Here is a 61,463-nt window from a genome sequence, read left to right on the forward strand (position 1 = left end):
ATGCACATCCAAACGTCATGAAATTTTACAGAGCCACTCCTATGGATGTCTAGTAAATAATATATCAATTTTGGAGTCAAATCATGAAACCATGATTTACTAAAAATCATACAAGACAACGTGCTCGAATATGTCCTAACAGAATGTAATGCAACTTAGAAATTAAATCATTATTTTTATATTAATCCAAATGTTGTGAGACCACTTCAAATACAACCATATGTGTCTTAGAATTCGTAAGAACTACTCCTAGAATCCTAATTCACTGTATAAAATTTAATACATAATTTATCATGCATAAACACAGAATCTGTCACAGTGACAACTTTGCAACATTTTCTTGTAAATTTACAAACAATTATCAAACGATTGTAATTTCATATGGGGATTTTTATACACTCATTAGACATGTTAGAAAACACTTATATACAGTCATTTAACCATTTAGAGCAAAATTAAATACAACAAATATCACAGCAGTAACATCAAAAGTACTCATCCTAACTTTTTTCTTACTTCCTTAATCATATACAATCATTAATTAGTAAAAACCCTAATATACCTTCAACAAATCACCAACACAGTTTCAAAGCTTCTTAAAACAGCATATATATATATATATAGAGAGAGAGAGAGAGAGAGAGAGAGAGAGAGACTTACAAGTTCACAATTTCCTAATTTCACAAAACACAAATACCATTACTAAAAATTCCATGAAAAAATCATGGATTCTAAGATGAGAGTAGCTAAAACCCTTACCAAGTTTCTAGTTCTTGAGGGGAAATAGAAGTAGAATCACTCTTGCATGAAAGGATTTCCCTTTCCTAGTGGCTGAACCTGAAAGTATGAGAGGCAAAGAGCTTGAGAGAGTCTTTGAGTTTTCTAGTTTCTTTGAGAGGGTGTGAAGAAGAAATAGAGCCTTATCTTTCTTTTAATGTGTGGACCCATGGGTTTGACAAAAGGGACTCAAGAGAGCTTCTAGCTCTTTCCTTAAGAGAAAAGAGAGCAAAGTGAGGTGAGAAATTTTGATTTGTGTGGACTAGTGGGAAATGAGAGCAAGAGAGTTTCTTGGATGTTCTAGTTGTCTTGAGAAAGTCAAAGAAGAAATGAGGTGGAACTTGGTTATTGCATGGCCGGCTAAGTCTTGGTCTTTGGGGTTTAAGTGGATAACATGTGTCAACATGCATGGTGCTTTGGCCTTACATATGTTGAATTGCCATTGGTTGCATGTGTAAGTGGAATTACAACTATAACATCTCATGCATCATACTTAATTAAAACACCACCAACTATGCATCTAAAAACTTAAACCACTTAATATAGTTTTGTACATACTTAGTATATATTTATTTATAACACAATTAGCCATTCAATTATTTATAATCTTTATAATTCTTATTCAATGACATTATAAAATAATATGTTTATTGAATACTCTTCTATTAATTATAGAAAGAAAGTAGCTTAAAATAATAATAATACTTAACCACTCAAACACATATTTTAACTATAAAGTTGGGTCGGGGTGTTACATATTAGGTATAAAATGTAAATTGTCCATTTTTTTATTATTATTGTGAAGCACTTTTTTTTATGATTTATTTATTTTAGACTCTTTGGGTTTTGTATTTAGTAACTCACTTGGATGAATATTTATGATGTGGTCTCACATTTGATTCTAAAATTAAGAAATAAAACTCTTTAAGAATAATAATTTAGGACACATGGCGCAAAATTGGAACTCTAATTTGGAATTCTATTTTGAGTTTCTCTCAATTTCACCTATTATTATATATATAGATATGTAGATTAATCACACATCGAACTGAAATCTCTCCACCAGATGTGGCTTCTAACTAATTACCTCCACGTCTGCCGCCGGTAGAGCTACGACAGCTTTCGATTTCTCTGCCCAACCAACTCCAATGACTTTGACTTTGAAATTTGAATTCCACCAACGACCAGTCGTTACTTTCGTTAATGAATTTTGAGAATATGATGAAAACTTCAAAGAGGTATTGCCTTTCAAAGTGAAGCCGTTCTTCTTAAACCTCCTAATAATTTTACCAATATGAATGCAGATAATTGCCTTAGAAAATTGAACGCTGTCTCTATAATATTGTAACTAATAATTGATTGCTATAAATGAAATATATAACAAGTTGCTATTTCTGTTTCTCAGAAGGCAAAAAAATATCCCAAACTAAATAAAGTGGAACTTGTTATTACACAATTTTAAACTTTTTCTGCTTTTTCTCTTTTTGCTCAGCAACCATACTCTATCTACAAATACCATCAATACTTCATAATATATACAACTCAAGTAACATTAAAATATAAAATAAAAATATACAGAAAGAACAAAAACCTGAATTTTTTTCCTTTCTTTTCTTGCATTTTCTCCTAAACGAAACACCATATTCATGCACACTCTAAAGTCAAAAAAGAAAGAAAGAAAAAAAAAAAAAAAAAGAAGAAGGTAAATTATAGATTTCACTCTTTAATTTTGTCCAAAATTCAATTTAGTCTTGTAACTAAGATGGAGACATGCGGTTGCTCCACCTCTATTATTATCACAACATTCTCTTGTTCAAAGTAGTATATTGAGCAAATAACAGGATTCAAGGTGTGTAATTAAGATTCAGTCATGCACTTGTTCCACCTTGTAATTACGGTACGACACAAAATGAGTTATCAGCAATCATTTTATTTCATAATAATTATAACCATAACACTACAACAAGGGAAACATAAAAAATTTATTCTAGCTATCTAATGCTAGCTTCATCATTATTATCCATGGAATATTTTCTGAAGATAATCAACCACATTCTTGTCCACTTGGAAGGCCTTGATGAGAACATCAGGATTAATGGGAGGATTAGATCCAAAGATTGCATTTGCCATTGTGATGACCCTAGGATTTTGGCTACTGAGACTAGAAAAGGCAACAACATTGGTCTCTCTTATGTTGAGCTGGAAGTGAATGAGACCAACTGGGAGCACAAAGACATCTCCTTGATTTAAAGTTTTGGTGAAGAGGTGGTTGTTAGGGTCGGATGTCACAAAGCCCACAAGGAGAGTACCCTTTAAGACTATCAGAAGCTCGGTGCCACGAGGATGAGTGTGTAGAGGACTTAAGCCATGCAGTGCAAAGTCAATGCGAGCCAAGGAAATACCTAGAGTGTTGAGGCCTGCAAGTTTATCCACGTTCACAAGATTGACACTCAATCCTAGTTGATTTTTAGTGTTTCCAGGAATATCTAGCCCGGAGATGAAAAAATCATTTGCTGTTGTAAGCATTGGGTCCTTGTAGAACTTTCCATTCACAAATACTACACAAAGAAAAGTTTGTTACTATCTTGAGTAAGTAAGACACTACTATAAAAATGGTTGACTATATTTCATGATAAAAACAAACAAAAAACCCATGTAGATAATATCACCTTCGAACTGAACTTTGTTAATATTTAAATTTTTAACACAAAAACAAAATTAGAGGTTTGAAATGAGTTCAAAATTAAGAATATAATATATAATACTAGTAGTAGTAATAAGAGTCTAAAATTATATACCAGCAGAATTGGTATTGTTAATTGCAACACAGAAATCTTGCAGAGGACTAGGGTCACCCGCAAAAGCAAGGGTGGATGCCAAAGCCAACAGGGCCACAGTCACAAGGTAATGAACACCTTTCATCATATTTGAGGTTATCTTGACCTTCTAGTACTCTGTATTCTTGGTGGGGTAAGGGGTGAGGACTGGAACATGTGTATTTACTGAGGGGAGTCAGTGAACAGGTCTATATGTGTCGATTTTGCTCCTTCATTGTAGTTAAGAATTAGTAAGTCATTCATTTATCAACTTAATATTAATATCTAATGGAGGAACCATTCTTTAACCACAACTACAAGTACATACTAGAAACCAATCAAATTGGGCAACTTCGAGGGTTAAACTTGTTGCACACACGTTATTTTACATAGTTTTCAACATATAAAAAGTCACGATTTCAATTGTTTTTTCGCGTGTAAAACTATGTAAAATAACTTGTGTGAAATAAATAGTAGATACTGCTCCAACATCAATGCCATTCTACAGTTCAATTTCTTTAATTCTTTGCTGTATGGATTTCATGGCCTCCTCTACTCTTTATATATCAAACATCACTTTTTTGGGTTAGTGATGGTACTAGGTGATTTTAAGTATTAATTCAAGGTAAGTTTAGATGTTCTAGAGTCAACAGCGTGAGTGCTTCACATAAATTTTCCAAATCCTATGGTTTGACTTAATCTTGTTAAGTTAATCTTCTTTTCGTGTACTAGATAGATAAAGTGTCGGTTGGGTGTCAATTGGTCTTCTAATCCACCAACTACCAATGTATTTGGTATACATTAATATATTATTGGCTTTTTCATCTTTTACTTTTCTCTCTTCAAGTTAATGGTGTATTTAGATTTCTTATGGTTGTGGGCAAAGGAATAAATAATTGATTCAATTCAAATATATAAGTTAATGTTTCTAGCTAGGAGAATTTTGGTTTAGAGAAAAAGGGATGCAAGTCTATGTTGAGACATCTAAAGCTAAGTCCAAGTCCAAGCTAAGTCTAAGTCCCAACGGCTAGTTTTTAAACCTCAAGAACAGAGCAGCAACGGCTAGTTGTCTAAACGATGTCGTTGTATTTATTTATTAGTTAAGATGTTGTATAGGACAAAAACGATGTCGTTCTACAACGAGTGTAAGTGAGTTTGTTGTCAGTTGGATTAGGCGGGAAAGACCATTAGTTTCTTTCCAAGATTTGCTCCACCTTTCACGGATCCATTCCGTGATTTCAGGGCTTGTTAATTAAGTAGTTACAGTGAGATTCTATGTATAAATTGTGACAGTTGTAATGCAAATCATTCAAGCAATCATTTTCACAGAAATTCTGGAGTTTTCTTTTCCTTTTCTCTCTTTTCTGATCACTCTTTCTCTTTCTTTTTGGTTTTCTGTGATTCTGAGTTCTTTGCTGCACTATTATTTTTTGTTTGCTTAACAATTGATTCAATCTTCCAGATCTTAGTACGTTGAAGATTTCTTACCACTGAGAGATAAAAGTCTATTCTTTTTATCTTGCAAGTTTTCCTTAGAACGAATCAGAAAACAAAAATCACGTTTGAACATTTCGTGCACTTGTTGCCAAATCCTAAACTAGTAATTGGGAGAAATTATCTGCTACACCCGAAGGACCACATCAATCGTGCACTCTAACTTTAACAGAACCTTAACAAATTAATCCATTAGAAGTATAGAAAACGTCTATTTTATTGAAAGTAAATGGTTAATTTCTTTTTATAGGTTGCAAGTCTATTAAAGGGCTCAAAAAAAAAAAAATTATTTTCCATGTAAAATATTTATAAATTAATCCTAATTGATACAGTACCATGGAAGGCTCTAATTTAACTAAGAAACCCTTAAAAACAACTAAAATTAAAGATATACAATCTTAAATCTAAAAGTTTTTAAAAATACATGAAAATATCAAAATTTAATAAATTATAAAAATAAAATCCTATATTTTGTTGACTCTAGAAAATCCTATATTCAAAAGGTGGCATTTCCTAGATGAAATGAAAATTGGATTCATGTAACAAAAGAAAGGTTAACATTCCTTAACCGGAAAAATATATGGCCATAAAATAGGGATTAAGCATAACATAATTGATCAGGTGGTAAAAAGTACTTTGAATTGTTGATTTATCACTAGTTCATTATCTAATGGATTTTCCCATTATAATACTCCATTTGATGGACATACTGTAGGAGTAGCTCATTAACTTTCTAGGTGGAATCGTCCAATAACTTGATCCAGTTTTGAAACTTCTATCCTTGAAATAGTGTAACATAAAATTTCTTCTCATCGGCCTTAATGATTTTCAACATCAATTAACAAAGAATCAAGACAAAATCAACATTTTCTACTCCTAGAAAATCAATAGGCTTTGATGCTTTGTCAATGGGATCCTAAGACTTGAGGTTATGGGCTCACTATCATATTTAACTTCAAAAAATCCTCCATAGTAATTCAAACAATCTCCATCTCATTATTTTTGCCACTCTCCTCTTGGAACTCCATATTTATTTTTCTCCCAAGCCTTTCAAAAAATTCTTCTTAATAATTATCATCACTAGACAATTTTTTTCCAAATTTTTTGTCTTCCAACCCTTTTTTTTTTTTTTTTTTTTTCAAAACTTGATCGTACTTCATACTTATAAAAGTTTTTTTTTTTTTTTTTTAAATTAAAATTTTCTCCGCATCAATGACATCCAACTTTTTATCTTCCCAAATGAAGTGATAATAAGATTCTCACTACAAATTTATCCAAAAAAAAAAAAAAAGTCACCGTCATAGACAAACAAATTTATTTGAAGATGATTGTAGTGAGAATCTTATTATCACTTCATTTGTTTGTCTATGACGGTGACTTGTGTATAATAAAAGATCTCATTATAATCATGGAGAAAGAAAAAGTAAACCATCAATCTTTTCATACTTGGCCATGAAGAAATTCTAAACTTACCTCTTCACATCCCAAAATACTGTATGTTGTTCTACCAATTTTTCACATCACTTTCAAGCTTTCGCGAGTTGAAGATAAGCGGACTCAAACTGAATGCCCAAAAGATCTTTCATAATGCTTGAGCAAACTTGCTCTGGGGTGTGGATAGCAAGATTAAATTGGAAATGCACAAATGATTGTAAGGAAACCAAGCCAAGCCTAGTCCAAAGTCCAACCCATTAGAATGACACATAGTGCATGTGAATTAATGGATATGATCAAAGTGGAAGAGCAAGACTTGCATAGATAATTAGTTGCAAAATACTTAGTTACACATTGGTTACAAGTTAGTGAGTCGTTTTTTAACTTTTCTTGATAAGTTTCATGAATAGGCACCAGTATAAAAACCTTGTAAAAATCATGTAACTCTTTATATATGATCAATGCAAATTTCTATACTTCCCGAAGCCCTCTTCTCCTTTCTTCTTCTTTTTTTTTTTTTTTTTTTTTTTTTTTTTTTTTTACTTTAATTTTTTTACTTTACTCTTGGTGGGTAATTACCTCGAATTAAGTTAATTTTTACTAATTATCATTACTTTTTTGTTTTCATTCACTTTTCTTAAAACTCAGCAGGTTCATTAAAAGTGGAATCAAAACCGTTAATTCGAGATGAATGAATCTGTTGTACTTCATCAAAATTCCATGGGGTTATCAAAATTTAAAGGTGAAGATCCTTTTTGGTGGCTTTTCAAGGTTGATGAATTCCTCACGCTTGAAAACACTCCACCACGCCACATGGTTTTGATTATCTCTTATTACATAGAAGCAGAGATGTGAAAATGGTTTTAAGATGTGAAGAAATCGGGATTATGTAAAAATTGGGTGGAATTTCTAGAATCACTATAATAATGCAAGAAAGGTTTATTGAGTTGGAATAATGATGTCATTGTATCTATCAGCAAATGTGAACATTAAATCAAAACAAAACTTATTAGAAATAGGGTATAGAGTAATCTATATCTATATATATCTACAAACTAAAATATAATATATCTACGCTTTTATTGAGTTACATTAGCCGTCACATCACATCATCCACCTACTTCCAACTCATTCTTTCTTATTTTTGAAATATTTTCTTCTTATTAATTTTCTAACTTATTGTTATACTCTTTCCAACCTTTCCCATTCCTTTTACCTTTTCATCTCCCCACTGATATCTTTTAATATCACTCTTCCTTTATTTTTGGCTCTTCTGATTATCATTCTCTTACTATAAATTTGCAATTCTATCTCGCGTTCTATCTATAGTTTTCCCACACACACAAGGTTATTTCTCTCTCACTCTCTTAATATTTTTTAATTTTTGGTGGATTTTTTTTTTTTTTTTGCATCTCTACTTTAGAATGATGAATTTTTGTATTATTTAGAACTATACTTTAGATTGGCGAGATTTAGTTTTGTATTTCTAAGTTATCTTCTTCTTTCTTTTCTTTAATTTCATAGATGTTAACTTACTGCATTATAAAGATAGTATATAAGAATATAATGTTATTCTATTCCATAGCATGACTTGGAGGATTTGATGTTTATATTATATCTTTCTTTTTTTACTCTTTTTCTTTTCATCTTATTTTCTGTAAATTTTTTATTCTCTTTTGAAATAGTGATTACTCTCTCTTTGTCCCTTGATTTTATATTCTTTTTTGCAACTCTAGTTTAGGTTGATAAATTATTGTGTTTTTTAAAACTCTATTTTGAGTTAATACGTTTTGGTATTGTATTTTTGAGTTCCACATCACAAGTAGTCTCTCTCCCTTTTATAACTTTGGTTTGATTTTGTTTGAGTTACTACATAATTATTTTGGAAGTGAGAATTGAATTTATATCAAAACACAATATTGATTATGCATTTGAGTGTAGTAGCTAATTTCTCCCAATTACTAGTTTAGGATTCGGCAACAAGTGCATGAAATGTTCAAACGTGATTTTTGTTTTCTGATTCCTTCTAAGGAAAACTTGCAAGATACAAAGAATAGACTTTTATCTCTCAGTGGTAAAGAAATCTTCAACGTACTAAACTTGCATCCCTTTTTCTCTAAACCAAAATTCTCCTAGCTAGAAACATTAACTTATATATTTGAATTGAATCAATTATTTATTCCTTTGCCCACAACCATAAGAAATCTAAATACACCATTAACTTGAAGAGAGAAAAAGTAAAAGATGGAAAAGCCAATAATATATTAATATATACTAAATGCATTGGTAGTTGGTGGACTAGTACTAGAAGACCATGCATTCTCATCAAAGGTACTACAAATGCTAAATGTTATTTTTTAGTATTTTTAACACCTTAAATCATAAAAACACACTTACAATAAAGATGCTAAATGCTAAATATTTTAGCATTCAACTACAGTGAAGTCTCATCTTTGACACCCCACTATAGCAAGATGCTAGAATTTTTTATTATTTCTTTTTCTTTTTCTCTCCCTCACTCTCTCATGTGCCATGCCTTTACACGGCTTTCCTCTCTCTCTCTCTCTCTCTCTCTCTCTCTCTCTCTCACCTTCTCTATGCCGCTCTCCATTGCTAGGTTGATGGTGTTGATCTGGTTGTTGTTGTCCTCAGCGGAAAAGCCGACCTTTCCGCCCTTCAGGTCGGTGATGTTGACGAAGCTGGAGGAGCTAGGGGCGGAGCTAGTGGCCTGGAACATGGTGATCTGGTGGAGCTTTTTGGTGCCAAAGTAGTCGAGGAGGATGTGGAGGGAGATGATGTTTTTGATGGTGTAGATGGAAGGGTGGGTGGAGAGGGGGTCGAACATGGTGGCATTGTCGACGGCGCAGACGGTTATGGTGGTGCGGCTATTGATCTTGCCAGCGAGGTGCATGAGGGAGAGGTAGTAGTTGAAGGTTGGCGGTGCTGGGTTGAGAAAGAGAGAGATAAAGGAGAGAGAGACAGAAGAGAGAGAGACAGTGCAAAGAAGAAGAATAAAAAATAATAATAAATAATAAAGAAAGAATATTTAAATGAAGTGTTAAAAAATATAGAAGTTTTGATGTAAGGGATATTGTAAAGTGATGTGTTATATGTTATAAAGTTGATTTTTGAGATGCTAAATGCCAAAAATTTTAGCACCTTTGATGGGAATGCTCTTAGACACTAACCGACACTCTATCTATCTAGTACACGAAAGAAGATTAACTTAACAAGATTAAGTCAAACCATAGGATTTGGAAAATTTATGTGAATCACTCACTCTATTGACCCTAGAACATCTAAACTTACCTTGAATTAATACTTAAAATCATCTAGTACCATCACTAACCCAAAAAATTGATGTTTGATATATAAAGAGTAAAAGAGGCCATGAAATCCATACAACAAAGAATTAAAGAAATTGAACTATAGAATGATATTGATGTTGGAGCAATATCTACTATTTATTTCACATAAGTTATTTTACATAGTTTTATACACACGAAAAAACAATTGAAATTGTGACCTTTCGTATGTCGAAAACTATATAAAATAACGTGTGTGCAACAAAGAAGTTGTCCAATTTGATTGGTTTCTAGTATGTACTTGTAGTTGTGGTTAAAGAATTCCTCCATTAGATATTAATATGAAGTTGATAAAAGAAATTTGATTGGTCCCTAGTATGTACTTGTAGTTGTGGTTAAAGAATTCTTCCATTAGATATTAATATGAAGTTGATAAATGATAATTGTTGAATGACTCACTAATTCTTCACTACTCCGAAGGGGCAAAAACACATATAGACCTGTTCACTAATTCCCTTCTATAAAGATACATGTTCCAATCCTCACCCCTCACCCCACCAAGAATACAGAGTACTAGAAGGTCAAGATAACCTCAAATATGATGAAAGGTGTTCACTACCTTGTGACTATGGCCCTGTTGGCTTTGGCATCCACCCTTGCTTTTGCGGATGACCCTAGTCCTCTGCAAGATTTCTGTGTTGCAATTAACAATACCAATTCTGCTGGTATATAATTTTAGACTCTTATTACTACTACTAGTATTATATATTATATTCTTAATTTTGAACTCATTTCAAACCTCTGGATTGATTTTATTTTTGTGTTAAAAATTTAAATATTAACGAAGTTTATTTTGAAGGTGATATTATCTACTTGGATTTTTTGTTTGTTTTTATCATGAAATAAGTCAACCACTTTTATAGTAGTGCCTTACTTACTCAAGATAGTAACAAACTTTTCTTTGTGTAGTATTTGTGAATGGAAAGTTCTGCAAGGACCCAATGCTTACAACAGCAGATGATTTTTTCATCTCCGGGCTAGATATTCCTGGAAACACTGAAAATCAACTAGGATTTAGTGTCAATCTTGTGGATGTGAATAAATTTGCAGGCCTCAACACTCTAGGTATTTCCTTGGCTCGCATTGACTTTGCACCGTATGGCTTAACTCCTCTACACACTCATCCTCGTGGCACCGAGCTTCTGGTAGTCTTAGAGGGTACTCTCCTTGCGGGCTTTGTGACATCCGACCCAGACCACCGCTTCTTCACCAAAACTTTAAATCAAGGAGATGTCTTTGTGTTCCCAGTTGGTCTTATTCACTTCCAGTTCAACATAGGAAAGACCAATGCTGTTGCCTTTGCTGGTCTCAGTAGCCAAAATCCTGGGTTCAACACAATAGCAAACGCGGTCTTTGGATCTAATCCTCCCATTAATCCAGATGTTCTCATCAAGGCCTTCCAATTGGACAAGAATGTGATTGATTATCTTCAGAAAATATTCCACGGATAATAATGATGAAGCTAGTATTAGATAGCTAGAATAAAGTTTTTATGTTTCCCTTATTGTAGTGTTATGGTTGTAATTATTATGAAATAAAATGATTGTTGATAACTCATTTTGTGTCATACCGTAATAACAAGGTGGAACAAGTGCATGACTGAATCTTAATTACACACCTTGAATCCCGTTTTTTGCTCAATATACTACTTTGAATGAGAGAATGTTGTGATAATAATAGAGGTGGAGCAACCACATGTCTCCATCTTAGTTACAGGACTAAATTGAATTTTGAACATAATTAAAGAGTGAAATCTATAATTTACCCTTTTTTTTTACTTCAAAGTGTGCATGGATATGGTGTTTCGTTTTGGAGAAAATGCAGGAAAGGAAAGGAAAAAAATTCTGGTTTTTGTTCTTTCTATATATTTTTATTTTATATTTTAATGTTATTTGAGTTGTATATATTATGAAGTATTGATGGTATTTGTAGATAGAGTTTGGTTGATGAGCAAAAGTAGAAAAAGTTTAAAATTGTGTAATAACAAGTTCCGCTTTATTTAGTTTGGGATATGTTTTTTGCCTTCTAAGAAACGGATATAGCAACTTGTTAAATATTTCATTTATAGCGAACAATTATCAGTTACAATATTATAGAGATAGTTCAATTTTCTAAGGCAATTATCTGCATTCATATTGGTAAAATCATTAGGAGGTTTAAGAAGAACGGCTTCGCTTTGAAAGGCAATACCTCTTTGAAGTTTCATCATATTCTCAAATTTTCCATTAACGAAAGTAATGGCTAGTCGTTGGTGGAATTCAAAATTCAAAGTCAAAGTCATTGGAGTTGATTGGGCAGAGAAATCAAAAGCTGTCGCAGCTCTATTAGCCGCTGACGTGGAGGTAATTAGTTAGAAGCCACATCTCGTGGAGGGATTTCAGTTGGATGTGTGATTAATTTATATATAATAATAGGTGAGGCTGAGAGAAACTCAAATTAGAATTTTAAATTAGAGTTCTAATTTTGTGCCATGTGTCTTAAATTATTTATTCTTAAAGAGTTTTATTCCTTAATTTTAGAATCAAATGTGAGACCACATCATGAATATTCATTCAAGTGAGTTATTAAATACAAAAACTAAAGAGTTTTGAATAAATGAATCGTAAAAAAAAAGTGCTTCATAATAATTTTAAAAAAATGGACAATTTACATTTTATACCTAATAATATCCTTACAAAATTTTTTAAAGAGTTAACAAAATATAAAAATGACTATCAATAATATTTAAATTATATTATGAATTTTGTTGTATATCTTTAAGTGTATCCATGCATATGCATGAGGTTACAAGTTAGTTAAATTAAAATACATGACATCTTTTTATTGGATGAGAGGACTACTAAACAATGCTAATGTGGTCCTTTATAAACATTGAATAATTTTTTTTGTAAAAGAAACAGTTGTACAAAAATTTTAAGTTTATTGCCATTATTGGGATTAAATATATTTTCTTTCTCCTAAGTTTTGAGTTTTTTTCCCCCTGATCATATGTTTTTGACAATTTTTTTTTTTTCCTATGGCGTTATAAGAAAATTGCTTTACGAAAGCTTATATTACCTCCCCATACACCAATCTTTCCCGAATCCAGGGAGTAATAGTAGCTTGCCACGTTGCTTATGAGTTGTGAGCTAGGGACATAGGAAATGCACAGATGATTGTAATGAACCCAAGCCGAGCCTTGTCCAAAGTCCAACCCATTAGAATGACACATAGTGCATGTGAATTAATGGATATGATCAAAGTGGAAGAGCAAGTCAGAGCAAGACTTGCATAGATAATTAGTTGCAAAATACTTAGTTATCCATTGGTTTTACAAGTTAGTTAGTCGTTCTTTAACTTTTCTTGATAAGTTTCATGAATAGGAACCAGTATAAAAATCTTGTAAAAATCATGTAACTCTTTATATATGATCAATGCAAATTTCTATACTTCCTTTTTAAAGCCCTTTTCTCATTTTTTTTTTTTTTTTTTTTTTGCTTTACTGTTGGTGGATAATTACCTCGAATTAAGTTAATTTTCACTAATTGTCATTACTTTTTTTTTCATTCACTTTTCTTAAAACTCGGCAGGTTCATTAAAAGTGGTATCAAAACTGTTAATTCAAGATGAATGAATCCTTTGCACTTCATCAAAATTCCATGGGGTTTTCAAAATTTAAAAGTGAAGATCCTTTTTGGTGGCTTTTCAAGGTTTACGAATTCCTTGCGCTTGAAAACACTCCACCATGCCACATGGTTTTGATTATCTCTTATTACATAGAAGGAGAGATGTGAAAATGGTTTTAAGGCATGAAGAAATCGGGATTATGTAAAAATTGGGTGGAATTTCTAGAATCACTATAATAATGCGAGAAAGGTTTATTGAGTTGGAATAATGATGTCATTGTATCTATCAACAAATGTGAGCCTTAAATCAAAACAAAGCTTATTAGAAATAGGGTATAGAGTAATCTATATCTATATATATCTACAAACTAAAATATAGCATTTATTGTTGCTACGCTTTTGTTGAGCTATATTAGTGGTCACATCATATCATCCACCTACTTCCAACTCATTCTTTCTTATTTTTGAAATATTTTCTTCTTATTAATTTTTAACTTATTGTTACACTTTTTCCAACCTTTCCCATTCCTTTTACCTTTTCATCTCCCCACTGATATCCCTTAATATCACTCTTCCTTTTATTTTTGGCTCTTCTGATTTTCATCCTCTTACTATAAATTTGCAATTCTCTCATGCTTTCTATCTATAGTTTTCCCTCACACACAAGGTTATTTCTCTCTCACTCTCTTAATATATATTTTTTTTAATTTTTGGTGGACTTTTTTTTTTCATCTCTACTTTAGAATGATGAATTTTTGTATTATTTAGAACTCTACTTTAGATTTTTGGTGAGATTTAGTTTTGTATATTTAAGTTATCCTCTTTTTTTCTTTTCTTTAATTTCATAGATGTTAACTTATTGCATTATAAAGAGAGTATATAAGAATATAATGTTATTCTATTACATAACATGACTAGGATGATTTGATATTCATATTATATATTTTTTATTACTCTTTTTCTTCTCATCTTCTTTTTTGTAAATTTTTTATTCTCTTTTGAAAAAGTGATTACTCTCTCTCTCTCTCTCTCTCTCTCTCTCTCTCTCTCTCTCTCTCTCTCTCTCTCTCTCTCTCTCTCTCTCTCTCTCTCTCTCTCTCTCTCTCTCTCTCTCTCTCTCTCTCTCTCTCTCTCTCTCTCTCTCGATTTTATATTCTTTCTTACAACTCTACTTTAGGTTGATAAATTATTGTGTTTTTAAAATTCTATTTTGAGTTAATACGTTTTAATGTTGTATTTTTGAGTTCCACATCACAAGTAGTTTCTCTCCCTTTTATAACTTTGGTTTGATTCCTGTTTGAGTAACTACATAATTATTTTGGAAGTGAGAATTGAATTTATATCAAAACACAATATTGATTATGCATTTGAGTGTGCCTATCATTTGAGTAATATTAAGTGCAATTTTATTGTGATTTTTTATTAGCATGATAATCTCCTTTAAGAGAATAAGGAACTTGAATAATTTATTTGAAAATTTAAGAAGTATAACATAATTTAGAAGAATATAGACCACCTCATAAAAGAATAATATCAATCAAGCACAACCAAAATAATAGAATAATATATTGGTAGAGACAGAAAGATGAAATAATTTTAGAAATAATTTAATTTTTAGGGAGAATAAATTATCTTTAATAAATTCTAGAGAACAAATTATATATTATTTTACAATTGCAAAATAATTATCTACAATTTAAATGACTACGAGATTTAATATACTTTTAATATTTAATTTCAAACATGAAATGAATGTGTATATATATACACACTGAGAATGGTCTGAGATGATAATTTTCAGAAGCTTCAAAAAATGCAATGGTTTTGACAACAACTAATTGTACTTTGACATTGAAATTTTCCCTTAAAAAACACCGGCATTATGGCCGCTTGTTTTCATTATATTATTCCAGACAAAAATCTGGATTCTTCTAGAGACTAATCGAATTTGTGCTCTGCAGCTCAAGGTTTAATTTGATTCTTCTGTCTCCTTTTCAATTAATTTGACCTGCCCTTCAAACTTTGACATAGGTGCGAGGTAGGCAGCAAGCTGCTTTTTTTACTATTCTTTATTTCTATTTTTCCCTCTCCTATAGTCTTTTTTTTTTTTTTTTTTTTTATCAGACAAATTTTCAGTCAATCCTATGCTATGCAACACTTCAGATAATTGATCAAGTACTATAGTCATCAAAATTTTCATCTAAAAATTAAGACCCTCTCTCACATGGCACCTGATCACTTGAGCCCAACACAACACAAAAGAAAAAGACTGAAATTTTCAGTATAAAAAAAAAATTATAAAATTATAAAAAATAAAAATAAAAAAAAAAGGGAAGAAAAAAATTCAAGCATCTAACAAAGTAGATGTGCTGTGCGCTGAAAGGACTAGTTGAATCACATAATTGACTAAAGATGGCACACCTGTTTTATACTGTCCTTTTTAACAATACAACAGGCAGAATTATTAGCTTTATGCTAAATTCCTTTCCTTTCCTTTCCTTTCCTTGTCTGGTTTTGATATGAGACAATCTTATCATCAAGGAATAAAGACGTGTACTTAGCTTCAGCATCTGTTACATGTAGTATCAATGACGGATTCCCACTAGTGCCTTCAAGAACCTCCTCCTTCATTCTATCGAATCCAAACAAACAGCATAAGTACACTTTGTGTGGCAAGCCAATACTCTTAATTCAAAAGCTCTAGCCTGAAGCTTCATTATTGAGAGAGAAAGAAAGAAAGAGAGACAGAAGATCGAGATGGGAAAAGCTCGTACAGTTGGTGTAGGAATGGACTACTCTCCAATCAGCAAAGCAGCACTTCGATGGGCTGCTGATAATTTAATGGAGGAAGGAGATCGTATCATCTTAATCCATGTCCAGCCACCCAAATCCGATCATACCCGGAAGGAACTTTTCGAGGACACTGGATCACGTCTCTACCTTTTACCTTAATCTTTGTTCATGACTACTCTTTTGCATGTGTATACTCAATACTCATAACCCTTTTTTCTATGTTTTTGTTTTTGCAGCTTTAGTTCCTCTTGAGGAATTTAGGGAGATTAACTTTTCCAAGCAATATGGACTTACAAATGATCCAGAGGTTCTTGAAGTTCTTGATGCAGTGTCAAAGACCAAAGGGGTATTGATTTTATTTGCTTTCATTCTGTATATATACATATTTGTCATGAAAGTTTTGCTAGCTGTGCATAGCCATGGGTGTGACTGTATGTGTTGGAACAGGTGAAGGTGGTGGCCAAGGTCTACTGGGGGGATCCAAGAGAGAAGCTGTGCTATGCTGTAGAAGATCTCAAGCTCGACTCACTTGTTGTTGGAAGCAGGGGTCTAGGCGCTATCAAAAGGTAAACTTTTATCATCGCTTACTCGAGAATTCAGGATCATTCTCCAATAACCATTTCCATTTGTCAAAGTGGTAATCTAACCATATTAGGGATAAAACTTAGTTTGGCCTTGTATATGCTCTCCAAACACATCAAGTATCTTCTTGTCTTAAATGTTAACATTCTTGAAAAATCTATACATTTGATATGAAAGTGTGAACATCGTGTGTATAAAGTGTATATCAAAAAATGTGAAATAATAATTTTCCTTAATTTTGTATCTAAATGAATCTTTTAGAATTACTAAGAGAACATTATTAATTTTTGTCATAAGGCAATTAACCATATGATTAGATTGAGAGGACCAATTGATAAAGATGTGGAGGCCTTTAAATTGATTAAAATTTTAATAAACCAAATTAATGAATAAAAATGATTGATCTCATACTAAGTATTCTACTTTATGCTTTATCATTCGTAACTTACTATATGTTTTTTAATTTTTTCTTATAAAGTAACTAAAATTTAAATTGGCAAAAAAAGAAAAAGATATATAACATATTATAGTTGATAGAGTATAAAATAGAACACTAAAAGTAAGATAAAAGTTTTTAATTTCAACTTAATCTTGCAAGCCTAGTACATACATAGGCATCCTTATAATATTTTTTATGTTAAAAGGAAGATAAAATTTTAGTTGGCGTCCTAATGAAGACTAAGGGATACATTGAATGTTATTTTTCTATTAAAAAATCTGTAGTAGCCATAACAATGTAAACCAGATCGGTGTATGGATTAACCTTGATTTGTAAATCAGGGTTTAAGGGATAATTCAAGTGGTTCTAACATTGTATAAAGGAGCAGGAGATTGAACCCACACACACCTCCCTCCCCCTATATATCTAAGGAAAAAAAAAAAAAAAAACCTTGATTTGTAAATGAATCCTATGAAAGATCTCATCGAACATCTAATTGCATATCTGACATGAGCATAAAATTGCGGAGGAAAGTATTCTGGAAAATTATTATTAGGTTTCTTCATATGGATGATCACATTCTGCTTAGTATAATAAGTTTAATACCAACGCCAGTGGATCATATATAAAACTCAATTAACCTTTTATTGTCCATGTAATTTTTCAAAATATTGAATTTGCTGAGCAATGTGTGTGTGTATATATAATAAAAGAATAATGTGCATAATTAATTCGTTGTGACTTGTTTGATTAAAGCTAAAAAGGGTTATGTGATTTGCAGGGTGTTGCTTGGTAGTGTAAGCAAGTACGTTGTGACAAATGCTTCATGTCCGGTCACTGTGATTAAGGGAACCCTTTCTAAGCGTTAATTGACACAAGATTGCTGTCTCTATAAGTGGTCATCACTTTCTGGATGTATATTTTCTTTTATAAAAGCTTATGTATAATTCAAGTGCAAGTATTGGCTTCTTCTTTTTTTTTTTAATAAACAGTAATACTTATTAAAACACACATGCAAATAGTAATATTAGTGTTTTAAACCAAGTTTAAGTATTGACTTATTGAGAATGCAGTTTTTATTATCGTGGTTGATATTTTTGTCATTTTAATGTATTTCGATTAGGTAATTTTTATTAATTTTTTTGAAAAATATAAAAGTACAATTATATTTAAAAAATTTACATGTAAAAATACCCTTGGATGGTATTTAATAATATCTAATCTACATCTATAAATAAAATTGTCTCAAAGAATTGTGAGTATTACAGTATTACTCATGTCTTTCTTTTTTCTTAGCAATCCTTCTCAGATAGACATTTCGTTTTTTATTCTTGCTATTTTTGCATGATTTTGTATTTACTATGTTCTTTAGGCTTCATGAAAAATAGGAAATTAAAATTCACTTAAGGAATTCATGTCAAGTAGTTAAAGAAAAAAAAAATAAAAGACTATTATATTGTGTCTTTTTCTTAATAATATTCTTTTAAAAAGATACATAATCTTAGAATAAGATTGTTTAGAATTCCTCGTCATCATAGAGTTTGTAAGTCATAACCATTTATTATTAAATGAATATTTTAGAAATTATCACATCTCAAATTTAAATAAATGTCAAAATAATGCGAGTATACATGTTTGTTTAAAAATGTTTTCTCTTAAAGATTAAAACTTTAAATGTTGAAGAAGAGAGCAATTTAAATTACTCGTTAAATAATTAATAATTATGATTTTAAGAAGTCTATGGCCTGTGCATGATGGCCTTGTGCCCACACCTTTAATTTTGATAGGAAATCCAAAAGAATTAAGAAGACATTGAGTATCACAGGTTCATTACCGCTTGTACAAGGATGATACATGCGTTACACCATCTTGGTCAAGGTAGAAACTTGCCTCCTCAATTGCCAATCTCATTTTCTTGAATCTGAATTTGATGAGTATCATTTGGTTCAATGCGAGGAGAGAATTCTACACCACGGTTGGAATTAGCTTCATTCCTTGGATCCTTATTCCATTATCCCCTTACTCAAATAAAATCAACAAGTATTAATTTGTTTGAGAAACAATTCCAATAACACCTCGAAATTTACAGAGAAAACAAGCCCAGTCCAAGCCAAATTTGAACTTCACCAAGATCAATCCCACATCAAAATCTTGAGGTGATAGGTCAAAGAAACATATCAAAATTTTCTTCTTGAGACGTTCGGCCTGAGCAGAATCCTTCTAGGGGACTCAGCAAGTAGAAAATATATAAATAAATCTGTACAACTTAAATTTAGGTTTGAGGGAGTAAGAATGGGGGAGGGATGAGGATGGCTAATTGGATCAGTTGTAGAAGAAGTAGTAGAAGAAGATGACATGGTTTGACGCGGGTCTATTGCTCTAATACCAAAATGAGAGAATAATAAGAGTTTGTGTTTTGATTTGCTTCCTTGAAAATATTCCTGGAGCTGTTGCTCTGATACTAAAGAGAGAATAATAAGAGTTTGTGTTTTGATTAGCTTCCTTGAAAATATTTTAGAAGCTGCTACTTTTATATTTATATTATATTCAAACTTACCTAGATAAATATTTGTTTCCAAGATAAATAACTCTACTGTTGTATTTGGATTACATGAAAACTCCTAAGTACTATCAAATTGCTTTGAAGGTATTGGAATTACAAAAGAACTCCTAAATATTACTATCTGATTGCTTTGGAGGTTTTAGTGGTGGTGATTGATAATCATCCAATGCCTTGATTTTAGCTGTAGATAATGTTGTCTCAATAAGTTGGATCAAGTTCAATGCAAAAAGTTACTCAAGTCCAAAGCAAAAAGTTACTCAAGTCCAAATTAGTTCTTTTAATTTTGGTTGGCTGAATCTGGTTGTCCAACAAAAAAAGTCTCTTTGCAATCAGTTGAAGGATCAAAGCTCGGACTCTAATATAAAAAAGATGCAAAAGAAATTTGAATAGATTCAAAAATAGAGATTGATTCATTAATTTGGGAGGATGAGGAGGTACATAATCCTCGATCCTGAAGGAGAAAAACATGAACCTCAAATAGGAATCTCAGACTTAATTTATATTCATTATACCAAATTAGTTTTATAAGGTGAAGCTTAGCTATTTATACTAGGATATAGTGTCTTCAATTCACGATTTCGGTTGTTTGCAGACCTGTGTATGTATATATTGATGTGCTCTTTATAGTTTATATTATAGTCTAAAATAATTAGTTGTGTTTGTGGCCTATGGGGGAATAGTGCAGCTCTTAAGTTGGCTAGACATGCCCAATGGTGGGAGCGGAGAAATTTTGGCTTTAAAACATACCTCACTTTCTGAAAAATGTAATGGATATTTATTTTTTACTAAACGAAAAAAAGAGCTCATAGGTATGATTACTACTCATGAAGGGTGTGTGATTATCCAACCAACAGTAGAATTTGCTACTACTAAGAGACATGATGGTTACAAATGGGTTTTTTTTTTTTTTTGGGGGGGGGGGGGGGGGGGTTTAAAAAGGGAAAACATAACATTAACTATTTAAAACAGGTAGAGTTATGACAGATTGCCTTAAGATGTACAATCCAGAAACATCTGAGTACAAAATATTACATAATTCATCAGAATTTGGATAGTCTAAAATAACAAAATCAAAAGGGCAGGAGCAACCTTTCTTGGCAAGCTTGTCCGCGGCTCTGTTGGCTTCTCAGTACATGTGGTTAACCTTGAAGTGCTGGAACTGGTTGAGGAGGAACCTGCAATCATTTAGGAGGGGAGAATGAGCTCTGTTAGAGTTATTATTGGAGAAAATAAGCTAAACAATAACTTTAGCATCAAGTTCCACAATAAGGTGGGTAATTCCTAGTTGGGCAGCCAAAAGGAGACCATCTCTTAGTGCCCAAAATTCAGCTATAATACTGGTTGCCACTCCAATTTTCCTCCTAAATCCTTTCACCCAATTGCCGTTGCAATTGCGGATCAAACCACCACCTCCTGCCTTCCCTGGGTTCCCTAGGGAAGCTCCATTAGAGTTTAGTTTAAACCATCCCTCCTCCGGTTTGTGCCAGCACACCGGGTTAGCTGAGTATTGCTTGGGTATATGCAGTTTCCCAACACAAAAGTAAGGGTATGTTTGGTAACTGTTTTTTCCCTTATTTTCTGTTTCCAAAAATAATTTTCTATTTTTGAAACTAAAAAACTTGCATGACAACCCAAAAGAAAAAAAAAAAAAAAAAAAAAAAAAAAAAAAAAAAAAAAACTATTTTCAAAATTTAGTTTGTGAAAGAAACTGAAAACATGCAAAAAACTGTTTTCAGTTTCTTATTTTCATAAGTCAATAAAAATATGCATTTAATTTAATGAATTTGTCTCATTTAATGAGTTAGTATTAGAATTCAAATTCTAGTAACAACATATTTTAGTATTTTCTATTTTTTTCTTCAAAAAACATTTTTTTTTTTTAATTTCAACTAACCAAACATGTTTTTTATTTCAAAAATACAAGAAAATTATTTTTTCTTTATATTCCCAAAAACAAGTTTTTGAAAATAGAAAAATAAAAACTATCATCAAACATAACCTAATATTCCATAGCTTGTTGAATGCAAGTTTTGTGGAGGCAAGGGCTCAAAGGGGTGTTTTTAAGGACCACTCTATTCCTATGTTTCCAAAGTCCCAAAATAGCAAAAAGGAATTGTGTGCTCCAAGGAAGTCCATTGGCTTGCAGTTAGTTACTGCACAAGTAGTTCTTTTTTAGCCACTCGGGAAGGTCCAAATGGCTTAATCTGGATAGGGGTTGAGGGGTTTTGATAGCTCTCCAAAAGGTGGCAGCAAAGGGGCAGTCTCTTAGTAAGTGCAGTATTGTTTCCTCTTGACTCTTGCACAAAGGGCATATAGGATCGCAATTGATACCTTTAGTAGCAACCACTTGCCTCACTGGGATACTAATGACATAGCCAAAGAAAAGAGCTAATTTTTGGCCATATGTCTAATTTTTAAACCTAGTTGCCCACAAAAACTTGAGGATTGTTTTCTGTGGGAAAGTTTAAGGCATAAACCGAAGCCATGTCGAACTCTCCAACATGGGAGGACTTCCATATCAACGAATCCTTCTTCTCACCATAAATTTGCATGGGCATGGCACAGACCTTGTCCTTGATCTCACTTGGCAAGTCAAAGGATACAGAATCCCAATTCCAATTCCCTTCTTGAAAAATATCAGCTATAGCCAGATTAGCTTCTCTTGGGGTGAGAGGGCCTTCAACCATACTTCTCAAAGAACTTCCCTTTACCTAGTTGTCCTCCCAAAAATTGAGTCTTGAATTCCTTCCTACACTCCAACAAACTCATTTTTCAAAGGTGGGGAAACCTTTCTTCACAGCAAACCAATATGGAGAGCATGGAAGTTTATCTGGGTCCTTGGAGTTTCTTCTCGATTGGGAACAATGTTTGTTTAATATGACCTTTGCCCAAAAAGAATCTTTTTCTTGATATAGTCTCCAGTTAAGCTTTGCTAGCAGTGCCATATTTTTTTCCCTTGCCGCTTATATACCCAAGCCCCCCCTTCTCCTTAGATTTAATGATCTTGTTCCATCCCACCAGATGTAACTTTCTTTTATCCGATGAGGAGCCCAAAAGAAAATCCCTGTTGATCTTATCAAGCTTCTCACATAGGTGTGTAAGGAGAGTTGCCCCTTACATCACATAGTTTGGGATAACTGCCATAATTGATTTAACTAATATAGTTCTGCCCGCAAAGGATAAGAACTTGGCCTTCCAACCAGCTAGTTTGGAGATCACCTGTTCCACAACAAAGTTAAATTGCCTCCTAGTTGCCTCTTTGTGCCTTGGTGGAAATCCTAAATATTTCTCAAGGTTTGTGGTTGCATGAATCCCTGGATTTTCATAGACTTTATCCTTGAGAGTGGATGGGACATTTCGTGAGAAATAGATACGAGATTTCTCATAGCTAACCTTTTGCTAAGATTCTTCACAAAATGTGTCTAGTACATCTTTGATGATTTCCCTCCCTTTCTCACTCACCTTTGCAAACAACATTAAATCATCCGCAAAGAATAAGTGTGAGATCTCAACATTATCTCTAGATGCTTTCAGCGAACTCCACCTTTTGGCAATGCATTCCTTCTCAATGAGGGACCCAAGATATTCCATGCAAAAGATGAACAGGTATGGGGATAGGGGATCCCCTTGCCTGATTCCTCTCAAAGGCTTAAAGGAGTCCAATTTTCTTCCATTGAAGAGAATAGATATGCTTGTAGTGGACACACAACTCATGATCAAGTCAATCAGCATTTGGGGAAAGTGGAATGCTTTGAGGACTTTATGGATGAAACTCCATTCGAGATGATCGTAAGCTTTAGTAAGATCCACTTTGATTGCCATGAAACCACCTTTCCCTTTTTTATTATCCAGGGAGTGGATCAACTCCTGGGCAATGATGATATTATCTAATCCTCTCCTCTCCGGAATGAAAGCATCTTGGACTGGGGAAATAAGTTTGTCAAGGAATGGTCTAATTCGACCTAAAATGATCTTGATAACCACTTTGTAGATTGAGTTGCATAGGCTAATGGGCCTATAATTATTGAGGCTCTCAGGGCTCTCGCATTTTGGAATCAGGAAGATCAGTGTTTCATTCAAGTACTTTGGCACTACCTTAGCTTCAAAAATACTACATACCTTTCGGCATACCAAAGCTCTAACATTAGCCTAGAAGTGCTGAAAGAATCCCGCGTAAAGCCCATCAGCCTCTTGCTTTAAATGGTTTCAAGGCCCAAAGCCTATTTTTTATTTCCTTTTCCGTAACTGGTGCGCAGAGAGAGCCTATATCAACTTCAGAGAGGAAATATCAAGAGAAATTCTCAATGTCAAAACGACGAGTGGAGAATAGAAGGTTCATCTCGAAGAGATCTTTGTAACCTGATAAGATTATATTCTTCACTTCCTCTTCCTTAGTCACCCATTTTCCTGGGGAATTTTTAATGCTCCTGATCCTGTTTCTGTGCCTTCTAACCAATGTGAAGACGTGAAAGAAAGACGTGTTGTGATCCCTATAGGCAGCCCAGTTAATGCGAGATTTGAAGGCCCAATATTCTTCCTCTTGAAGCTTGATATTAGAATATTCTTTGATCAGGTCTTGTTCTAGTTGGACCAAGAATTGGTTTGGCCCATTTAAAAGGGCTTTTTGGGCCCCATTAAGCCTAGCCAGGATCCTTCTCTTCCTTGCAAACAAATTGCCAAATATTGTCATGTTCCAATGATTTATTCTATCTGTGAACAGCTTGATGGCAGAAGATAGGATTGATTCATGCTCCCAGGCTTGTTTAACCACCTCAAGGAAATCAAGGTGATGTAGCCATATAGACTGAAAACAGAAAGGCATGTTCTAGGAGGTAAGGGGGGCTTAGAGAGTTCCAAAAGGATGGGGCAATGGTCGGAAAACACCCTAGAGAGATGGGTAATAGAAGCCTTAGGGTAAAAAAGCCTCCATGATGGATAAGCAAAACACCTATTGATCGATACATTCCAAAATTAAGTCTGATTCTTGTCTGAGATTAGACCAAGTAAATTTAGGCCCCGAGAAACCTAAATCTAGGAGGTTGCAAGAGTCCAAGCACTCCTTAAAATCCAGGGCTCTATTAAGATTAATATTCCTTCCCCCCAATTTATCTTCACTACTAAGCACTTCATTGAAATCTCCTAACAACCAAGGGATATTGTGCAATTGAGCAACTTGGGTGAGGTTTGCCCACAGTATTTTCCTTTCCGCAACTCTAGGACTAGCATAAATAGGAGAAATAAGCCAAGAAAGGTCAGAATCACGTTCCTTAACAATGGCATGAATCTCCTATTTTGTGGAGGATAGCACAAAAGCATCAACTTCCTTTTTCTTCCATAGTAGCCATAGCCCTCCTGCGTATCCTATGGTGTCTGTTGCAAAGAACCTATTAAAGGGGAGGTCCTCACAAATCCTTACTGCCCTATCACCTCCAACCTTGGTTTTCGTTATGATCATAATTGAAAGGGAAGTGGTTCACAGCCATTTCAATTACTCTCTTTTTGATGTCCAAATTTAGTGCACCTTTGCAGTTCCACAAAAGAAGATTCATTTGGGAACAATGGTTGTTTAGGATTTCCAACAAATTGGTCCCCATCATTGATGTTGCTAACATGCTCCATCCCATCCTTCGAAACAGATCCTTGGATGCTACCCAATTTGGTTTCCACACTGTGAAATAGTTCAATATCCCCTGAATTTCCTCTCTACAGCAAATCAGGAGATCACATTTCTTGACTAGTTTGAGAAATTTGAATAGTTTCATTGTAGGAAAATTCCCCAAATAGGCTGATGCTAACCCCCTGAAGTTGATTATCTTTCTCTCCTTAACCAACCAACTCGATTCGTCCAAGTGGGGCATCACTAATGGCCTTCTTAGCTTGTTTAACTCCTCTAATTCTACTTCCAAGATTAGCGGCATGTATGTGAGGAATTTCCACCATGGGTTCGGTTGTTTTCCCCCATGCTGGATGGTCCAACACCAAGTTTCCAATTCTCACACTGTCAAGGGTGATTGGGAACATGTGTTTCCATGTTGTGCAGAGGCTCTCCTCGGTCCAACCCATTGTGTTCATAGGGGCTGATCTGATCTGGGCAATCACTTCATCGGGGATGGCTATGGCTTTGTTCCTATGCCATATTGCCCATCTCGAGGAAGGGAAAGATGGTGGCCTTCTGCTAGGGCGGTCCATGAAGGGGAATGGGGTTGGTTCAGGTAAGGTAGAAGAAGTGGGGTGGTTTGGCTTAATACCTGGGTTAGGGCTAGGGTGCTTCAAGTTCTTCGCTCTTTTGGGGCTAGAGCTTTTCTTTTCTCAGGATGGTCTCGTGAGTTTGGCTTTTTTCTTCTTCGTCCCATCTACCTGGTTTGATTAACAGCCCGGCCCATTTCCCAGGGGGGCTTTACATGTTTCTAGGCTGCTTTCACGGATCTCTATCAGATCTTTAAGCGTGTTGTGTACACTATCCTCATATGCCTTCATTTCTTTATCAACCACCAAATCAGATTTTTGCGGTGTCCCTGAATTAAAGAGGGTCAGCTCGTGCTTGGGTTGCCAAAAATACCCTTAGTTCCCTTTGTTTCTGTTGCCACATGCTGACTAGCCTGTTTGGATGTAACTGCTCATTCATTCTTGACTAAGTGTTTCTTCTTGGTTACCAACATCCATTCCCCAAAGTTAAGGTTTGGTTGTTGTTGTACCTTCTTCCCTGATTGCACAGGATCTGGTTCAGCCTCTTCATTCTTCTTCTTAGGTTGGACACGATAGCAGTAAGACTCTTGTTTGTGTCCAATTCTGCCGCAGCAAAAGCACAAGGTTGATAAACCCTCATACATCACTTTTTGATATAAACAACCCATTTTGATAGTGTTTATCAGTGGCTTCATTAAATCTATCTGTATGCACAATCGGGCATAATTGCCTCTTGAACCCGACGTTATGTAGGAGTCAATCCTAAGGACCGACCTGATGGCTTTACCAATTTCAAAAAGGACCGAGCTATCATAGAATTCAATGGGTAGCTCTGGAAACCTAACCAAGACTGCCACCGATGAGAAGCTAGCCTTTGAAGCTTTGAAGTAAGGCTCCCAAGGTTTGATTGCAAGAAAATGTTCCCCAATAAACCATGGGCCACCTTGTTAGACTTTGTCATAATTAGCATTATCACTAAATTTAATCAAGAAAATTTTTTTGCCTAGGTATACACAATCCATTCTAGCAGCTAGTTTCCACTAGGCATTGATTTTGAAAATAAGATAGTTGTATCCAACAGTCTTACCAAATACTTTCACTATCAAAGCCTTGGCCTAGGTGGCCCTATTTTGTTTACATACATGTTCAACATGTATGTAAATAAAATAAAACTTCTATATAAATTTTATTATTTAAAAAAATTGCGCGCATTCATCAACGCAATGCAGTCCATTCGATCTTACACCCCGAATAATAGAGAAAGCTCAATAAGCATTACCGAGTACATAAAGCCGTCTCACAAAATAAAAAAGGATGCTCAATTAATTCTCTGCTTAATTAGATAAGAGAGAGAATTAATAACTCAACAAGCATACACACACACACAGCTCCAATACATATGCTCTTCTTTAAGCTCTAACAAACACCGTTCATCTTCTTCTTCTCCATGACAAACTTCCTCCAAACCGTAGTGATCTCCCTCTGAGTCTCTATCGCACTCTTCTTTGTAACCACAGTGACATTCTTGTCAGCATTTTCACCATTAAGTGCTATCTTGGCAGTGATCTTAGCAGGAAGGGTATCAAGTTCATGCAAAACTTTCTGGATATCAATCACAAGGCGTTCGGCAAGAGTGCGCGAAAAGTCTTCCCTTATGACAACACGAAGAACCGTCACATTTTGGGCATCAGGTGGCATGGTGTAAGCAGGCACAATCCAGCCAAAGCGTCGCAAATAGTCCGACACCTCAAACTCGTCATGGCAGCTAGTGTTCTTTAAAGAAAAGGCCACCAATGGCACCCCATTGTCTTTTGAGACTATGTTAAACCGGCCTGTCTTCTCCAATCCAGCTTTGAGTACCAGCATGTTTTCTCGGCAATTTTCCATAACATTCTTGTATCCCTGCAGGTTAACAACAAGAGCTATTAGTATGATTAATATGACACACTTAACCATTCATATTGTATCAGCTAGCAAGCTAATAATTACAGCATATATGTGCCACTTAAAGTTTAAACTACCTTCTTCTTTTTTTCAATTTTTTAGGATATAGTTTTTTCAAATATTCCCATTTTCAAAAGGTTGAAGACAATATATCTGTTGACTAACCTCAAAACCCAAGCGAATTAATTGATAGTACTGAGCAATAACTTGACTAGAACCTGCATCATAAAGCAGACTTCAATTTCGAAGAACATGGGAAAACCAGCCACAGTGAAAAAAGTTATTAATTCCATGTCACAAAACTTATATGAATGTATTAAACACTATAGGCACAGCAATAAATTTTATGACTTTTTCACAACATTTGAAAATATATTTTGTAATTAGTGTAACGTCACTTTTATATATATAAGACTACTATTAACATTATTTTTATTGTACAACAATTGTAACTAGTGTGTCTAGACTTATGATCAACACACCAACAAGTTAGGTAAAAACAAAAAAGTGCAATGACCAATGTGATTGTTTTTGGGGGAGTTTCAAAACTTGTACAGTTAGGTTAGAAAAGAAAGTTCAGATTGATAGGGAATTGTAATTACCTTTGGAGAAGTTGAGGGTGAAGGTGGGTTGGTCAGTGCCAAGATAATTGATATGGAAGATGAGTTCTTCTGGCAAATCGTCTTTGCTCCTCCAAACGACCCACCCGATCCCGGCATAGACAAGCCCATACTTATGGCCACTAACGTTGATGCTCTTCACCAATGGTAAGCGGAAATCCCACTCAAGCTCTGGGTAAAGAAATGGTGCAATGAATCCACCACTAGCAGCATCCACATGGATTGGAGTATCCCATCTGCCAAATTAAAATGCAACTAATTATAAGAGTTAATAAATTGAACATTTTGTAGGCCTGCAATGCATGCAAACGCATGCATTCATTGACATAATTCAAAGAGAGAGAGAGACGGTTGTAGTACCCAGTTTGCTTGTTTTTTTCAATCAAGAGATCGTTTAAGAGCTTTACATCTTCAAACTCTCCGTTGAGAGTGGAACCGAGGATAGCAGCGACACAAATGGTGTTTTCATCTACCATCTCTACTGCCTTCACAGGGTCCATCACAAGGTAATCTTCTCTCAGCTTCACCTCCTTCAACTCTACTTCAAAGTATCTTGCAAATTTCTCCCAACATACCTCCATACATTAAAAAAGTAAGACATTCAGGATATAATTACAGTAGAATTAGGTACACCGTACACCTTCCCTTTTCTCATTGGAAAATTCTATAGTTTATATCCAGTTTACTACAAAAGGGCAATGAACATAATAAATAGGCTTACTAAAAATTTGTATTGGGAAACTAATATGATAATTATTGGTATCACTTTAATCATATCATTAAAACATATTAAATACCTTTTTTTTATGATTGGTAATACATCAATTTCTAAAGTTTATGTGGTATTTTAATAGAGCAAACTTACCATATTTCCTTAATTATTATATCTTAAATTCACCTGGTTGCACTGATTAATTAATTATATAATTGAATTTAATTATTCTTTAAAAAAGATAATATTATTTTATCTTTTAATATAAAATTTTATTATTATTCTCTCATTTCATTGGGTGAAGTGTGCACAAGAAAGACTGGAAGTCTCTCTCATTGGCTCAAAATGATCATTATTTATACCTGGACATTGGCCCCAGTGACAATGTTGGGCTTGTCATAAGGTTTTCCCTCTGCTTTCATCTTGTTCTGCCACTTCCTTTTGAATGCTAACCCAGCCAACATTATGGCCTCAGATGACCCCACCGTTCCTACTCCAACTGCAGCCTCTGCTTCTCCCAGTGGTGCATTGAAGAGATGCGCTATCATGTTAACACACCGATTCTGCATGCATGCATATAAAATTCGAAAGGTTAGGTCCATTTCACAAAGTTCTTGGCTTTTGCTTTAAGCATATCTTTCTGTCACTTTTATTATTTAATTAATAAGCTTAAAGAAGCCTTGGAATCTAATCTAAGCTGTTTCCCAATACAAATGCAGAATGATCTTGAAAATTTAGAGCCATATGATAAGCCATCGTTCATGCTTAATGAATAAGACTCTTTTCTTGCTTCCCCATGATTAAATATTTCTTATAAATCATGATTAAGTTCCAATTCCATTTCATGGGTATTTTTAAGTTTGATTAAGTGAAGATATTGTGCCTAAAAGGTTGCTTTAACTGCGAGTAATCCATCTACAAAAACAAAAAACAAAACTCAGCTTGCCTGCCAGAGAGAACTTTAAATAGAGCTTGTGACTGAGCATTATATATTTTACTGAATACGGTTTTTAATTAACCATCACAAAGTAGTTTTCTTTTTCCTTTTTCCTTTTTTTTTTTTTTTTTTTTTGCTGAATACTGCAAAGCTGAACTTTTATTGATGTGAACTGCATACTATTTTCCATGCAGCTCAAAAAAGCCTCTCCAGTCCAAGCTTGTTCATTTTCAGCCTAGTTACATCAGCAAAACAAAAGCGATTTTTGCATAGCTTTGAATGACATCAATAATTTACTCGCTACTTAAACAAGAAGGTTAGACTCATCCAACAGAAATTAGTTTACAATATTTTCTTTTAAACAGACACATGAAAAAAGAAAGCATTTTAAAGAGATAGTATGGAAATACTTATATTCTTTTTTTCTTTTAATAAAAGGGATTTTGTGTTAGATTTACGTCGTATTTTGTTTTAGGCCTCAAGGTTGGTCATTGGTGACTTGCTACTACCATCGTTTTCTTGAGTAAAGATAGGGTCAAATGTTACGGCAAGTGTATGTTTGGTGTCTTTGGACCATTAAGATTTATGAGGTTGTGGTTAATGGTCTTCTATGTTCATGAAATTTCATTTCATTGGATCAAAAATTAAAGTGACACCTTTATTTTGTATGGCTTAAAGTATGTAATCCAAGGTTTTAAAAGAATTATACAGCCAAGAGCCTAGTAGCTTCTCTCAAAAAAAAACTCTAATTTTCACTAGGAGAATTAGAATCCAATTTCTCCTCTTCAATTAATGTAATTAACTATCAATTTATTTATAAAAAAGAAAAGAGTCATACAAAATTAAGGAGAAAAGGAGGGGAGGGCATCTAGATTATTTTTCTTCTCTTTTTTCTTTTTTAATTTTGTGATAATAACCTGTTATCCTAGATATCAAAATATCAACACCCGAGATAAGCCACGAAATTCATCAAAAGCTGAAACAAAGCTTAACAAAAAAACAAAGTCCCAATAATATGAGAAGTGATCAAATGAAACGCTTTTAATTCTTAGAGAATAGAATTTTAGGGGAACAAGATCCTTTCCAGTTCATCCATTTCATTCATTTGACGGTTAAAATTTTATTTTTCAAAGATATAATAGTGTATAAACTATATGTAATTTAAGTTTTAATTAACATATTAGACTATAAATCTTTAGATTTGTAAAATACAAAATAAACCATGATATCGAACCATTTCAAATGGAGATGATCCTTTCTCAATTTGAGGATGTGTGAAACAAACATTCATATATATGTCACAAATGCCATTTTTTTCTCCTAAGTTTATTTATAAAAAATTTAAAAAAAATTATTAAAAAAAAAAAAACATGTATAGAAAAGAAAAACACATCAAGGCCTAATCACAAAATCTACATATCGAAGCAACTTTAAAGCTAACTCTACAAACAAAGATGATAAAATTTTGAGAGGTTCCTTTCTTGATACATTTTAGTTTTTTTATCTGAGAAATTAGTACATTTAAGTTTTGATATGAAAAATTAAGTATTAAAGAATTCATATCAATGTAAACACCGGCCTACAAAAAGAGATTCTATATAAGCTCCCTTTTGGTAATAATGAATCAAGTTTCTCCAACATCATCAAATATGTCAATATTATATCATACTGAATGCACGCCTAGTTTAGAGTACTAAATAATTACTCTTTACAAGTCATCAATAGACTAAGGGTGCTAAGACAACCAAATCATGACTCATGAGGCCAATTCAAATTCCAAACCAACCTGATCTGGATCAAACAATTTTTTCAGTTTGTTCGATCAGAGACAAGTTTTACAATGTCAAACCCGACCATTTTCAATCAAAGATTAGTTCCTATTCGCACCTACCTCAATTGATGAGTTCGCATATTGTTTCACCACACCAAACGTTATTCTTCCTTTTCTTTTTGTCCCTTAACAAAGATCTATTGTGAGATTCAATAGAGATTTTAAGATCTCTAGCAGATTGTATAGATATCTTAAGAAACCCATCAAATTTGCATCAAACTTAATCTCCATAAAACTTGACCACCCCAATAGCACTTAAGGCCCGTTTGGTAAGAGATTTCTAGTATCGTTGTTTAAGTATTGTGGAAATACGTCATTTTCAATCAAAGATTAGTTCCTATTCACACCTACCTCAATTGATGAGTTCGCATATTGTTTCACTACACCAAACGTTATTCTTCCTTTTCTTTTTGTCCCTTAACAAAGATCTATTGTGAGATTCAATAGAGGTTTTAAGATCTCTAGCAGATTGTATAGATATCTCAAGAAACCCATCAAATTTGCATCGAACTTAATCTCCATAAAACTTGACCACCCCAATAGCACTTAGGACCCGTTTGGTAAAAGATTTCTAGTATCGTTGTTTAAGTATTGTGGAAATACGTGTGGATGAATACGTGTTGTGGTGTTTAAACACTGAAAACTATTGTTTAAACGATTGTCTGGATCAACCTGATCTCTAACATAGCCTCAGTGGATCAACTGATAAGCCATGGTGTCTTAATGTCTTAATCAATATTGGTTGGATTGATACTCAACCTATTGTAATTAGATCGATTGATAAGTTGACACTAAACTAAGTCAGATTGACCTATGGGCCCTATGACTATGAGCACCCCTCATATAATTCTTTTGCTCATTATGTTGTCTCTTACTAATTTGTATCTACGTGTAAACTCTTGTATGGCTTAGCACTCACTGAATTTAAACATTATATCAAAATTCGTTTTGTCCTGGTTCCTTAATTAGAGCATCTCATGTATAATAATATATTAAAAATATATAAAATATACACAGTTTTATCTAAAAATGATCCACATCAGTTTGTGTATAATTATGTAAATTTACCAGTTTGCTATAGTAACTCGTGTAAATTTAAATTAATACTATTCATTTTGTTTTTAATTGTTTATTCTTTCTCTATGCATTTCGAGGATGAAGGAAGAAAGTGAATGGTGGTTATTGTGTGTGAAAAAAAAAAACAATTTTAAAAAATCATGAAAATTTGATATTTTAATGAAATGTAGTATAAAATAGATAATTTGATTAAGTTTTTTAAAAAATGAATATGTAAAATAGAAGAAATAAGTTCTTATGTTAAAATAGACAAATATTTTTACAAAAACTGATACGAATGCTCTAAAATTGTAATCCAACAATCACTTCAAAAATAAAAAAATAGAAGTAATAGCTCTAAAAACACTACAATTTTTTTTTGGTAAAATATTTTACAATTATTAATAAAAATTAATCAATTTAACTATTTTCACCGAAAGTGAAGACAAACCACATAGTCGCAACTTGCAAGAAGTCCCAAAAAAGCTGTTTATTTTCAAACTTGGAAATCATGCAAAATTGCAAATATCCCACCGAGAGGTCAGTGTGAAAGATTGGCAGTAGCCAGTACTAGGTAGTTTCAAAATGGTGATGATTGATGCCTGATGAGGGAGGCAGAATGGCAATAATGGCCCCACTCTCAGAAAACAAGCACCATGCTTTTTTATGCGTTTTCTTTAGACCGCGTCCGTTGGTCCAACTAATGTAGACAAGAATAGTTTATTAGAACTTTGTTTGAGTCAAGGCAGGGTCCACTCATCACTGCATGTCATGGCGTCAATCTCGCCATGCTTATGTCTACGCGTCTATCCTAAGGTCCTACGGAATAAGGATTGGGTCGGTTCCAATTTAAAAATCAATAAGTACTGCAATTCTTTTTTCTTTTTCTTTTTAAATTATTAACTATGATGATTCTTTATTATACCAATTTGTATTTAATATATACGAAATTTGAATTCTAAATCTTTCATTTCTCTACAACAAAGTTTTACCAATTAAATTAATTGTAATAAACTACTATAATGCTAAGCTATTGCCTAATTGTTTCCGTGTATATGAAAAAGAGGATTTTGTGAACAATAATGCTACCAGAGGCTATTGGCTATTGATTACAAAACTGTAACTTATGCTTCTTTGAGTCAGCACAGAGACTAGTGAATAAAAAAAAAAAGGTAAATCCAGTGATGACCCTAGATTAGAATTGGCAAATAGATTAGTACTAGCAATAATTTACCACATAAAATTTATTGTGAAATTAATGTGTACATAGAATTTTTTTTCTTTTTATTCACAAAAATTCTAAGATATGTATCAATAACTAAATTAACACATCTAAAACATATTTGAAGCGCAGATTCTTAACTTTGAACTATATGATGAGACACCATATAAAAGTGATGCATCATGCATGTTTTAATTATCCATTCGTAATTCTGTCTTTTACCTAAAACATATATATCATTTCGTAAAATAAGCTTATATTATTTTAGTCTATATTTTTTTTTTTTTTTTTGAGAAATATATATATATATATATATTTTTTTTTTTTTGAGAAAACTATTTTATTCTATTTGAAGTTTAAGTATAGTAAGTAAAGAAACAGACCACAAAAATAGTGTAAGTATAGTAAGTAAAGGAACAGACCACATTAATAGAAGAGTCGACATGTCAGCACTTTTTCTTTTTAGAAGATAGTTATTAAAAAAAAAAAGACAAATATTATTTTAGTTCAATGATGTTAACATGTTTAATTTAATCTAAACCCTTCATCTGAAGGCTAGAACTATTTCAGATGAATGTATATTTAAGTCTTTACTAAATATTAAGTCAATTGGGACCTTATGTGATGGATCAAGATCTTTAAATATAGTAAGCAACACAGGAAAAACACATACCTATGTGTCCTATCAGTGATTGCATCCAGCGACTACAAATGAGTTTGAAACTATCAAATTCAAAGCAAAGCGAAACCGTGTGCTATTTTTTATCACAAACCTTCACCACGACATCCTAACTACTCTAGAATTTCGCATCATGTCAACACAGATCTCAAGTTACCTATCCTCTTTCTAATTTATAAAAATAAAAATAGAGAAATGACAAATTAATTAAATGCATGTAAAAAATCAAAGTAAATCATTTTAAAAAATAAAAAAGACTTTCCTGAAACTCATTGGTGATGGGATATTTATTAATAAACCATTTTAAAAAGTAAAAAAGACTTGCCTGGAGCTCAGTAGTGACAGGATACTCATCCATGTCGACGTAATTCTTGTTAACGGAAGCCATGATGAGCTTATCACATTCGGGCTCCATCCACGTGGTCACGAATGAGGCTAGGTTTAGCCTTGGATTCCCATCCAACATCAGCTCATCGTTAATGATCTGAAATGCTGCCTCCTTAGGGATCGAGTTCTCCGGCATTTTGAATCTAAACCACAATCATGTGCATATCACAAAACATGTTACGTGCCCATCATATGTATTTATATGTTTTTCTAATCAAAGTGTGATTATAATTAAGATGAGACAGATCTGAGTATATAAATAAATGTGATTGAAGTATCCATAATTGAATATAGTTCGATAAAAAAAAAAAAAAAAAAAAAAAAAAAGAAGAAGAAGAAGAAGAAGAAGAAGAAGAAGAAGAAGAGAGAATTGAAGTGTGTAATGGATTAGAAGGCATAGAAGCAAGATATGATATTAATTATCACCTAGGAAATGAGGTCCGAACATATCGAGATGCAAAGGTTGAGTGAATGGTGAAATTATCAGAATTTGATGTTGTTTTGGAGAGAACCATGGTGCACAAAGAGAGAGTGTATGTGAGAGAGAGTGAGAGAGATGAACTGAGGAATTGGGCAAAGCTAAAGGACTTAAAATAAAGTTATAGGAGAGTGGTGGGGTTTGCATTAATTAACCCATCAACCAATGATCAATAGATGCGTGTAGTGTTCATCAGTTTGGATGAGTGAATTACGCGTAGTTCAAAACAGAAATATCCATCTGTAATAATAATAATATAAAATTGATGAAGCCAACTAACTTTGTATTCTATATCTTATGCCTTCTAATTTTATACACTTCATTATTTCAATATATATTTTGTATTTAATGACATATTATTTTATATTTAAACTTTTTAATGAGAATTAAACCTTTCATTAAAATTAAAATCTTGCCATATCATAATTTCTTTTAATGGTAAAATATATATTTTCATATAAACTAAATCCTAATAAATGTTTATCAATAACTAACCTACTTAGTAAACTACTTGAAATTTTAATTTTGTTTTAGTCAAACTAAATTAAATATTGTAATAACCACAAATAATTGACTTAGTGATTCCTCAAGCCTCTTAATATTCATGGTTTCACATGCCTAGGCAATTACTCCTTATAATGACACACACCCAATTGAACGATACTTGGAGATTCCTTTTCATCCAAAAAAAAAAAAAAATCTCAAAGTTTCAAAGTTTAACTTTAGGCCATATAACCAACAAACAAAGTTCCAACAAAGCAACCATTTTGAGTACTCCAATCAATACTAGCCCAACACGTAATTATTTTGGACTTGTGTACCTGGGCAAAAGCCAAAGTCTTGTGTTAATGAATGCCTTTCATTTTCCATCTTTTCTTCTTTGACCACCATTTCTCACCTAAGTTCTCTTTAATTTGCCGTACGCGTCAGGCTTCTCAATTTTATTTTATTTTTAATTCAAAAGTTAGGAATCAGAGACTTTAAATTTTATATATCTCCCGTGAAAATACTAGGAGATGCATACAAGGCTCTTAGGACTTATTTATTTATTAATATTCTCTTAGGGCTTCTTAATTTTTATGAATGAACTATGAAGTTAGAATCATAGGAAACACTTGTATTTTTTGTTATTGATTTAATTGTCTGCATTTTCAATAATGTTCCAATTTTTATAAGGACATCAAAGGCCGGGAAGCAATTACACATTATCATTCTCTTTTTCTTTTCTTTTTTTATTATTAATATGACTGTAGGTGCAATTTTGTCTGTGTGTACTGTGAATGAGTAATTATAAAAAATAAATAAATAAAAAATAAAAAACCCTCATAATATTACTTTCATTTTGATGCCTAAATTTAATTCGGCAGATCGATGATGGCGAAATGTCATAGATTATATCAGATGCCACTAAATATAGTTTAATAGCTAGCGTGAAAGACAGTTGTAATATGAATTATAGGAAGTTGGGAAGGTTTCACCTAGTCCGGAGCACAAATTATTAGGTACTAAAGAACTAATTAACTGAACCCATTGACAATTATTTGATATGTTTTTAAATCTCGATGGGTTCAATACATATGAGCACTAGACCCAACTCTTACTGGGGTACAAAAGACTAGAGACGTGTGCTATAAAATTCGAACCAACTCTGTCTAAGGAAAAGAAAAATCACCAAGAAAGCTGGGTGGGGTTACTAGAGAGATGGCATGGGAGTTGCCAAGTTGGACTAGCTCAATGACCATAACATAAACCTATATTTTTTTTATTTAGATAAATTTATAAACGAAGTATTAGGTAAAGAAAGAGAATAGGATCCCTTTTTGGACGATGTAACGTGGTCAAATTATTTTTATATTTTTATACAGTTTTTAGGGTATGTTAGATCTTGTTTTCAAAAAAATAATTTCATATTTTTTCAAATTAAAAAAAAAAATTATCAACATGATAATTTCAATAATTTTTTTCCTTAAATTTAAAAAAAGCACGTTTGGTTATTGTTTTTTAAGTAATTTGAAAAAATATACTTATAAAACAATTAGACAAGTGCAAAAATGAATTACCAGATGTATTGCCAAAGGAATTTGAAAAAAAAAATCTTAAAGGTTAAAATAGTACATAATTTTTACTATTATTAGTTAATATTAAAATTATGTTTTCTAAAACTTTTTAGCTTTCAGTTCAAAGAAAACAAGCCGTTGACAATATCAACTTTGTAAGTTATCTTTATTTACTTTGAAAACAAATTAAAATCTGTGTTTGGAAACTTCCAACCAGATAGTTTTCATTCACTTTTATCTTCTTAATTTGAGAATAAGCTAGTTTCAAGATTAATTATCCATAAAATCAAAACCTTAAAATTCATATAGTAGTGCATTTTTTTCACTATTTTATTTATTTGTGTATATATATATATATGATCTGGTATGCAATATATATATATATATATATATATACATATATGATCTGGTATGCTAACATCTTAGAGATACATAGAGTTCTCTATCATCATTGCATCTGATGATATGAAACAAAACAATTATATCACCAGGTTATCACTAAAACCTGCTTTCAATTACTAAATCTCATTCAATCAAAGGGGAAAAATATATATATAATATGAACAATTGAATGGATCAGAAAGCTTAGGAATGAGATTAATTACCTGGGAAGGGCAGTCCTAACATAGCGAGAAGCGAAGGTTGAGTGAATGGACTCATCGGACTTTGAAAAGGTGTTGGAGAGAACCATGGTGAAGAGAGAGAGAAACAGAGAAACAAAGAAAAAGTGTGAATGAGAAATGTGAAGGAAGAAGAAGCAAGAAAGGGGCGAGAACTGAGGAAGACGTAGGGAGTTAAATAAACTATGAGGAGAAATAGTCACGTTTGAAGTAATAGTCATATTCAATTAAGAATAAACATTATTTATTTTCTTCAAAGCAGAGATATATTTATATTTAATTACTCCATTAATTTCTTTCTAAAGTGGTACATGGAACCATCATGGCATTTGTATGATGTAAAGTTGCTTAGTTTATATATGTTTGTTATGCTAGTGGGTATCTAGTTCATCTTTTTTTTCTAAAGGTCAGTTTTTCTCTTTGAAGTTTCTAGCTTGGACTTGTTGGAAAGATTCCAATTAGGCCAATCAAATGAGCTGTAAGCCTTTTGGTGAGTGACTCACATGTAAGTGTAACATAAATAGAACTCCGAAAGTAATGCTATACTTTACCATATTAGTGAAATTCAACAGATTGTTGAAAAAAATATTATATAAAATGAAATGGTAAGGTTGGAGACACTTTTCTATGTCTTATCAGTAGCGGAGACAGAAATTTATATTTGAGGGCCAAACATAAAATTAGACAACTAATTTTTTTTTCTCTATGTATATTAATTATATCCATACTAATAACAATGTACATACAATTTAATAGTTAGAACCCAAAAATATACTATTTCTAAATTACCTTCTTTTTAAATAAATAAAAAAACGAGTCAATAGTCTTAAACTTGTCCATAAACCTAGATTTTTCAAATTAAATTATCACCCATTAAATATAATGACTAGATTTTAAAAAATACTAATAATTTAAAGATTGCTAAACAAAAGACAAACAATCATTCAAATTTTAATACATAAAAAAATCTAATAAACTACAACCAAATACATGTTGTGGAGTCACGTTTTTCAGGTTAGGCGCAAGATGCATGGGACCTTAGACCAATGAGCCCGATACAATGAATTTGTAGAGAGTGGACCAAAGAGTTGGACTTTAGTGTATGGAGAACGATCATCACAGTGTTCCTCATGGGCCGAGTTTACCAAAGAAAATTGGTCCTTGGCATGATCCGAGGAGCTTTTCCTGGTATCTCTGGTATGTTAGGGGGGAGGGGTCTCTCCTTCTGTTTCTCTTTACTCCCTTTTTATAATCGCTTTCTTCCTCTTGAATGGGGTTCCTAGGGTAGGTACTTGTCCCATCAGCCTCTCCCTTCAGTTGTTGGGAGTGGCTGTAAGGACAGAGAAGTATGGTTTTGTCAGGCACAAGGCACTGAATGCAATAGTGGTAGCCTTTCCCTTAGATGCTTCCGTTTTCTCCGTTGTCTTTTTCTGCTTTAGTGCTTTTCCTGCCCTGTGGAACGATATGGAGTGTCGCTACTGGTGGTATGTTGCCTCTTTTACCCTAGGCTATATCTCAGCCGAGAAGGATTCTCCCATGGCCGAGGAGGGGTTTTCCTTGGGCTGGGCCCTTAGCCCAATGTAGACATCGACATGGGTCTATTAGTCTTTTACCCCCCCCCCCCCCCACACATGTTATATTATTTTATCTATAAATTAAATGATAAAAAATAGTATAATTTAATCAGATACATTTATAATATTATGATATATTGATTATTTTAAGAACAAATAAACATATGAGAAAAGTCAAATGAAACAAAATGAAAATAAAATAAAAGTACCTAGAAAAATGGGAGTAGCCTACATGGCTACACACTTGCTTTTGTAGAAAGGATTTTAATCATAGTTGTGGTTGTCTAGTGGAGGACGATAAGGATTGAGATCTGCAACTATTTATTCACTTGTTTTATTACATTGTAAATGATGAAAAACTAGACGGAGCTGTGAGAGAATGAGAGTTGAGATGCCAGAGGGAGACAGAGAGAGCGAGAGAGAGATTCACCCCTGTGGTGTGACGAATCAAAGCCTTCTTGCAACCTTGCTCCTTCAATCTTTCTGTTGTTGTGACACAAGTTAGCTTTATAAGAGCCTTAGTACCCGGTCTCTCAAATGGTATATGTTGATATATTTTAGCATCAAACACACAAAATGCCCCATTAGGTCTTCCAATTATAAAAAAATTTACAATTATGCTACAGTACCATCCTACTTTTATGATGGTACTATAGCACCATTCTTGTAACACCCCATAATTTTGATACTAATTTAATTCTTATATGTAAATTAAAAAGGGGGCTCACAATTGAATGGATTTAATTGGTTTGGGCCTAAAATATTTAAATCTGATAATTAGTATGGTATAAGAGGCCCAAGTGAGGTGGCATAAGTAAATATATGAGCCTTAATAAGCTTTTAAAAACCCTATCCTTTTACCTCTTATAAAAGGTTAGGTTTTATTTTGTTTTAGCCACAACACACTATTGAACAACTTTTTTTTTTCCTAACTTGCAGCTGAACGTAAGATTGCAACAGGTATGGTTTCCCTTAACTCTAAATTTAGGGAGTTGAATATTTAATGGCTAGACTTGTCCCACATTTGCAAGAAAGAATTGTGCTTGAAATTACTTTAGTAGATAATAGGATAATAGGCATCACTTTATAAAACCTAACCTATCAATATATTAAAAGAAAAAGGACTTCTAGGCATATGTTTGACCTGTCAATCTCCACTGTAAGAACCAAGTACAAGAATTCTGGGCCTTAGATCACTTGGGCTCACAATTTATTTGTAGTAGGTTTGAGGATTTCCTACAATGGGTCGTTCTCAGCAGAGAGACTCAAAACAACACTCAGTTGATACTCTCTCCTTGACTATTTTCTCTCAATTTTTCTGAACTCCTTCTTCTCCCAACTTTCTTCTATTTATAGCCAAGGTTAGTGGGGAGATCATGATTACAGTCACCGTTAGTGCTATTGAAGGTCCAGTATTATCTGGTTAAAGTGGTTGTTTAGGTGAAAGGGCGGTGCAGCATTTATGATCTTAGAACTTGGTTCCATTTTCACCGATTATGTTCGGCAACTCACGTTCCCGTGCATATCATGACCTTCCCGGATATGACTCATGCGCTCTACCGGGAAAGATTAACCGGTCAACCCCGGGAACTTAATACCCAAAACTTGTTTTTGCTCTAAGGCAGTTTCAAGAAGGGCATAAGGTAACTGGAACTTTCTGCTGGGCCTGCGCCCAAGGCCGGTATGGGCTTGGGCCCGGGGCCCAGATGGGTCTGGGCCCAAGGCCAGTATGGGCTTTGGGAGCTCGGTGCCGTACAATAGCCCCCCCTTGATTCATACTCGGTCGCCGAGGAGAATCAAGGAGCTGCCTGGGCCTTTTGACCTCGGGAATCTTCTAGTCTGGAACTTCTGGCTGTCACTTCTCATTAATAGTCATCTCAAAAGACGCGCCGTTTCGCGGCGCCAGGCGCAGTCATCATTATTGCCTGACGGTTCGTGAACCGAAGCGGCGCGCAAATCGGTTACGCTTGGCATTTGTTGGGTCGCTCGTAGGCTGTGCCCATTTATTGCTTGATTAAGCGTTTCTTCTTTCCCCATTTCTTCTGGCTTTATAAATAGTCCTTCTCCAAACATCATTCCATTTTTCCTTCGCCTCTGATCTTTAGTGCCTACTCTCTGCCGACCACATTTCTGTGCGCTTGCTTGCTCAGCGTTCTTTTCCTCCTTAGAACCCAAAGTAAGTCTTTCTTCCCCTTCCTGTTCCTTCAGCTTTATTTCTTTGAGTTCATTCTTGTAGTTTTAGGCTTTATAGATGGGTTATTCTTATCTTCTAGATACCCCGGCTGCTTTGGCCACCTTTAGGAGTAAATTTAGTATTCCCAATGACGTGGACGTGGCTTACTGCCATGAGAGTGACATGGAACTCCACCGAGGGCAGGGTACAGCCTTCTTTCCTTTGATGTCCATTTTAGAAGGTGGGGTTAGGTTCCCGGTAGATCCCCTCCTGATAAGCACACTCACCTACTATGGGCTGTGCCCCGACCAGCTTCCCCCCAATTTTTACCGGGTAGTTAGTTGTGTCGGCCAGTTGAACCATACCTTTGACTTACAGTTAGACCACCATGATATTAATCAAATGTACAGCCTCTGTGGGAGCAAATCCACAAATTATTACTTAAAGACGAGGGATGCTCGGGTACGGCTGATATCGTGCCTACCCGATTCGAACAGGAACTCCGCCGGGGAGTTCGTCAGGGTGCGCGGCGATTGGTTTGCCGGGGAGATCCCTTGCCCCCTCACACGGCGTGAAGTGGGTTCGTATCATCCCCTTCTTATAATTGTTTGAGTAAAAGAAATTTTTTATTGTTAAAAGTTAATGCGTTATCTGTTCTTTTGCAGACGGCAAAGTGTTTGTTCAGGACCTCAGAGTCGTCCACATCAGGGACTTAAACTTCGTCCTCCGTTCCGAGATCTACGTGCATTGGGACGTGCAACTCCGGGCCTCACACCTGATCCTCGGCGTGGAACCGGTTTACTCTACTTGGCAGCCTTTCAAGTAGGCGTTGATAGTTGACAGCCCCCTGCTATCGTACATAGACGTCTGATACGTGAATTTCTTGCCGCCGAAGCTTACAACCGGGGAAGCGAGGGAATTTGGTCGGCGGTTCACTGCCGCGGACGAACTAGTTCCCCTGCGAGACGATTCCGTGGAACAGGTATCTCGGTGCCTTAGAGAGAGAGCTCACGAAGCCATACAACAAGGGGACCAAGCCCAAGAGCAGCCCCATCCCGAGGATCCACCCGCCGAGCATCAACAGCAAGTGACAGACGCGGCTAACTTGCTAGCTGAAGCGATCCAGCCCGGTGCAAGAATGGTGGCAAGGAGAGTAATGACCCTTGACAGGTTCGTGCCTGGTGCCCGGCCGACCAACCAGCCCCCGCCTACTCAGGGTCGGGGTCCAGTTTCTCAACCTCCTCCCCCCTCGCAGTCCGGACGTGCCCGGAAGAAACAAAAGGTAACCGAGCAACATTCCACGGGCCCGGGGGATGCCGCTGTCCAGACTCCTCCCCGACCAACAGGGGGAATTGTTATCCGCGAGCCGCCAACCGAAGCTGGCACGGGGGGCGCGTCCTCCTCCCAAGTGGCTCCAGCGTGGGAGCCAAAGTTTCTTCTGGACGGCAAGCCATTGCCATCGACGGCCTCTGTTCGGATGTGGGATAAGGGCGAGGGCAGCCGTATTGCCCAAACCTTGGCCGGAGCTCTCCAACTTCCCGAAGACGTGCACGCCTTTGATGATGGGTCCGAGGAGTCCGTGGGGCGCCGGTTAGAGTGGCACGCCATTGCGGTAATTCTTTTGTCTATTTGCTCCATGTAGATTTCCTTTTGTCACTTTGCTAACCTTCGTGCTTGTTAGGCCGCTCAACTGGCTCACATTGTGGCTGCCCGGGCACGGGAGCTTGATGAGGAAAATGAGCGCGAGAAGGGGGCGCGGGAGTCAGCAGTAAAAACGGCTAAGGAAAAGGCAAAGATTGCTGAGGCTGCCGAGAAGAAGGCTGCTGCCGCGGAGAAGTTCCGAGCATCGGCTGAAAAGAGGTGTGCAGACCTCCTGGCCAGGCAAAATGAGACGGAACACAAACTAGCCGAAGCCCTCAGCCTCAACACTTCCCATGCCGACGAGATAGCTGATCTCAGGGCAGGCTTGGCGGCCGCGGAGCAAAAGTGGTATGACGTAGGCTTTGCCGACGCCGAGAACTCCGCAGAGCCGGTGGTGGCTCGGGCTCGGCATATGGGTTTCGAGGCCGGGTGGTTTGCTGCTCTTCAGGCAATGGGAGTTCCTGAAGACTCGCCGCTGAGAGACCCCGGCCAGATTCCATTTCCGAACCCTGTACCTGCCGTCCAGAACGCCCCGGCTTCTTTTGACGAGGAGGAGACGGCCAGTATGAGGGAGTTGGTTGAGCAAATCGACTCTCATGCCGAGCCCGAGGATATGGAGGCCACGAGCATACCTACCGTGCAGGAGCTTCTTGGTGAGGGCCAGCCTTTTCCTCTACCGTCCAGCAGGAAGTGCCAACACCGACTCAACCTCCCAGCTGATTTTATTTTTACTTGTTAGCTTATTTTTATTTTGTTTTTATTTGCCTATGTCACCGGGATGTGGTGATTGACCAATTGCTTTAGTTTGTCGGTTTTATTTGCCCATGTCACCGGGATGTGGTGATTGAACAATTGCTTTTACCTGTTTAATTAGTTGTCTGTTTTCTTCTTCCGTTCCAATTTGTTGAATGAAATTATCTTTGTTTTGTGTTTCGCTTGAATTATACCAGTGCTATGGCCGCTTAATAGAATGGTACCCCCGAAAACCTGTTGTGAGGCGCTGTGGGAATTTGAGAGCGCTATTGGACTTAGTTTTTGCAAAAAGGGTTAGGTTTTTATCAGGATTTGGTTTAACCGAGGATTGTGCTTTCGTCCTTATAGATTTGATTGTAAGGTTCTCACCTGTTCGGCGATATTGATCGAGCCGAGGATCAGTTTTCTGTCCTTAAGATTTTCTCGTAAGGTTTTCACCTGCTCGGTGACATTGATCGAGCCGAGGGTCAGGTTTCTGTCCTTAGGTTTTATTCATAAGGTTTTCACCTGCTCGGCGATGTTGATCGAGCCGAGGGTCAGGTTTCTGCCCTTAGGATTTATTCGTAAGGTTTTCACCTGCTCGGCGATATTGATCGAGCCGAGGGTCAGGTTTCTGTCCTTAGGATTTATTTGTAAGGTTTTCACCTGCTCGGCGATGTTGATCGAGCCGAGGGTCAGGTTTATGTCCTTAGGATTTATTCGTAAGGTTTTCACCTGCTCGGCGATGTTGATCGAGCCGAGGGTCAGGTTTCTGTCCTTAGGTTTTATTCGTAAGGTTTTCACCTGCTCGGCGATGTTGATCGAGCCGAGGGTCAGGTTTCTGTCCTTAGGATATATTTGTAAGGTTTTCACCTGCTCGGCGATGTTGATCGAGCCGAGGGTCAGGTTTCTGTCCTTAGGCTTTATTGGCGATTCTCTTGGTGTGGTTACAGGGTCAAAAAACAGCACAGACAAAAAAGTTCATCATGCTCTTAATCTTAATAGAATACAAGTTTTGGCTTACATCGATGGTTACGCGTAGAATTTCTTCAGGTTGTTGGCGTTCCATGGTCGGGGGAGCGGCCTCTCGTCCAGGTCCTCCAAGTGGTAGGCCCCTGCACCTGCGATGGCTGTGACTCTGTATGGTCCCTCCCAACTCTGAGCAAGCTTCCCTGCAGCCATGTCCCGCATGTGCCCCACTACCCTTCTTAACACTAATTCCCCGGCACTGAATTCCCTGGTCTTTACATTTCGGTTGTACCTTTGCGCCAGCTTCTGCTGATACTCGGCAAGTCGTACGGTCGCGGCCTCCCTGCACTCTTCTAGCCAATCCAAATGCTCCATCATAAGGTCGACGTTCTGTACGGGGTCAAACCCGGCGACCTGTGCACTGCATAAGCTCACCTCGGTTGGTATCACTGCTTCTGCGCCGTATGCCAGAGAAAATGGGGTTTCCCCCGTGGATCTCCTGGGGGTCGTGCGGTAGGCCCATAAAACACTGGGTAGTTCTTCTGCCCATCTTCCTTTCGCTCCATCCAACCTTCTCTTGAGCCCGTTCAAAATAGTCTTGTTTACTGCTTCAGCTTGGCCGTTGCTCTGGGGGTATACCGGGGTCGAATACTTGTTCTTGATGTCGAGCTCGCTGCAAAAAGTCCGAAAAGCGTTGCTGTCAAATTGTAGCCCGTTGTCTGTCACTAGTGAATTCGGCACCCCAAACCTTGTAACTATGTTTTTCCACACAAATTTTTTCACGTCAGTATCCCGGATATTGGCCAAGGCTTCAGCTTCAGCCCACTTTGTGAAGTAATCCACAGCCATCAGTACAAAACGGCGATTCCCCGTTGCTCGGGGGAACGGCCCGAGGATGTCAAGCCCCCATTGTGCAAATGGCCACGGGCTGCTGACAGGATTTAGATGTCCTGCCGGCTGATGGATCATTGGGGCGTGCTTTTGACATTGCTCGCAACTCCGAACGTATTCGGCGGCGTCCTTCTGCATCTGTGGCCACCAAAACCCCTGCGTCATTGCTCTGTGTGCTAAAGATCGTCCCCCGGCATGACCGCCGCATACTCCTTCATGCAGCTCGGTTAGAAGCTCCTTGACTCTTTCAGGATGCAGGCACAAGAGGTAAGGGCCCGCGAAGGACCTTTTGTACAACTTTCGGTCCGAAGACAACCAGTACCTGGGAGCCATTCGTCGAATCTTGTTGGCCTCGGCCTCATCCTCTGGAACTTTATCTTCGGAAAGAAAGTCTATGATCGGGTTCATCCAGCATGATCCGGCCACCGCCACCTGCGCGACCTCTACTCCGGCCTGGTCGAGAGCAGTCTTCACACAGATGCTTGGCTCCCTTACAAGTTCAATCGTGATAAGCCTCGGGGTGTCCTCGGTAGCAGATGAGGCTAACGTGGCAAGAGAGTCAGCATGCCTGTTTTGTGACCGGGCTACCTGGGATATCTTCACCGTTCCAAACTGACCGATAATTTGCTTTGCCGTACTTAGATAAGCTTTCATTCGAGGATCCCGAGCCTCGAAGTCCCCAGTGATCTGACAAACAACCAGCCGAGAGTCCGAGTAGATTTCCACGTCCTTGGCGCCCAGATGCAATACTGCCCTCAGTCCGGCCAGCAGGGCTTCATATTCGGCTTCGTTGTTCGAGGCTTTGAACCCCAATCTGAAGGAGTGTTCCAGTCGCATACCTTCAGGGGTGACTATGACAATACCAGCCCCAGCCCCCATAGCGTTTGATGCGCCGTCCACAAATAACCTCCACGGGCGAATCTCCGCACTACAGATTACCTTGCCTTCACTCTTAGGTGTAAATTCCGCGATGAAATCAACGAGAACCTGCCCTTTCACCGAGCTTCTAGGTCGGTATCTTATGTCAAACGATCCCAACCGAGTCCCCCATTTAGCAATCCGTCCTGTGAAATCGGATCTTTTCAACAGTGATTGCAATGGATACTCGGTGAGGACGAACACTGTGTGTGCCTGGAAGTAGTGTGGTAACTTCCTCGTGGCGTGTACCAAGGCCAAAACCAACTTTTCAAGAGGCAGGTACCTTGTCTCGGCATCGACCAAGGTCTTGCTCACGTAATACACCGGCATTTGCACTCCCCGGTCCCTTAGTAACACAGCACTTACGGCATGATTGGTGACTGCAAGGTACATAAACAGATCCTCCCCGGGCTCCGGGGCCGTCAACCTCGGCGCCTTTGCCAAATATTCCTTTAGTTCTCGAAAAGCTTCATCGCAGCTCTCGTCCCACTGAAACCCCTTCCACTTCTTCAGAAGTTGATAGAATGGCCGACAGCGATCGGCAAACTTGGAGATGAATCGGTTCAGGGCGGCCAACATCCCGGTGAGCACTTGCACCTCCTTAGAATTGCTCGGTGGTTTGAGGCGATTGACGGCCTCTATTTGGTCGGGGTTAGCCTCTATTCCCCGAGTGGAGATCAGATAACCCAGGAACTTGCCAGCCCCCACTCCGAAAGTGCACTTTTCGGCATTGAGGCGCAGCCTGTGTCGCCGTAGTATCTCGAATACTCCCCGAAGGTCTTCAGTATGCAGCGACTCTTTTCTGCTTTTTACTACCATGTCGTCGATATAAACTTCAACCGTGCACCCAATTTTTTCCCGGAACATCCTTGTCATCATACGCTGGTAGGTGGCCTCGGCATTCTTCAATCCAAACGGCATGACGTCGTAGTGATAGTTTGCGTTCGGGGATATAAATGCTGTCTTCTCTCGGTCCTCGGGCGCCAAGGCAATCTGGTGGTAGCCTTGGAAAGCGTCGAGGAAACTCATTCTCGGGTGCCCGTACGTGGCATCCACTAGCTGATCAATCTTGGGCATCGGTAATGGATCCTTGGGACACGCTCTGTTTAGATCGGTGAAGTCCACGCAAACTCTTCATTTCCCGCTCTTCTTCTTCACTACGACAGTGTTTGCTAGCCATCTCGGGAAGAATATTTCTTTTATGACCCCGGCTTCCTTCAGTCGCTGGACCTCCAGGTTTACTGCATCGACGTGTTCCTTTGATGCTCTTCTCGGCTTCTGCTTTTTCGGGGGAAACGATGGGTCCACATTGAGTTTGTGAACAATGAACTCGGGGTCTACGCCGGGCACTTCATACGGGTTCCACGCGAAGACATCTATGTTCTGCAACAGGAACAACAACATCTCTACCATTTCCCGGTCATTCATGCTTGTACCTATCTGGAAGTATTTGTCACTATCTGGGAGAATTCTTACCTTCAACATCTCCTCGGCAACGTCCGCCCCATTTTCCTGGGGTATCTGTAATTGTTATGCAGTCTCTTTCTCGGCGTGCTCAGCTTGGCCGAGCTGTTCCTTTTCCCACTGGACCGCGGCTACGAGGCATTGCTTCGCCACCTGCTGATTCCCCCTTACCTCTACAACTCCGTACTCAGTAGGAAATTTTACTTTCACGTGAAGGGTGGACGGAACAGCCCCCATGGCGTGAATCCACGGCCTCCCCAGGATTGCGGTGTAAGGTGCGAATGATCGGACTACTATGAACGTAACTACAACTTCCTTGCCCTCCATGTCCACTGGGAGAGAGATTTGCCCCTCGGGAATCACAATTCTCCCGTCAAACGAGACCAATGGCGTGTTATACTTCGCCAAATCCTGGGTTTTTAACCCGAGCCCTTCGAAGAGGTTCGGGTACATGACGTCAGCCCCGCTACCCTGATCAATCATCACCCTCTTCACCAGGAATCCGCCTATCCGGGCTGTCACCACCAAAGCGTCGTCGTGAGGTTGGATGGTTCCTTCGAAATCCTCTTCTCCGAACGAGATGTCTAGCCGTCCAACTCTCTTTTGCTTCTTGGATGATTCTCCCTCCACGCAAGCCATTGTCATCACCATCCTTGCCGCTGCTGCCCCTCTCGGTGCGGCATGAATGACGTTGATTACCCCCCGGGGTGGTGGAAGGGGATGCCTTTTCTGTTGGGCGCCCTGCTCGGTCTCCCAGTCAGTGGAATTTGCTACAAACTCTTTCAAGTGCCCTGCCTTCACTAACTGCCCGAGATGATCTTTCAACACCCTACACTGCTCGGTGGTGTGCCCCTTGTCTCTGTGATAAGTGCAGTATAGGCTTTGGTTCCTCCGAGATGGGTCGCCCCCCATTTTGTTCGGCCATCTGAAGAATGGCTCGTTCCTTATCCGTTCCAGTATCTTGTGCACGGGCTCTTTAAACAACACATTAACCCCTTCGATCTGCATCTCTGGTTCCTGCATTTTGAAGTCCCTTTTCGGCTTTGGCGGCAAGATGCTTTGCCGAGATCTCCCCGTAAAAGGGGCTTTCCCCCTGCTTTGCAGCCGGTCATCCTCCAGGCGTTTGTACTCCTCTATACGTCTCATCAGTTGCCTCATATCCTCCGGGGGTCTTCTTGTCAGCGACTCCCGCAGTTCAGAATCCTCGGGGAGCCCCATCCTGAAGGTGCTAGCCGCAATTTTCTCGTTTCCCCCACCAATCTCATTGTAGAGTTCCCAGTATCGGTTGGCATAACTCCGAAGGGTTTCCCCGACCCTCATTTTCATGGAAAGCAACGCGTCGACCGGTTGTTGCACTCGGCTGCATGTTACGAACCTGCTGCTGAACTCCTGAATCAGCTCGGCGAAGCTGTGTATAGAACCTTTCCGCAACCCATTGAACCATCTCAGTGCGGTAGAGCCGAGACTAGAGGGGAATACTTTACACATCAATGCATCGTTGTGCGCATGCAACGACATCATGTGGATGTAATGACTGACATGCTCCACGGGGTCTGTCCTCCCCTCATAGGAATTGAATGGTGGACGCGTGAATCTGCTCGGCATGGGTGCCCGTTCAATCTCATCAGAGAATGGAGACCGGGCTGCCATCCGCAAGGCCCTGCTCATAGCGTCCATCGCGGCGTTGTGGTGCCGCCGCTCCTCTGGCGACTCTGACCCTTGGTTATCATATCCATGCGACCGGGAACGGTCCCGTCTACGACGCGTCTCCCGGGAGTGACGACGTGACTCTTGAGAACGTGATCGGTCTCGGTGTTGTTGTGTAACAGATCGGCTGGAACCTTCCTCGCCACGGTTCCTCCTGGGTTGGGGGTTGTGGTTCCTTTCGTGGCGCCGACCCCTTGCTTCCAGCTCCAAGTCCATTACCAATCTGCGCAACCGCTCCAGCTCCCGGTCTCTATCATCATGTTGCCGATGTGCTGAGACGTTTGAAATCGTCCGGTGTGTCTGGGCCGATCCTTCTCCCAATCCGGACCTTTCCTCTCCTCTTGGATGCCCCCTATCCTCCAGCCGCTTCTGCCTTCTCTCCCTCCACGTCGATCCCCGAGAAGATCCTGCGGAATTGCTCGGAACGTGCCCTCCTGAACGCTCCTCAGACATCTTCTTTGCTTGAGTCTCACTCAAACCACAGCTTCGTAGGAGAGCCCCACGGTGGGCGCCAATTGTAAGAACCAAGTACAAGAATTCTAGGCCGTAGATCACTTGGGCTCACAATTTATTTGTAGTAGGTTTGAAGATTTCCTACAATGGGTCGTTCTCGGCAGAGAGACTCAAAGCAACACTCAGTTGATACTCTCTCCTTGACTATTTTCTCTCAATTTTTCTGAACCCCTTCTTCTCCCAACTTTCTTCTATTTATAGCCAAGGTTAGTGGGGAGATCATGATTACAGTCACCGTTAGTGCTATTGAAGGTCCAGTATTATCTGGTTAAAGTGGTTGTTTAGGTGAAAGGGCGGTGCAGCATTTATGATCTTGGAACTTGGTTCCATTTTCACCGATTATGTTCGGCAACTCACGTTCCCGTGCATATCATGACCTTCCCGGATATGACTCATGCGCTCTACCGGGAAAGATTAACCGGTCAACCCCGGGAACTTAATACCCAAAACTTGTTTTTGCTCTAAGGCAGTTTCAAGAAGGGCATAAGGTAACTGGAACTTTCTGCTGGGCCTGCGCCCAAGGCCGGTATGGGCTTGGGCCCAAGGCCAGTATGGGCTTTGGGAGCTCGGTGCCGTACATCCACCTATCCTTATATTAATGGAGAAGATGATTTATAATTATTATTATATTAGAGTAAGAATGATGCATATAGCCCTTTTGTTTTCCCTTATTTTCATCGTTAGATATAGTCTTGACCTTTCAGCCACTAGCAGGTTGAGATGCCTTCTTAAAATAAGAAATTTCCAACAAAGAAAATATCTAGATATTTCTTATATCCTTTCCAATGACATCAAAATAATGTTTTCATTGTCTTTCCATATTAGCAAAGAAAACATCCACTAACTAGGAATGAAATTGGGCAGTAGAGAGGGAAAAGAAACTTGAGCAAAACTAGGCCCTACATATAGTTTGAATTATAAGGCAGCCTTAGTACCGCAATCAAAGTGGCACAGAGAATCTAACATCTCCGTAGGCTTTAATATTGATAGATTAAACTATTTAAGTGTGAAAATTGATTTTAAGTAGGAAATTCGTGTATTGATGAACCTATTTTTGGTGTTGTTAGGTTCTAATTCTACTGATTTAGTATAACTCAATGGTGGTTAATTTCGTATTTTTGCAAATAAGAGGTAAATGGTGTTTACTAATTTTGGGGGTTTTTCCTAAATAATGTTGAGTATCAAACTATTCTCGTATCAAGAAATATGTTGATATTCTATATATAAATTGATATTTTATAAATGTTTGATACGCACATTAACTATTCGTTTTATGAAAAACTTGTGGGACAACTTGAATTTATTTAAACTTGTATGTGTGAATATATCTTTATATTTTTGAGAATTATGAATGGATTATTTTTGTGAGCATATTGAATATGTTTTGAAAACCTATGGTAAGTCGTAACTAAAATCTCAATATTGTATTTAGTCCTTAGCAAGGGACAGTCATACCACAGCTAGTCCTTGGTAAGGGACGGTCCTAGGAAAGGGAACAGTGCACATTTTATAGTTCTTTAGCAAGGAAGTATACTATTGAGGATCCAAAAAGGAAACTCCTTAGCAAGGGAGTGCATTTTTAGATTCCAAATGAGTCATCCTTAAAAAAAGGGATGAAAATGAGGTTCTAGTCCTAAAAGGGGACAACACAACCCTGTCAATGGGATATAAACGTTAACCACGAGAAAAGCCTAAGAAATTGTTTATATGATGGTATTGATATATGTATTATGATGGCTCACAAATAAAGATATTTTTTTATATATATGAAGTACTTGAAAATAAAATATTGATGAGTTACAAGTTATTAATTTGTTGTAAGAATTATTTATTTGAAAGGTTTGTTCCCACACCCCAATATTAGTAAATTCCACTTATTGAATTATCTCACCCCCCCCCCCCCCTTTTTATTTCCCCTTACAAATACATTAGAGAGATTATTGGAGTAGAGATTCTTGGAAGAAAATAGTTACGAATTATTTTGTGGAACTAAGGATTTTATTATTATTTTTATGGTATTAAACATTGTAGTGAAGAATTATTTTGAGGATGTTTTATATTTCGTGGATTAGAGCTCTAACATTTGTGATGAGATTTTAGGTTGTTGGTTGCTTTTATTTAATATTTTTTATGAATTATTTAGATTGAATAGACTTTTATTATTTATGATTTTGGGGCGTTACAATTCTAAACCCAAATAATATTTTTTTATTCCCTACCAACAAATATCTAACTCTTTCTCCTTCTTCTGCCTCATCTACTCTCCCACTTACTCTCTTCCCTCTTCATCTTCCTCTCTTTCTCTGATCTCTCATCCCTTTTCTTTCTCTCTCACCTCTTTTTTCTTTTTTTCTCTCTATCTTCCCTTAAATCAAGCCTCCATGGTGGAGATGTGGCGTGGGACTCATGGATCGATGGCTGGGTTTCATCTTCTTTGGTGTAGGTTTCATATTCGGTGGCTGGGTTTCATTTTTGGAAGTATGAGTTTCATGGATCAGTGGATGGGTTTCATTTTTGGTGGTGTGGGTGGCTGGGTTTGTTCCTTGGTTCGGTGGTTGTGGTTTTTGTGGGCTGGTGGTGGTGGTGTGGGTAGTAGGTTGATGGTGGTGGTGGTTTTGGTTGTGTTAATGGTGGTGATTAGATGAGAGTTTTAATTTTGGTTGGGTTAATGGTGGTGGTGGTGGGGGGTGTAGGTTGGGTTGGGTTTGGCTTAATGGCAGTGGGTTGGGTTGTGTTTGGCTTGATGGCAATGGGTTGGCTTGGTGGTGGTGGCAGTGGGCTATGTGGGTAATTTGGTGGGTTGTGGGTTTTGTGTGGGGTGGTGATTGGTGGTTAAAGAGAGAGATGAAGGAGACGAGAGATAGGTTGAATTATATTATTATATTGGGTAGTATAAATTATTTTAATGAGTGGTATAATAAAATAGAATTTGGGATAATGGGTGTGTTGTAAAATAGTATGGTATAATAAATAAAGTAACTTTTGAGATAGTAAAATAGAATAATTTGAAAATACCGGATGCAAATGCTCTAAGTGTTGTTTTTTTCCCCCTTTTATTTGTTGAGATAATTGCTAGGAAAGTGCTACGTCCACTATATTTTTACAACAATAATTTTACAAAAAATCCTAAGTGGTAAGTTGTTATTGGTTCTAATTTTAATACACAACTTAAATAACTTTTTGTTCACCTGTAACAGCTAATAACAACCTACCACTTAAGATTTATTGTAAATATATTGTGAAAATGTTGTAAAAATATTATAAATATATCATTTTTCTATTAAAATAACTCTACTATATATACATACTAATTTTTTTCCAAACTTTGGGTGGGGGGGGGGGGGTGGGGGGAAGGGGAAAAGAGACCAAGGCCCCCTTGGGTCCCAATGTGGCTCTGCCACTATATGTTGATAAGGTAGAAATGATGGATACTCGACACCACCAAATATAGATATGACAACAATAACAAAGTCATAATCTCAATATTTTAGAATCACATGTGAATCCTCAATGTATCAAAAAAATTATATAAATTGAAATTTTAAGGTTAGAGACACTTACTATTTGTTTATTCAAAGAAGAAATGATTGATATTATATTGTAAAAGTAAAAGGTGAAGATACTATTTTAGTATTTATATTTTGAGGTTGTAGTAATTTGGTCCATACATTTTGATAATAATTAATTTGATTATTAATATTTTCAATTTACAGTTAATTTGGTCCTTACTGTTAAGTTACTAATGGAAAACACCTACATGGCAAAAGGTGTGCACAACTAGCACACAAATAACTAATAAAATTTTGTAAAAAAGTTTCTATCTCTAGCATTATTCATAAAATATTTTAAAAAAAATGTTTAATTGCAATTTAAAAAGCCATGTCAATAAGTTTAAAAATAAATTTATCTATGTTAAAAAATAAAATAAAATATTTGAAATTGTGAATTAACAAAATTTTCCTCAACTTTTCTTACTCTTTCTTAGCAACCAAACAAAGTCTAAAAACACAAAAATCAAACCCAGCAATCACTCCAAATCAAAATCAACTCCACCGTGAACCCAATCACCATAATACCACCCTACAAATCAACCCAAATAGCCAACCAAACTCCAGCCTTTCTCTTATTTTCTAGGGACCTAAACACATCAACAAATCACCATCAGCCTCTCACACTATTACACTAACACACTCAAACCTAGTCATAACCCCATGAAGATTCCCAAAGAGCCATTAGTGTTGTCCTCTACTTCTATTTCTTCTACTACAACTTCTATGGCTAATGATCGGCATCAGCAATTGCAGATTAGTCTCAACAGTGGAAGCTTCGCCTCAGCCACATCGGATCCGACATGACACAAAGATGAGCAAATCAACCACTTCTTGTTTTTACTTTTTATAATCGTTGCAAATTTTGGTTTATGTTTTCTCCAATGGGGTTGATGTCTTTCTATTTGTGAGAATACAAGCTATCTTGAAAAGAACTACTTGCAAGACAAGACTTCGCACCAAATTGATGGGCTCTGCCATTGCCTAAACTAATAGGACTTCAAAAGTACAAAATATTCAACTAAGAAAAATAAGGGAACAAGCAATGTAATCACAATATGTAGTTATCTTAATTCAGAATTCAAGTTCATACAAATAAGAAAGATTCAAATCACACAAACTCCTAAGTTAAATTACAAAAAGAGCTATACTTAGACAATTCATGTGAGGCAAACGAACTTACAAATATGAAATTATCCTTCCGTTGACCGGATATATGAATTTAGTTTGTCAGATTTTGTTGTCCTTTTTTATAATACCTTTAATCTTTATTTATAGTAGACAAAAACAATTACTGCACTCCTCCTTATATTTTGGTAACTTCTATTGCACTTCTGACTTAGTGGATAACTGACTCACATACTCACACATGTGAAAAGTTTACAAAAACCTTTAGTTACGTGACCATGACCTCCAAAGTGAGTTTACTGTGATATTCTCTATTATAATAGGCCTTGCAAGTTTGTTTATTTGGGCCATGGTTTACATTGATCAAGATCCAGTCCCTCAAGTCACCATTTAGTGGAAAACTAACTCACATGCTCACACATGTGAACAATGTTTATTTTTTTATTTTTAGCCTAACACTTTCCTTTTCTTTTGCTTTTTTTTTTTCCTTTTTTTTCCCCAGGGGCCATTTTGGAGCTTGTTGTTGATGGGTTCATTTTGACATTTTGATTTTCTTTGTTTGGAATTCCCTTTGCCATCTGGGTTCTTTATTTGACTTTATTTTGTTAATTTCTTGAGCTTTTTCAAATGAACTAGCAAATGGCTAATGGAGATGTGTTTGGTTGATTACAAGTTATAGATTTTCTCCGCAAACATTGTTGATGTGTTTGTTTCCCTAGAAAAGAAAAGAAAAGAAATGGTGATCTTTTAAAAAATTCATATTTCGGATTTTTTTTCTTTTGGTTTCTAATTTCTGATTTATTCTTTTAATATAAATATTAAATACTGACATTGGATTTTTTAAATAGCAATTAAAATTTGTTATTATATTTTAGTTGCTACATAAGTAACTTGAATGTTCAAAGTATACATCGTTTGCCACGTAAGCGTTTTTCATTAGTTAGTTAAGAATAGAGACAAATTGACTACAGGTTAAAAATAATAGAATTAAATTCATTGCTATCAAAATAAAGAAACTAAATTAATTATAATCCCAAATATAAAAATTGGAATGGTGCTTTTGCTTATGTAAAATGAAAATATGACTAACAATAACAAAATTCTAATTCCAAAATTTTAGAATCGATTTTGAATCTTCAATATATTAATTAAAGTTGACTATTTTATAAATAAATTAAAACTTTGATTTTTCACAAAGAAATAACTATTCTTCTCCCTGAGGAGAAAGTATAACATTTATACTTTCTCCTCACTAAGGTTTTAGATTTTTTCTTTTTTCTTTTCTTGTTAGAAATATGAGCATTGATGACTGAGCAGCAAAAATTGTCCTTTTTGTTGGGTGAGTATGTCTCATCTTGGATTGAAATTAGGAGTAGTGCTACTTATGCAATTTATTTTAATTGTTAAAAAGTGACTTTCAATCTTAATCATTTATTTTTAAAAAAGTGAAAAAAAATCTGTGATGAAAAATGATGAATTGCACCCTCCGTCTCCCACGCTGAAAATTAGAACGTGTTTGGGGTCTTTTTGGTCAGTTGAAAGTTGCAACGCGTCGAAAATTGACTGAGTTTTCTTGATGACCCGGGTTAAGTTGGAGGAGCCGAATCCCCCTACTTGCATCAACATACGCAACAACCGTATGAGTGACCCACCAGTCACCCAAAAAGGCGGTTTGTCAAATGTCAACTGAGCAGTGGTGTTTTGTCGGTGCCTTGGAATTTGAGACGTTTCGTCCTGTCCTTCGGAAACATCCAACAAAATGGGAACTATATGATCCATTCTTTTATTTTTAATTATTTCCTGCCAAACGTGCTTCAGAAAAAAAAAGATTAGATGGCCAGGAACGGATCTAAGTACCTTTTTATTTTTTTAGATGAATATTGATGGTAAGTATACGGTATACCTTTCATTGAACAATTTCACGTTTGCACCTTTTGCTGCACATGCATGCGTATTTCACCTTTTCAATTTATTCAGATAAAATATCTTTCCCCTTTCTAATTATTGGCATTTTATTATTATTAAAATAGACATTTTAATTCGTAAATCTAATCTAATCTATATGTAATTACAGCAAAAGCTTAAACCCAGGCTATGCCGTGTCAAAATTGAAGTTTTCTACGCTTGAAATATGGCGGATTTGTCAATTAATTTGAGATTATATTGACTGATAAAGCCTTGGTTAAGTCAAAAATTGTATGCCATGACATGTCTTGATGAGTTGCATGACCTAAAAAAGGTCATTAATTCCTAGAAGACTAACTTAGGTCTAACAAGTCTAAAAAAATAAAAATAAATAGTGAACTATTCGTGTAATTTTACATTTTAAGAATTGTTGAGGTCCATTTTGGTTAACCAAATTATGAATCCGTTTGGATACCACTAATTTTGCTGAAAACTGAAAATACTGTAGTAAATAATTGAAAAACGCTAGCTGATTATTTTTGGGTCTGACTACTATAGCTCAACTGAAAGTATTTAAGGGTCGCGTTTTTTTTTTATTTTTTTTAATTTTTTCTCCTCTCCCACCCTAACGTCTGTGTTTTCGAGAAGAGAAGTCCACACCCACCAGAGAAATACATGAGGAAGACAATTTGGTCCGACGCCGGCAAAGAGCTCAGAAGAGAAATCCATGAGGAAGACAACCCTGTCCGATGCTAGCGAAGATCGGGTTCTTCCTTCTATAAACCCATTTCACCCTCTTCCCCAATTTCACTCCTCTCCCACCCATGACAATACTCCTTGAAACTTGAAATAAATGGCAGTTGGGAACTAGGACACACATGAAAGAGAAGCTGAATTAGCCTGAGCTCAAAAACCAAAAGCAAAAAAAAGCGAAACCCACTTCCCTAAGGTGAGTTTTCTCAACAAAAAAAAATCACTATTTTCTATCCTATTTTGTTCGAATTTCAGTTCTTGTTAATGGGTTTCTTTTCATGTGCTAGAATTTAGTTCATTTGATTTGATAGAGTGCAGTTTTGCCCTCTCTATTTATTAGTCACTTTGCCTTTTTACAAAGTTTTGATCTTTAGGCCACGTTTTGATTGATTGAATCGCTAACAGTCAATCAGTTAGCAATAGTAAATTGGATGTTGTGAATGTGAATCTATAGCCTAGCTGGGGGTTCAGTTTCTAGGTACTGCACTTGAACTTTCTTGGTTACTGTTTTTGTCATTTTCTCCACTGAGCTGAGAGAGGGCACCCTTTGATTTTTACTTTACCACTTTCTTGGAGAATGTTTGGTAAAATTTTGATTGAATATTTGATCTTTCAATCAAAAATTGAGATTGTTCGCTTGGGAAGTTGGTGGTTGTTGAATAAAATTTACTACTCTAGCAATTTTGAATGTATCCCACCATTTTACTATAAATTTCTCTTCAGACTATTATTTATTAATGGTGAATTTGGAATGATTACATAATTCCAATGGTGCAAGGAACTTGTGGGAGAGTAAAGTTCAAATAAAATTTGAAAAGAGATGGGAGATTTTTGTAAATTGATGATAGATTAAGTTTATAGGTTGCAAGGATAATGCCAATTGTTGATTGCTAGGATAGTACCAATTGGTGCCATGTTCTTATGGTGCAATGTAGTTGCTAATAAATAGACTTTGACAAAACAATGGTGGCCTAATTGAAACCTTTTCCTAGAATCTATTAGGGCTACACACACGTCACTAGGAAATATAACAGGAGGTCCCTAAAATATGTTAACCAATACAATGGAGCTAAAGTCATTATTACATCTTGAACCTGAAACATATACATTTTTGTTTCCTAGCTAGCTCTACTCGTGGTCCCAAAATATTCCAACTTCATTAGTTAAGTAAAATAGTCCTAGCATCATCATGATTATTACTATCAAAGAGCTTTTCAACATTTGACTTGTATTCATATTGAGATCTATAGGTAGCAAGTACCATACCCTGCAACAAGGTGCAACCAAGGTTGGTTGCTTGTAGTTGCAGTCACTGTCATATTCCCCCTAGGTGCATAATGCTTTTAGGATTTTGAATAATAAAGCATTAAATATATCTTAAACTGAACTGTTGACAAAGTCCCTAATATATTAATCTTGAACAACAAAGTGTTTTAACTTGACCTTGATGGCTATACTGCTACCACTACCATTTTCCATTAAGCTCTTAGGCCAAAAACAAAATGGAATCGAGGATAAACACAATGAAGAGGAATCAGGCCGCTAGACAATTTAAGATGTTTTAGCCCATTATCAAGATAGGGGCAACACTTGGCCCATGGCCTAGGGTACTTAAACCTACTACCATTCCCACACGAGTGTATGACATCACTTATTAAGGGTTTATCCCATTGCCTACCAATAGGATTCAGATTAGTTGACTATGCCAGTACCTTGAGCATAAGCTACGAAATGAAATATTCATTCTAATTATGGGACTCAGCAGGCTAATAATCAAAAAAGTAAAATGAAGGAATTAGACTTTCTTAATTTATATAATTTATGAAGCACTCAAAAAAAAAAAATTTCTTTTAGCCGTTGACATGGAGAGTTTGTTCTAGGTAAGAAACTGTTAAGAAGCCCTTTTGGGAGGAGACATGTTACTGATAAGAGAAATTGTTGTTCCAATTGTAAATATTTGTATCAGCAATCCTGTGAAAGTTCAATGAAAGAAGATTAAACATGCAATCCAATTAGCCCAAAATAAACATCACACTTACAATCAGCATAAAAAGATAAATAAGTCACCAATTAGAATGCGAGACTTAAATAATGCTCCGAAGTAATAACTCGATAAGTCCGAGGTCGAATTCACAGGGAAAAGGGAATTGATTAGCAAACCATAAGAGAATAAAACTAAAATAATAAAGTTTAACTGAAGAGATTTTTGATAGTTTAGTAAAGGTAATTTAAATTGAGAGAAAATAACAATATATTAAGGCATTAAGGCTTAGGGATCCACACACAACACATCTATTGGTAGTCTTAGCAATATTTATTTTATAACTCAACTAAAATTCATACGAAGGATGATCTTAGTCGGATGATTTAACAATAAAAACTCAAGAATTAATTGTCTAAGATAGTTTCATGCAATTGATTGATTTTAGTCAAAACAAAACTAGTGAATTAGTTCACAGGGAATACTAAGCATTTAATGTGCTTAGAGTCTACAATAAATCAAAAGATTATATAGAACTAAACACCTTTCTAGACGAGTAAAACAATCAAAAACATAAAAATATAAGCATTAAAACCAATAAATAATTGTTAAGAACATACTAATAAAATGATTGGGTTTCACCCCTTGTTTTAGCAAGGCTTCTAGCAAGCCATAACACAAATAAAACTCTAAAAATTGTAAAAAAAAAACTTTAAGAAGACCTAAATTATGTTCTACGGCAGTGTTCCTCTGAATTTTGTCCTAAAGAGCTTTTAAATAGGTCAAGGAATCCTATTACAAGTTGAATTCCCGTTTGGAGAAAATTCAAGGTTTTTAGGCTTTACTTAACTGACATTTTTGGCCCATTTAACTTCAGAATTCGGACTTTTGGTAAACTACAAAGTTGTAACCTTTTAAGTTAGCTTTCCAGCCCAATTTGAATCATCTCTATTGAACATCTGAGCCGAA

At 36.2% G+C, this 61,463-nt stretch overlaps 4 protein-coding genes and 1 long non-coding RNA gene across 6 annotated transcripts in view; 2 read left to right on the forward strand and 3 right to left on the reverse strand.

The window, feature by feature from the left end:
* Window positions 1-1,029, reverse strand: part of LOC126714133 (uncharacterized) — a 3,744-nt gene extending 2,715 nt beyond the window's left edge. The window contains exon 1 of the long non-coding RNA XR_007651545.1: window positions 760-1,029. This is a non-coding gene — a long non-coding RNA (uncharacterized LOC126714133). The remainder of the gene's footprint in view (window positions 1-759) is intronic.
* Window positions 1,030-2,689: 1,660 nt separating this feature from the next.
* LOC126706892 (germin-like protein subfamily 1 member 11) lies at window positions 2,690-3,768 on the reverse strand. Its single transcript, XM_050406471.1, has 2 exons — window positions 3,576-3,768; window positions 2,690-3,335 (listed from the first exon to the last, which is right to left on the reverse strand). Exons 1-2 carry the CDS (start codon window positions 3,700-3,702, stop codon window positions 2,794-2,796), a joined length of 669 nt encoding a protein of 222 aa, XP_050262428.1. The 5' UTR covers window positions 3,703-3,768; the 3' UTR covers window positions 2,690-2,793.
* A 6,559-nt stretch (window positions 3,769-10,327) lies between these two features.
* LOC126714134 (germin-like protein subfamily 1 member 11) lies at window positions 10,328-11,443 on the forward strand. The gene is made up of 2 exons (XM_050414139.1): window positions 10,328-10,551; window positions 10,796-11,443. The coding sequence occupies exons 1-2, from the start codon at window positions 10,425-10,427 to the stop codon at window positions 11,335-11,337; spliced, it is 669 nt and encodes a 222-aa protein (XP_050270096.1). The 5' UTR covers window positions 10,328-10,424; the 3' UTR covers window positions 11,338-11,443.
* A 4,574-nt stretch (window positions 11,444-16,017) lies between these two features.
* LOC126714135 (universal stress protein PHOS32) lies at window positions 16,018-18,279 on the forward strand. The gene is made up of 4 exons (XM_050414140.1): window positions 16,018-16,423; window positions 16,521-16,630; window positions 16,732-16,850; window positions 18,087-18,279. Exons 1-4 carry the CDS (start codon window positions 16,249-16,251, stop codon window positions 18,172-18,174), a joined length of 492 nt encoding a protein of 163 aa, XP_050270097.1. The 5' UTR covers window positions 16,018-16,248; the 3' UTR covers window positions 18,175-18,279.
* A 9,027-nt stretch (window positions 18,280-27,306) lies between these two features.
* LOC126714136 (glutamate decarboxylase 1) lies at window positions 27,307-38,822 on the reverse strand. Of its 2 annotated transcripts, none has more exons than XM_050414141.1 (7): window positions 38,583-38,822; window positions 35,381-35,585; window positions 29,693-29,893; window positions 28,979-29,193; window positions 28,601-28,854; window positions 28,164-28,216; window positions 27,307-27,956 (listed from the first exon to the last, which is right to left on the reverse strand). In XM_050414141.1, exons 1-7 carry the CDS (start codon window positions 38,816-38,818, stop codon window positions 27,471-27,473), a joined length of 1,650 nt encoding a protein of 549 aa, XP_050270098.1. In that variant the 5' UTR covers window positions 38,819-38,822; the 3' UTR covers window positions 27,307-27,470. The 2 variants fall into 2 exon arrangements, with proteins under 2 accessions (XP_050270098.1, XP_050270099.1); XM_050414142.1 differs by lacking the exon at window positions 38,583-38,822 and adding an exon at window positions 35,869-36,034.
* Window positions 38,823-61,463: the final 22,641 nt, after the last annotated feature.

The sequence above is a fragment of the Quercus robur genome, chromosome 2 (assembly GCF_932294415.1).
Source record: "Quercus robur chromosome 2, dhQueRobu3.1, whole genome shotgun sequence".
NCBI lineage: Eukaryota > Viridiplantae > Streptophyta > Magnoliopsida > Fagales > Fagaceae > Quercus > Quercus robur.

Bases quoted from the DNA above. Each gene is read 5' to 3' on its own strand.
- LOC126714134 (XM_050414139.1), top strand. From the start codon at position 10,425: ATGATGAAAGGTGTTCACTACCTTGTGACTATGGCCCTGTTGGCTTTG. The intron at 10,552-10,795 runs GTATATAATTTT...TTCTTTGTGTAG, and splicing joins TAACAATACCAATTCTGCTG to TATTTGTGAATGGAAAGTTC.
- LOC126706892 (XM_050406471.1), bottom strand. From the start codon at position 3,702: ATGATGAAAGGTGTTCATTACCTTGTGACTGTGGCCCTGTTGGCTTTG. The intron at 3,336-3,575 runs GTATATAATTTT...TTCTTTGTGTAG, and splicing joins TAACAATACCAATTCTGCTG to TATTTGTGAATGGAAAGTTC.
- LOC126714136 (XM_050414141.1), bottom strand. From the start codon at position 38,818: ATGACTATTACTTCAAACGTGACTATTTCTCCTCATAGTTTATTTAAC. The intron at 35,586-38,582 runs GTAATTAATCTC...ATTGTGGTTTAG, and splicing joins GTTAGGACTGCCCTTCCCAG to ATTCAAAATGCCGGAGAACT. The intron at 29,194-29,692 runs GTATAAATAATG...TAATGTATGGAG, and splicing joins TCACTGGGGCCAATGTCCAG to GTATGTTGGGAGAAATTTGC.
- LOC126714135 (XM_050414140.1), top strand. From the start codon at position 16,249: ATGGGAAAAGCTCGTACAGTTGGTGTAGGAATGGACTACTCTCCAATC. The intron at 16,424-16,520 runs GTCTCTACCTTT...TTGTTTTTGCAG, and splicing joins TTTCGAGGACACTGGATCAC to CTTTAGTTCCTCTTGAGGAA. The intron at 16,851-18,086 runs GTAAACTTTTAT...TGTGATTTGCAG, and splicing joins GGTCTAGGCGCTATCAAAAG to GGTGTTGCTTGGTAGTGTAA.